We start from the raw sequence: 52,158 nt of genomic DNA on the forward strand, positions 1-52,158 counted from the left end.
GCATCAAAATTTAATTCAGAATTTATCTAAAAACTAACATAAAATAAAAACATTCAAATATTAAAATATCACAATATAATTAATTTGACTCCCAAAATTAATTTTGAAGGTGGGTCACTCACCTCGAGCATGCAATTAACCCAAGATCTTCCATAGGATCAATTTCACGACGCACACGTGCTCCTAGAACAACAATATTACACAACTCAAATAAATTAAAACAAACGTTAACCAAAATTTATGAGTAATATACCAAATTGAAGCTTGTGAAACAAGAACTACAAATCTGGTCTTACTTCCCGGAGATCGAACCCGAGGTGGCTGGAATCTCGCCAGAAAGCTTTCAGATTTTAGGCCTTCGATTCTCACAATCCGTTAAGAATTGAGGAAAGTGGACACTAGATTTGGGTTCAGAGGGTCGAAATTAGTAGGAAAGGATGGACGGTGCAACTGGAAACTCGCCGGAAAGTCGATTTCCAGATGAGCTGCCGTGGTTACGGGAATCCACCACTGTCAGTGGCACGTCCGGTGGCCACTGGCCGTGATTTTTGATGAGAAGGTAGATCGGGGAATGGGTGACTCAACGGGACCGACAGTGAGGCAAACGAAGGTCGGAATGCAGAGAAATCTGGGTTTGAAGTAATCGGCACCGCTGCTGGAAAAAGTCTCTATCCGGGTGTTTCGGCGGTCGATTGGCCGTGATTTTTGGCTGGCCGGCCAGTTTTTAGGTGGGCTTCAAGGTGGGGTGGTGCATGTACAGAAAGGATGGTCGGAAAATGGCTAAGCGGCGGTTGGTCGATTGGGTCTCTCTTTCTAGCTCTCTCTCTCTCTCCTCCCTTTTTTCTCTTTCCTTCGCCGGGTCACGTGTTTTGGCCAAAATAAAAACCACCCGTGGGTGACACTGTTCACTCACGGGATTGGTTGAAAACACGACACGTGGCATACACTGTTCACTCAAGTCAAAATATATTAAAATATTATGGTATTTGAAAAAATTTGCATGTCCATAACTTTCAAACCACAAGTCCAATTTAAGCGTACCGCTAGTCTATGAACTCGTATCGACGAGTACTTCACAACCATACATGAGTCAAAGCTCAACTTTGCATGAACAAAAAGTCAATTCGGGCACCCCTTGGACAGTTTGGACCTCAACTTGTTTTGCTCATAACTTTCAAACCGTAGCTCCGTTTTTTATGTGCTATTAGTCTATGAACTCATAAAAATGTGTACTTTTTAACGGTACCTCGGTCAATGTGCAATTCCATCAGGAGTAAAAAGTCAACATTTGACCCCTTCCCGGCAACGACGGTCAAACCCGGTCAACCTTGGTCAAATTTTAAAAAGTTTTGGTGTACTTTGGGACGGGGTGTTACAATGTTTGTAATGACTATGAAGGGAGAAATGTGCCTCGTCAAATCTTAAGAACAATGGTAATATTCTTTAAATTTTAATTTTTTAAATTACAAATTTAATAATGATTAATATTTTATTTATTTTGCATAAATATTAATAACTTTTTTTAATTTTTCCATATGCAGTATTGAGGATGTAATATCGTCAACAAGAGAACATCAACTTTCATCTCAATGAGTATGCATTCATGGAAATTTAATTAATATTAAATTTGTTATGAAAAATACAATAGCTTACAAATTATGTAAAAATATATCAATGAGATGATATTTAATTTATTTGATAATTAATTTGTTATGAAAAAATATTTATTTAAAATTTTTGTATTCTATTTATTTTGGATGAAGCTAGTTTTCATTTTTTTGTATTTTAATTATTTTTATATTTTTACTATTTTAATCACTTTTCACAAAATTTAAAAAAAAAAAAGAAAAGAAAAGAAGGGGCGATGTATTAACAAATAATGTATCGCTAAATAGGCGACTTTATTAATGCATCACTAAATAGGCGACTCTATTAATGCGTCGCTAAATAGACGAATTTTCTAATGTATTGCTAAATAGTCAACTCTATTAATGCGTCGCTAAATAGACGATTTTATTAATTCATCGTTAAATAGGCGACTCTATCAATGCGTCGACTCTATTAATGTATCACTAAAAGTCAATATGTATCGCTAAAAACTCAATGATAGATGACTCTCATATTGCGTCGCTTGTTATCTTATGGATTTAATGACAGGACATTTGGCGATGCCGTGCAATACGTCATTATTTATTTTGTACGAAGTATTTATTGCGTCATTTATCAATGCGATTCTAGTAGTGATGACAATTATTATACTACAAATTTTTTGATGGAGTAGGAATCAAATCGGTGGTTTAGTCATATGAATACAAGTTGGCATATCTTTCTGAATAAAATTTTTAATTGCACACTAGAAACCTTGACCTGGTGATATATATTCAAATCAGATCCGTGTGGGTTGCCAGGAGTACTTGATTTGCAATCCCGTTTGAGTGCTTTCCGGGGAGCTGCAATTTTTTTGGTAATGAACACCTTAAAAATGATGAAAGAGAAACATTATCGTGCTTGTTCGAGGGCAATTTTCTCAAATGAACTAGATGAAAGAGAAATGATGAAAGCAAGAAAAAAGATTAGTTTTATTATTTTTTAAAGTTTTTGAGTCAACCAATGTCACCATCCTACATGATGGAAATCTTGGGGAATCTATATATTGTCTTTTACAAGGATTGCATTGCAACTTGAGGAGAGAGACCCCGCTTTAAACACTGTTTATTTAATTGGAAATAATTGTCTATCCCTCATTCTAAAGAACTATTTGTCACTAGTTTTGTTTTTTAATTTTCTTTTTTTTTAACATGCACGCATGTTACACAATAGTGGCTTTGTCCCAAAAAAAAAAAAAAAAAAAAAGTTATGCATGAGTGCAATTAATTGCTCCATTAACATCGGAAGAAAAAAAAATTGCTCCATTAATATCGAACAATATTTGGCAATGAAACAAACAAAATACTGACAGAAAAATATAATTATTGACTTGAAAAATACAAGTCAATTACTTATCCTTATATTTCCTTCTATTAGTCAACGTTTAAGGACACGCTTAACCCGTTTTAAAATTTTTAATTAATACAATGTGTAAAAATTTTGCTTTAAAATATGTGTATGCCCTCCTTATTAAAGGCATGCCTGATCATATTATATGTAGCCCATCGCATAGGATTTAAATCTTCTATCCCTAACTTCTTACCATTTTTCCTTTCTCTCCAATAAAAATTTGACATGTCACTAAAATATTTCTTGAAAAAAAATGGAAAAAAAAATGGAAGTTACTTTTGATTATGTTTTCTCTTTTGATTCTAAAATGCTCTTGTATAACTTTGCGATTGGCATATTTTCTTCGTTGCTTGAATCAAAGATAATCTTAGCATGAAGATTTTGATATACACACAAGAGCCACCACAATTGGAAGTTTTTGAATATCAAATTCCGTCAAAGAATTTGGAAGTTACTCGCTAGCCATTAGTAATTAATCCTATTGCTGGCTTGATACCTACGCCACACCCTTGTTTTCTCTGAATAGCCCCTTTTTAATTTATTGTTCTTTTTATTAAAGTTGGAGTTAGAATTTGCAACTTGCAAGATCCTTCCACCGGTAAGTACATGGTGAAGGCTTAACTTAAAAGAGACTCCTAATTTTCGAGCAATTGCAACAATATTTCTGGGAAACTCTCAACCCACAAATCGATAATTAGTACGTACTCTGTAGTTCATATCACTGTTTCTTGCCCTCAATTGAAGCATGTCGAAGTCTCAACACCATAAAAGCTTACTCATGAAATTTACGAAAATCCAGACCCAGCCACCTAGCAAATAAATTCCACCTTTAAACTATTTTCGGATAAGAGGAATTATAGGGATATGGCCGTCTGACTTTAAAAGGTATAAAGAGATGGAGTGTGATAGGGTTTGAAATAAAAATAGGCAAGAAGATGGATGAAATTAAGGGCAAAATCTGAGAATTAATTTTAAATGACATGCCATTGATCTATTGGTTGGATAGGGTTGGGACATCAAAAATGAGACAAAGGATCCCCGTTTCCATTTGATATATTCGATTTTCATACGTGGTTAAACCATATATCCCCGTGGATTACATATAATGTAATTGGTTAACTCACATGTAATGTGCAATGTGATTGGACACTGTTAGAGAAAAATATAAATGAAATGAAAGCTCATATTCCATCAGCTTAAGCTTTTGGGATCAGTGGTAATTCAATTTGGTGTCAGAGCCCCAGATCCAAAAGGTCCTGTGTCCAAAACTCAACAACTCTGTCCAAAAAAAATTAAAAACACATGTAAAGACCCAAGAAGCCCAAAAAAAGGTGGACCTACATGTGAAGGGGAGTATTATAGAAAAATACAAATAAAATAAAAACCCATATCCCATCAATGGTAATTCAACTGGCACATTCTTGATATTGAGCATAAACTGGCACGTTCTTGATATTGAGCACAAAAGAAGTGGACTTACATATGAAGGAGAGTGTTAGAGAAAAATATAAATGAAATGAAAATCTACATCTCATCAGCTTAAATTTTTGGAATCAATGCTAATTCAATTGGCACGTTCTTGATGTTGAGCACATACCTGTATTTTATAGCAAAATTAATATAAAATGCCTTGTATGCCTTATTGAAGGTATTGCCTAATTACATGTAACCTACTGGATACATCAAATGCTTAAATGTAACTTAATCATATATGTAGCGGGCTATATGAATGTAACCAACCTGCACACCTTGGAAAACATGGGTTACATGTAATACGATTGCATTTTATTGTAAAATTTTATAATGAAGATATCTAATCTCCCATTTTTATATTAAATAAGGTTGATTTATTGATAAATTCTTTACATCCATATCAAAATAAAGTGTGTCTTCGACACACACTCCCTCTCATTTACAATTTAAAAAAAAAAAAAAAGGTCTATTTTTCTATTTTTATTTTTATTTTTTGGGATATCCGAGGTATACCCGCTGGAAGTAATAAAATCACACTTGGCATAAACGGGTATTTTCGATATATATGCTAGCTGCTCACATGAGGCACCTTATGTCTAGGCTGCAATTTTTACTTTTTTAATTAAAAAAAATGTTTTTTTTGGTTGTTGCTGAGAAATGTCTAGGCTGCAATAGTAGTATGTAGCTTATATGGCCATGTTATCTGCAATACTATCATAAATGAAAGTGCGTAAGACATGACTAGCGCTTTTCAGGTCACATGACAGTCTTACGAACTGGAATCTTAATAATCAAAGCTACATGATGGACACAGCCCACCCCATTATCTATCTGACTCTCCCACAAGGTGCACTTTTCATTTGATTTTATCTTTTTTTTATTCTTTGTGTTTTGTTTTTTATCATTACAATAATAATTAAAAGGGAAGATGAGAGTTTTCAAATCCACGATTTTATGGTATGGTATGGGTGTGAAGGTCGAATCCATAAACCTCACGATGTGGTTTAAGAAGTATCAATTGACCTAATTTCATTCACATTATATATATACATAAATATATATATATATATATAGTAAATCTTCATTACCACGTATCTATTTATTTATTTTTTTTATACAACTCATATGTAACCATAGTTATTTTGTATAATTATAAAATTTATCCATAAGATTGAATTTAATTAATATTTTTAATATAATATTTATGTACTATTTCACAAAAAAATAATATTTATATACAAGTATAAATATTTATAATATATATTTTTTTCAATTACAGACAAGTTGCTATTTTTTTTTTTAATTAACAAATTGTTTTATCTTTTTATTTTGCCTTAATTGTGTGTTTCTTGATACCATAAATTAAGAAATAATTCGCGTGTTATTTTTATTTATGTTTTGTATTTGTTAGGCCATGATTTTGAACCGGACTTGTACAATTGCTAGGTCAGTAAGAGCCTAAAGTTTTAGATATGGTTACTCTTTAATATTGCTTGAATATCCTTTTTGGTTTTTCTAGTGGAACAGAGTTAGGACACTTTAGATTATGCAGAGCGTCAAAAGTATATGTAATTGCAAATACAACAGTACTACAATAATAATTCAAGAATAAAAATATGAAAATTCAACAGCAAAATAAATAACCCATAAATAAAAGAAAGGAACTAATATATATATTAGCATGGAAGCATGTTGAAGAAAGGTATAGGGTTACATGAAATAGAGTTTTTTTTTTTTTTATAATTGACACCAAAAGGAACATCACTAAATTAGTTTTTTCTTGTAGTTCCTTGGGTTTCACCACCTCCAATTTTTCTCTAGTCCTTTTCCTTCTCCACGTTTTCTGTTTAGTATTTCATTAACAGATTTGAACGAATCCCTTTTTTTTTTTTTTAATTTACTTGTATGGAATGATAAAAAAAAAAATAATAATAATAATAATTGAAGACCCAAAGGTCCAATTTGAAGGGTATTAAAATATATTTAGCCTTCTCTTCTTTTTTTATTTTTTTATTTTTTATTTTTAATATACTTGATTCTTTTAAGCTATCTTTTATCGGCTTCACATCACAATAATAATAATAATAATAATAATTACTGTTGTCGGCTTTTTAATTTATATACAGTACTGCAACATTTTTAATCTGGCACCCAATTGTACGGGGGGGGGGGGGGGGGGGGGGGGGGGGGGGGTGGGTTTTGGGTTGGGGAAGAAGAAAATAAAAAGAAGGGATTTTCTTATGAATTTATCCTGTTATGGGCCACAAGCATTAAATCCAGATCCAGAATGACGAGGATTCTACTGCAACGTCAATTTATTAATGAAATTTGACAGCTAATGTTAAAACCACTTTTTTCTTCTATGAAATTAAACCCTCATATCTCCAATTAGAAGACAAAAATTTGTTGATGAATATTAAGAATGCCCGGCTAATTTAAAGTCCTTATATTTTATTATGTATAGTTATTTTCGCAATAACATATCTACAACTCCTTATCATATTATGATCCATATATCGAATACCTTTAAAAAGGTATATACAACTGCTTGTCGATGATTGTTTAAATCGTGTTCTTAGGTTAAATAACCTTTTTAGGATACAATAGGCCTTCGCTGTACTAAAAATAGTTTAAAAAAATTTAAAAAAAAAATTGAAAATTTTATAAACAAAAGGGATGTTAATGTAATTCCATATTGAGTTTGTTAAGTCTTTCTCAAAAAAATTAATTGATTTTGGATCATTATCATATTTAATTCGTGGAAGTACCGGGAAAATGCTTTCCTCGTTAATTTTTTGTGCTGACTTTGACCGGTCCATAAGGTTTCTTTTATAAATGGAAACCCGTAGCAGTATATCAAGGAATCCGAATGCAGTTTGAATCCGGAGGAAATGGGTTCATCTGCATCTAATAACGTTATTCAGACCCATGCGGATCAGAATGCAGAGATATCCATCATTCCCATGAAACCGGCACAGTACCAGGCTGCAGTCGTAGGCGACATCGGTTATTTTCGGGCGATTGGAGACGGCCTAGGCCGTTTACTTACTCGGAAAAAGAACACAGTCCTCCATATCCATATCACATCTATGAAGGATGCCAGTGATGCCCGTGATACCAGTGAAGCAATCAATTTTGTGACAGAGATAGTTGCAAAATGTTCGAAACTACTGCGGCAGTCCAATGAAAAAGGAGAGGCTCCCCTGCACATAGCAGCAAGATATGGGCATGCTTTAATAGTGCAGACACTCATCGAACTTGCAAGAGATCTTGAGAGTGGTGTGGAAGCAGCCAGGGAGTTGCTGGAGATGCCCAATCAATATAAAGACACAGCTTTGCATGAAGCTGTCCGATCTCAGCATCTCAATGTGGTGGAGATACTGATTAGGGAAGGCCCTGGTTGTGTATATTCTGCTAATGTTGCAGGCGAAACTCCACTTTACATGGCTGCTGAGAGAGGATACCGGAAAATAATGTTGGAGATGTTAACGAAGTGGACGTCACCGGCTTTTGATGGTCCCAATGGCAGAACCGTTTTGCATGCAGTCACAATAAGAAAGGATGAAGGTACGTATATTCTGCTTTTTTTTAATTTCTTTAATATGTATGTATATAGGAAAAAATAATTGGGTCAGACAAACAGGATGCTTAATTTGAATAGATTTTATTTCCTATAGTATATATTATAGTTGTTGCTCAATTGAGGTCGGAATTTGAATTTAAACTAAAACATGAAAGGTAGATGCTTTTTTTTTGGGTCACCTGTGTTACTTGAACACTTAATTAGCTCTCTTCCATTTAGGCGACAGACAAATATGCTCTTCTTTGTTTATATATAATTATTATTATTATAATTATTATTATTATTATTATTTTATTCCAACATATTTTGATTTCTTAGAAATGATACAAAAAATTCTGGAGAAAGAGAAAGATCTTATGGAGAGCGCAGATGAATTAGGTTGGAAAGCGAAAGCTCTTATGGAGAAAGCAGATAAATTAGGTTGGACTCCTGTACATTATGCTGCATTCATGGGCTATCTTCCTGCAATAAATCATTTTGTAGCATTTGGTAAAGATGTGGATGCAGCCTACTTGCAAAATAAAGAAGGCAACACCGCTCTTCATCTTGCAGTTGCTTCAGGTCATACCAAGATTGTGTTGGAAATTTTAAAATGGCGTCCGGATTGCTGCGAAATAGTTAACAACAAAGGCTGGAATATTTTGCACTGTGCCCTGCATGCCAATAATTTTGAAGAGACGGTTATTTCAATCCTTCAAAATCGTGCACTTAGAAACCTCATAAATGAAAAGGATGATGATGGGAACACACCACTCCATCACATTGCCATGTCACTTAACTGGGAGCAGGCCAACCAGTTCATCGATCATCCTCGAATGGATAAGATGGCATTCAACAATGAAAACCGTAATGCCCTGGACATTGCTTTAAGTAGTAAAGAGGTTGCACTACTGAAGGTGAGTTTTGTTTTCTATTTAATTGAATAAAATTAACAGTGTTTTGTTTTCAACTTTAGTACCATCAGGTTTGTGATATATGCATTTTAATACTAGTAATGTGCCTAGCTCATGGTCTCTGCTTAGCCGAAAGTCAAATTGTATCAATTCAAAATTGAGGACCAGACCTCTAGAACTCAAACTAGACAATACCAAAGTGCAATTTATCCCTTCTTTTCATTGATCTAAAATCCTTCATAGCCTATGATTGCATTTGTTATATTTAAGATATTAAATGTAACGTAGGCACACAACATAAAAGTATGTAATCGAAAAGCTTATATATGATTTCAGAAACCTGTTACACTACGCTTGCGACAAAAAGGCCTAATCCCAGGTCTGCGATTATATATGCCCACAAATAATGTTGGAGAGAAAGAAAACGAAAGGGATGAGGATGGATCCTTAGTTACTTCTGAGATTGATAGATTTAAGGAAACTAATTTGATTGTGGCTATACTTATTGCAACGGTAACCTTCACAGCTGGTTTTACTGTACCCGGAGGTTATGTGAGCGAAGGACCACTAAAGGGCACACCAATACTTGGAGAAAGTTCAGCATTCAAGGCATTTATGATAACAGACACCATAGCCATGCTTCTCTCTAGCTGTGCTGTCTTTCTCCACCTTTTTTTGTGCTTGATACAAGATAACACAAGGACCGCACCGTACCTTATTGCAGCCTTTTTTCTCATAGCCTTTGCTATGGCAGCATTGATGGTTGCATTTCTAACAGGCACTTATGCTATGTTAAAATATTCCAATTCGGTTGCCGTTGTTACTACTGTTATTGGATCGTCTTTTTTCCTTCTGTTTTACAAATTATTCAGGAAAATTTGATCCTGACAACTTCACTGCCGATAAGCTGGAGAGAAATTAGTGAATGAGGAGTTATATTTATCTTCTAGTTTGCTTATGCTTCAGAAAAAATGTAATGCAACAATAAATTTTAAGAAGCTACAGCTTTGACATAGCTTCTTCATGTTATGATATTTTTCTTTGCTATTTTCCGTAATGTTACATCCTTAGGATTGAGATCTCCTGTACCGCTCATTGTCCACCAATAAAATTATAAAATGCATGTCATTTGAAAATAATAATAATAATAATGATTAAAAAAGTTCATCGAAGTGAGACGTAATGTTGAATAATTTAGCGTTATGGTGGCCAAACTTATTATTTCTAATGGCTGTAATTTTTATTTTGATATCTCTACCATGGGGGCTCTCCCTCAAAATCTTTTGAATCTCGCCGATATTAATGTTCTTGGGAGAGACACTACTTTGTAATCCAGTGTGTTTTGCCAGGGGCTTTTTTTGCCCAATGCGTCTACTATTACCAAAATAATAATGATGATGATGATGATAAACTAAAAGTTAGTTGCCAGTATGATGATGATGATATACCAATTTCTTTTGTGTTTAATAAGCAAAAGAGACTTTCCTAAATTCTAACGAACTTTTGATATTGAAAACAGATAAATATTTCAGAAAGAAGGAAATCCATGGAGGAAGACTTTTGGAAATAAAGAAAATTCAGCCATAGATTTCAATCAAACCCCATAGCTTTCGCATGTATACGAGTTATTTAATGAATATATGAAATTTTTGCATAACTATGTGAGTGTACATGAAAAACGGTAGGCAAAGGTAGGCAGAGAAGCCAAGGTAATCCGTAAACAGAAAGTTAGAGAATCTGAATAGAGTGAAGGTTGACTTTGATTATTCAATAAGGTGGCACTTTATAATTGGCGAGGCCTGTAACCTACATGGTAGGCCTGGCCTACTAAATAATCCCTCCTAGCAATGGAAACGGTCGTTCTCCAATAAATCTCAACAAGCCCTTTCCGTACAACTTTAATCGTGCTGTATCATCACCACGTTATGATTCTAGAACAATCATGGGATTCTGTATCAGCCAAAAAAAAAAAAAAAAAAAAGGGAACAATCATGGTATTCGCTATAGACTGAAAATGTCAAATATGCAAATGCAGAATTAAAGGAAAATTATAGAAACTTCCCTTCTGGTTGAAAATTATTTCACATTCATCTTCTGATTTTCTTTCTTTTTTTTTTTTTTTTTTTTTCTTTTTTCAGATAATTTCCATCATGTTTTGGTTTTGTTTCGGTAACTCCTTTCGCTACCGATATCAAATTTCTGTGACAACACTACTCTTATTAACTAGGTGCATTTAAAAGAAATTCAAGCAAAATAACTTCACTGGGTGGATACACCTCTCTCACACATAGGCTGTAGACGCACAATTATATTTGCCAAAAGTATTGAAGTTTTATTATATTTTTTCATAAAATTTTTGCCAAAAAAAAAAATATATATATATATATGTATATATACGTATATATACATATATATATATATATATATATATATTTCTCTTTTAACGCTACTTTATTTAGTAAATATTCTAATTACTGGAAAAAACTTATGATAAGACTTGTTATATTTTAGTATGTATTTTAATCTCTCCAAAATAAAAATTACGAAACAATTTAATACCAGTTTATAATGGTGCCTCTGAAAAATTAGAAAAAATTAACTATTAATAAAAATGGTGCATCCCACATTTAAGAAATCAACTGCATCGGCAGATGAAATGACCCCTTTTTTAGAAATCCCCCCGTCACCTACTAGTGTTCATGGATTAAAAAGATTGGCTATATATTATCCATTTAGAAAGCTTGACCGTGTGTATATATATATATATATATATATTCAGATATTCAGGTAAATATCATTGTATCCTCTTTTATTTTGATATTTTTTTAAGATTATATTTTTATTATGAAAAATATCAATATAATTTCTTTATATCCTATTTTTTTCATTATAGCATCATTTTTTTAGACGTTAATAGCTAAGTTAAAATTTAACCTATTTATTCTTTATTTAATGAAATTCTTTTATCCATTCTTAAAGATAAAGAATAATAAAAATTAATGAATAAAAATAATACGATCAAACTCATAAGCTTAATTTTTGAAATAGTTTAAAACGCATTAAGCTTAATTTTTGAATTTGTGTTTAAGACAATTATGGTTATTATATAATTTGATATTTATTTATTTTTTTTTGATAAATCGGGAAGTGGGGATTTAGCACCAATATTTTAAAGACTTAGCAATTTTAGAAAAAAATATTTATATGTATTTGTGTGTGAATATGTTGATTTATTTTTTGTTCTTAGAAGTTAAAAAAAAAAAAATCTATAAAAGCGAAAAAAAAAGTCAAAGAAAAGATAAATGAGTTAAATTCTAATTACATGAGTAAGAGTTTTAAAAAATAATGTTATGTTAAAATGAAAACAAAATTATAATATTCAAAAATAACAAATTAAGAGATGCTATAATGATTTTTACCTTTTTTATTTTTTTATTTTTTCATATTGAGTTTCTCATGATGAGTTGGACAGATTCTGGCAAATTTTTATTAGTCAACATCCTTTCACATTATAGATTTAATTAGTTTTCATTGTTTTAAAAGTGTCCATCAACCTTAAAGTTCCAACTTCTATTTTAATTAAGAACTTGGAAGTCATGAAAAATTGTTTTACTGTTGGAGTATCAGTTGCACTGCGTCAAGTTTCTTCTGTTCATTGCTAATTCTACCACGCACACAATATATAGTTTCACGATATATTGTTTATTGAGTGTTCATTTTTTTTATTTTTATTAAATATTGGAAGTTTGGGATTCCAAATCTGTAATGATTGTTTAAGTAAGCATATTATTATTATCATTATTATTTTAAAGAAAGCAGTTGAATTGTCCCTTGAGAAAATTTTGTTTTATGGTATTGATAAATGCATTTAGCTTTAATTGTAACACCTGTACATCGCACGTCATATATTTTAGACGTTCATTAGTAATAGTTATTGCGCAGCACATGGCTAGCTACATTAGCTACGTATAATATTGTAGTCTAGGGACTCTAGAAATAACATGCAACCATAGCAATAGTATATATATATAAACGTTCCAAGGTTTGTACATATTAAGGAAACCTATAATTTTAATTGATACCTGTAGGCATACCTCGGTTTAATGGACAGATAGTGCTAAGGTCTTGCTTTCCAGTCAGCGGGATGGGTAATGGAAAAGCTCCGATAAAATTAATTGATTCCAATTTGCTTCATATATAGTCTTTTTTTTTTTCTTTTCTTTTTTTTTTCCTTTTTTGGGATACTACAAGAAATTAACACAAGTAAACGATCCTGGCAATTGGCAATTAAAAATGTTGTATATGCCCCTTTCAATTTCTTCATCTGACTATGATTCTAAATGAAATCTTGAAAAAAAAAAAAAAAAAAAACCTTTTGGTTCTGTAGCTGACAAACTAGTTTCCTATGGTTGAAAATGTTAAAAATGCATACAGGAAATAGATGGTAAAACAGAAAATTGCAAGCAAACCCAATGAACAAACGGCATATGGATCATTATTACCCAAAAAATAAAAAAACAAACAAACAAACGGCAGATGCATAGAATAAAAAAATTATTAATATATATATTTTTTTTTTATATTTTATGAATAATTAAGTTATGTTTATGCTTTATTATAAATATACGGTTTTAGTTATTTTAAAATATATTTTATTTTTCCAGTGATGACCCTCTGAACAAAATTCCTGGTCCACCACCGCATACATGCCATACATCTTCAGCTTATCTTCTGTATTATATAAAGACGACTACGTATATCAGGGTTAAAGTAATAAAGTTCATAATGAACTTTTTATTTCAAGTCTCGAGGTTACGGATACAGTCATTTTTTTGAAAAGGACACTCCTTCTTAGAACATACGTAAGGTGTAACCAATACATATAACAATCTACTCTTCATATCCATTTAAAAATGAAAAATAATAAAAAATAAACTTCTGATCATGTAACAAATGTGTCCAAATTGTGTTCCTATTTGGTATCTTAGATAAGAGACATCAAAATATGAACTTACTCTTTCATAAGTTGCACAGTCGTCTATAAATTCTATGGCTTTTGATTACTTAATTGTTTTTGAGGGTGAAGGTATGAGCATTTAGCCTAATATCACGAGTTCAAGTCTTTATGCATCTGATATGAGATTCTGAGCCCCTTTTCACAGCTCTAGTTTCTGAAAGGTAACGATTTCAATCAATTTTTTCTCTGTGGATTCAATAACAAATATATCCCTTACTGTGTGATCTTAGATCGACTCAGTTCACTTATCTTGAGCCTTAGTTGGCCGGGCTTGAGCTAAAACTCCAGTTGGGTGGTAATTGTGCATCCAACGCAGATACCGCCATAAAAGTCTCTGTTTCGGTTTCCTTCCCATTTAATCACTCCTTTTCTTGGCACTGACTTAAGAGTACCAACATGGGAAAAGAAATAGTGACTATTACTAACCCCAACCCTCACCTCTAGCAATGGCAATGCTAAATGCTCTTAAGGCTTTACAAGCCCTTTCCATAAACAGATCATGATTCTAAATTAAATCTGAGTTGAATAATCATTGGATCAATGGATTTTATGAAGGTGATGAAAATGTTTCCTTGTCATTGACCGAGCGTGTAGAATACACAAATACAAAACAAATGCTAAAAGATACGAATGCAATAAAAACCCACATCGATAAAATAATATCTGTGCACAATAGCAACCAAATGTAGAGCAGAATAGAGTATCATCAAGATCATAAGATCATCTAATAACCATTAATCAAAATTCCCATTCAAATATTTCCTCAACCACCAAAAACTCAGGACTAGCTTTAGAGTTCAACAGATCCATTTCTTATTTACAGTAACATGTTTAATACATAAACCAGAATTAGAAACTAGGCGGCCAATCTAAATCCTTTTTCTCATAGCCTTCCATTTTATATATCTATGGAGTCTCGTCCATCGATCTCATCACCATGTTAAATACATATATCTATTGAGTTCAAAGCATTCATGCATTCCCTCCGGTTTGGTGCAGCATAGCATCGATCTCATCACCATCCTCCATCTCAAGCTAAGATCCCATTCACAATATAAAAAAAAACCAAAACCCACGTGAGATGCATATAAAATTTGAATGGCCAATGCAAATCACAGATATAAACAAATTGGACAACATAAAATGGAACAGTTCATAACATGATATACGATTATAAGTAACACCTCAGCTATAGCTTGGTGTACTCAAAAAGAGACTAGCAATTACTTAGAATTTCACAAAGAGCAAGTGTGATATAACAAAATGCATAAAAATCAAATAGTTGTTTAGAATTATAAAAGCACTGCGTACCACTTGAAAGCAGATTTCAACATTTCAACTCAAAGAATAATTTAGATAACTTTTTTTTTTATGGATAGTACAAAAAATTTAAACAACAATCAACACCTTCAAAATAGACAACTGGTAATTTGGAAGTTAGAAACAACCCAAAAGTTTACCTCATCTGGAGTCTGCTCTGCCCGGAGTCTGCGTCCATCAAATAAAAATGCAATTGAGTTCAATTCCACTGACTGCCGATCACAGTAAGCAGTCATTAGTTTGCGCAGCTGGGTGCTTCGCTTAATCCTAAAGAACACCTCGTTTCCATCCTATAAATAGACAAAGCAAACGGTCAGTGAGAAAAGCACTTTCTAATTCATGAAACAATCAACATAATGCAAAACAACTATCAACTATATCACCGATTAACAAATTGTCTGCTTATTAGTCTTTAGCAGAGTAGACAGAGCAATTCTGAACCCAAAAAAAAAAAAAAAAAAAGTAGACAGAGTAATTGACAACATCAATAAGCTTTTCGACTCCAACAAATTCATTCGCATAAGATAAGAATTTGAATTATGAAAAACTTTCTGCTATTTTCGGATAATCCTGAAACATTATTCTATACCCACTCTGGAATATATCAGAGAAAACTTTTGAACTTGAAGAGTTAAAATTTAACTGTAAACATCTAGCAACCATTAATTAAAGTAAAACAACCAGTTTCTAATATAGATACCAGTTAATACTGCTAATATCCAATCAATGCAATAGAAAATATTATAAAGACAAACAGAGCTTTACAAACAAAAAAATTAGTGTAGCATAATCATTCCTACTCTTACCGTTGCTGAAACGATCAAATAAATTTAAAGCAGTTGCTTTTTATCATTACAAGTTTAAAGAAAATCATGAGATTCGTTTTAAAGGCGAAAAAAGCTGATACATATTATGCATTTAAAGCAGATTTCATCAAAACAACCATAAAGAGTTCAGATATCATCAAAACAATCAGTCAAATCCTAGATTATATTCAGATCTCCCAAACCGATTTTCCCAAGCTTTCCCAGCACTTTTACACTCCAAAATAACACAGCATTAACAACATAACAGAACGGACTTAACAATCAGCGTAAGAACACCCAAAAAAAAAAAAAAAAAAACAGAAAATCAACCAAAAACAATTTCACCTGATTACCAATCAAAACCAAAAGAACCAAAAATCAAAAAAATCAAAAAATTAAAAAAAAAAAAAAGAAAGCAAACGCACCTGACCCTTGACCTTGAGATTAATGTGAGCGGCTTGGTCCATTGGCTTCTTGTCCTCCTCTTGACCACCACCACCACCACCACCTCCACCAGTGGCCGACATCTTCACCACTGATACGAAACCACCACGCCTTTTTATATTACCCCGCCACACGATTTTCTTCCTCTTCTTCGGTTTTTAGGGCTTTTCGAACTCCAATAGAATTTATTTAGCACGCAGAGACACACTGCCTCTGCGTCACAACAACTACCCCCCCTATATATATGATGCATCTCCCAAGCGTCAGATTCACGCTGTCTTTATATATTCATTGTATATTGTGTATATATACCTTTTCACGTCTCCAGTACGTAAACGCGCGGCGTTGTCGATACAGGTGCATTTCGGTAATTTCAATTGAAGCCGGATTGAACTACATAATGAAGTGTTTGTCCTTGATTTATGACGTGGCAGTCATTGAGGGCGAGTTTAACTTTTTTTTACTACTCGCGAAAAGTTGCTTAGTAATTGTTTTTGAAGATTAGACTAAAATTGATAAGAATTTGGATTCCGGGATGGAGGGAACCGTTGGTGGTGGCTTACAAAAGGCAAAACTACGATATGGGAATATGGGAGTGGGAATCGGACGGATGAGAAGGTGTGATAGTGGAATCTTACGGTAGGTTCGGAAACAGAGGTCAACTTCTTGCTTTTCCCGGTGCGAGTACTACATGTACGTGTACTTTTCTTTTTCGAAAATTTCGATCTTCTGATTGGATAATTTGATTCTTCCTTATCCAGTGAGTGAGAGTCCCGTCAACGTTGGATGTCTCTGTTGTTCGGGTCGGATGCGGACAAATACGAAATCGGATTCCTTTCAAATAACCCGGATATTCATTATGAAAATATATTTTAAAATAAATATTATTGTCCTTTAACTTAAATTCCCATATTAAGCGCATTTTCTCTGTAAAATAAATAAATAAACAAAATTTGACCCTTCATCTTCGTGCATCCATTACTTGTTAATCTTTTTTGACAATTTACTATTGATAAACATGTATTAATAACAAACCAGGGTCAAAAAATAAATATGCTAATTAACACTTGGTTTTCTAAATATGTATTACCAAAACAAGCTCGTAGCAATAAATATTCTTGTACACTGAATTAAATCTTTTGATTTGAATTTATAACTTAAATGTTGTCACTTTTTCCACAGGTTATATATAAATTGATTCATTTGATGCTTATTGCTTTATACCCAGAACAATAAATTGAATTATTTATTTATTTTTTTGTGTTATAGTGGTTAATATTAGGCAAAAAGTACAGACAATAATTTAATAGCTTTCCCATTTGATTGATTCTCATCAGAAAACACGCAACTTTACAAGTCTATAAAGTACTTTTCTTTTTTTTTTTTTTTTTTTTTTATAAAGTACTTTGTGCATGCATGATGTTTGCATAAAAATATAAATTTTAATTAAATTGTCAAATACATATAATACGTAATCGTCAATCAAGGAAGCAATATATGAATTTCCTAGATATTTACAAAGACTTAAGGACTAAGGAATTTCTGATGGGTGGCATGTCCTATCTCTCCAAACTTAGAAATGAAATTTAATCTATAACAGTTAGATAAATAATTGGAGGCTGCGAGCGATTTTACTTAATATTCTTGAAGGATTTCAAATACATATCAGAGATTCCTATTCCTGATTCCCCGCGCTTCTTATTCGGACCCGACAATTTAGGCACATTATTTTCGCCCAAAAAAATCAATTGCCATGTTTTTTTGAAAATATCCTCGGAGTTTGACTCATCTCCTTTTTTTTCTTGTCTTCTACAATTCCCTCCCTTGTCAAACTAAAGCTAAAGCTTTTGTTCAATAGTATGTTTGATTCATTGATGAACAATATATTAGTTTGTTAATCAAAGTAATTGATTTTACTTTCTCCGTTTGTTTGTTTGTTTCAGGGGAATTCTTTTAATGTTTGTGTCGTAGTTTTGTTTATCTATCAGCTGGGGGCTAGAAATGGATTCTTGTCCTGATCTTTATCCTTTAACAAGTTTGCAGATTAGGTAAAATTCATGCAATCTTTGTTTGTATAATTTGATTATAAACTCAAATTCAATGATTTTTTTTTTTTTTTTTTGGCCCCTATACCTATATTTATATGTTGTCCTGGCTCTCTTATTGTTTCTTTTGGATACTTGTTAAATTTGAGAAAGGGATTTGTCTACTTTGTCATATGTCCTGTACCGTGAACATTATTATTCTTCTTGACGGCTCTTTCATGCATTATGGCCACCTGGGATCGGGTCAAAAAAGTGTTTTATATGATGAATTAGAACCTCATTATGATAATTACTGAATCATATTCGTTCTATTTTCCTTTTCCTTTTTTTTTTTTTTTTCCCTGTCTTTTTTCCTCTTTACTTGCTGAAAGTTGACTTTAGGAAAGTTACAGTGACGATCATTTCCATGTCATGATTTATGTGTGTTGATGCATTTTTGTGGCGCTTAATATCCAACTTCATTGTTAGTATACAGTATAGCAGTTTTTGAACCTTAATTCTCTGAGTGATGAACAATATTTCTTATGTGTAGGGATATAAAGGCACATCTTTCACAGGCATTCTTATATTTTGCCCCTATTAGCCATAAGTTTTTTATCCTGGTTGATAATCAATCGTGGCAGAAAAACAAGCATTCAAGATCAACCCACATAAGGGAATTAATGATCACGAAGGTTCAGTCTTTCAGTCATATATCTATTGTCTTGTATTTACATGGTGTGAAATTGTCACCCATTTTCATTTTTTGTTCTTCTACAGTACAGGAGGTCACCTTTTAAGAACACAAAAGGTTTGCCAAAATCTCCAAGTTTCTGCTTGGATTCATTTAGCCATGAAAGGAAGAACTTGTTTAAGTGGTTGCGCATCATTAACATGGCTACTTGGAGAGAGAAATCACCTTTCTCCATGATGAATTTGTACAAGGCCTTGCACGGTTTTCTTGTTTTCGAAGTAGCGTGGAAAAATGTTCAAGGAATCAACTATTTAAATGAGCTTCAGGTATGCTTGACTAAAATTATTGTCACCTCCAAGCCTCGTAAATATATTTTCCTTACCCTTTTTAAGCTGGATAGTTTGTACATACACTTAATTAATACCTAACTGATTTTTCATTATGGAATATAAGGGCGTATTATATAAGGTACTTATAAATAATAGCATTCTTATGTCGTATGTAGAAATAAGATGTATGGACTCCATGAGTTACCAATTATGTGATTTTTTTTTTCAATAGTATATGTTGCCAACAGGCAGATGCATCCATGGCTTTAGAAGTGAAGGCTCTGAGAAGGTGGGAATTCAATGGCATTGAGCAAGCTTTGAGCTGTATTTCATCTTGGTTCTCAGGCACTTCATCTGAAACACAAACATTGAAGAGTAACCTAATCTTGTTACTCGACAAAGTTCCTTCTAATTCTTCATGGGGAATAACTGTAGCTTCCAAGGAATTGCTGCTTAATGAAGCATCGCAAGCTGAGCTTTTCTCTGAAGATGTTTTCTTTGATGTTAGAGACCCTCCTTTTGACACAGATGATATAGCTTGTATGGATCATCAGGTGGAAGAACCAAGTGTTGAAGAAGATAATGACATTGAAAGTGTGGAATACAAGGACACCCTTTTACTATTAAGGTTCAACAATAAAGATCTTCCATCTAAATTGAGACAGATAATAACCTCCGACTTGAAGCTTCTCACTTTGCTCGAATCAGGTCTTCCTACATGGGTTATCTTCTTCCAATCCTATCCATTGTTCTGTAAACTTTATTGTCCCTGGATGCGACCTCTATTTCGAACTCTATATATATTGATTTCACTTGTAACTGTTATTATCGGATTTTATGATCTCTATAAGAATGTACCTCTCTTGAAGGCAGCTGCATCTCACCTTTGTGGACCACTTTTCAAGTGGATTGAAGCATGGGATGTGAAAGCAAGACTCAGATATCTAGGGACAATGTTATTTCTTCAGAATTTTGAGAAGGCAATGAAATGGTCTTTAGTAGCGACTCGTTCAGTGAAGTTGCTAGTTTCACTTCTCACAAAACCCTTCATTTATCCTCTCAAAGAGATGTTAGACATTTTAACACCATTATGGAACCTTTTTTCTGAAATGGGTGAGCTATTCTATAGTAATGTTTGGATTCTGGTGAAGTACTTTTACAGTGTGATTTTCGGGTTTATTGAAGTTTTAATCTCACCGTTGGAGGTTCTCTATGCATATCTATTGATTTTAGGTATACACAAAAGTTGAATTCTCTTCCTTATCATTTCGATTTCTCCATTTTTCTACCAAAAGTGCATAGTTCTAGTTTTGTGTTCTTGAAGTTTATCAAATAGTACTGTCTCATGTTTACCCTCAACAGAATTTGATTTTATCCTATTTTTCTGCAGTCAAATTGGCCTCTCCATTCTTTAGCATGTTGTGGAAATTATTTGTTTTTCCTACCCGAGGTTGTCTCCTGTTGGCAAATTATGGGTGTTATCTGTTCTCTGACATCTATGAAGTTCTTGTAAAAGTCATACATTTTGTTGCAAGCAATGTGAGTCAACTTACATATTTTTCTCGTGTAAAGCCTCAGTCATCAGAGAACTCATTTTGGCAAACTCTTTGGAAAGACCTCTTCTCAAAGGTTTTTCATATACTTTCTTATATTCTTATTAATCCATCAAATCCTCTCTTACTTTGGAAATTTGGGTCCGTTTTTATTTTATAGGTCTTCAGGTCTCTTCGAAGCATTTTACGAGTACTTTTCGAATTCTTTGCATCCTGCAATCGACATAGACTTAGGTGTGACAATCCTGACAACATTTTACGTTAAAAATTTGGCTGAATTTGCATACCTTGTGTTATATTTGTAGATGTTATTTTCAAGTTGTTGATGCATGATGTGTGTGTATATATATTAATTAAAAAAAAAAAGTTAACCTTATGCTAAACCAAAGAAATCTCCAATTGCTTTATGTTTTTTGATTACTAATCTTTCTTCGTAATTGTTGAATATGCAGTATCTACAACCAACTTAGAGCTACACTTTATCACCTTTCTAACGTTGGTTCTGTCCCTAGTAAATGTCCTTGTCGTCGATTGCTTCAAGTTGAAAGCAACCTTAAGGTAATTGTACCTATCCTAATGCACCTATTTTGAAATAATTTGAAGCTGCTGAGGTAACAATAGGACGAAAATGAAATGTCATGTAGTTAAGAGAAACATCATTGTTTCACTGTGTAACTTGTATCATTCTGTGTTGTGAACTTGTGATAGATATATATATATATATTTTTTTTCTGTTTTTTGTATGCAGAAAAAATAACCTCTTTAATTCAAATACTTATTATGGAAAAAGAAAACAAAAGGTTTCATATTTTCTAGAACGTTATTGGTGGTTAATAACCGAGTTAATGGCTTATTAAGTTGGCATAATTTGGAAATTTAATATTAAAATAGATTGATAATCATTTAGTAAATAAATTTTAATAATAAATCTTTAATATGTGGTTGTATGAGTATTGAAAGATGACATGAGATTAGAAAAAAATAAAGCAGAAAAGAATTAATGATTTTTTGATCAAATCCCTATACAAAGTAGCTAGGATATTTCATTGATTTTTGTGATGTAATGTCCAAATTCATTGATGTTTCTTTTCAACGCAGGTTGATGCCAAAGAATGTGAACGTTGCAAATAAGTCTTAGTCAAAATGTGCATCACTATAATAGAGCAAAGTCTCCTTTTCATATTTATGTTACACTGTATAGTTGTTTTCATTTTTTATTTTTTTTGGTTTTTAATATTTTTAGATGATATTTATAGTGAACTCGTAAAATTGGACTTATAGTAGCTATACTTCTATTTGTAAATGGATTGACCATTTTTCCTTTTTCCTTCTTCATCTTTTGGTGAGATTAATTACACTGTAATAATCAAAATAAAAAATAAAAAATACATTGCATGTTATTTTCTCACAAAAATAGGCTTTGAACCTCATCCTCAAAATGAACAAAGTTAAATAAGATAAAAATAAAATAAAATAAAATAAAAAGGATTGAGTACTTGATCCAATAGTTTATTATTCAATTCTTGCGTTTAATTTATGGAAAATAAAATATTGATAGGTTCTACAACACGAATTATAATAAAAGGTTAATTTAGGATGTTTACACTTTGGACTTTCAAATTTAATTGGTTGCAATATCAACCTTTAAGTCTCAATTTGTTATTTTGCCATTTAAAACAAAAAAAAAGTTCAAATTTTGTAGCATTTTTGGTGTAATTTGATTTCATTCTTCGCTTGACAATAGTGAAGAATAACTCAAAAAATATCACTAACATTAACGTATAGTAAAACACTATATTACCACCTTGAAAGTAAAATAAATTATTATCTTAGGCAGATTAGTTGTTTACTAATTTATTGGTAAAATTAATCAATTGAAAAAAGAGTTGTATATATTTACTGTGAACATGTATTATTTTTATTTTTATCAAGATACATATGTAATTTATAATTGTGTCTTGAGTCAATGATGATCATAATCTAAATAATTTAGTGCTTCAACTGTTTCTCTAAAAGAGGCATTTCAAATAATATTAACCTTAATATATATATATATATATATATATATGTATATAAGATAATAAGATTCTTAAATAACTATTTGCTACAAAATGAAAAAAAGAAAATAATGCCTAATGTACTACATGCATTGAAAAAAATAATATGGTTAGGGTTAGGGTTTATCCGCATTCATGATTCACCCTTCGGTGACATTGCAGGAATTAGAGAGAGACTGATTTTGGCGATGAAGATGCAATTTGAAACACCTAAGAATTCAATTCCGTTTGTGACGATGAAGCCGATACAGGATGAGGAGAAGGTTGCAATTCGCACACATGGAGGTCCAATGCCTTTTCTGATGAAGGCTACCTCCGATAAGACTGTAGAATTGAAGGAGATGGAAGAGCGACACAAAATATTGATAGCAAGCATTATACCACGGCTGTTCGTGGAGACCGAGATTAAGACCGAGTGACACAAAATATTGCTTAACATTTCTACAGAGCTTAATCTGCGTGGCATTCAAATTACCATATATGAGGGTTGTCATAACTTGTACATGTTTGATAATTTGTTGATTTGAACTTTGATAATTTGTTTATTTGATATGTTCTTATGTGTTTGTTGTGTTTGATGATTTGTTTATTTGAACTCTATTCTTATGTGTTTTGTTTGTTGTTCTGTTTTGTTCTTATGTGTTGTCCTCTTTATTTGTTGTTGTGTGGATTAAGCATAAACTCATTCAAATGCCAAAAAAAATTTGTACATCCATAGATAAAAATGGAGTAATATGGATTTAGATATCATTAAATTTCACTTGCTACGATAACAAACTTTTAAGTATGTGTTTGTATGCTTTCGTAATTAAGTATAAAAGGAAAAAATATAAACACTTCAATTTAATAACTGATTATAGTATAAATGTTGATTACTATTTACCATCAAAATTTTGATAAAAAACTAAATTATCTAAACCAAAAGATCATAACTAACTTATTAGATAATATATATACTAACCTTATTTGAGGTGTCAAAATATTATTTTCGCAAATATTAATTTAGTTTCTTTTAAATACATATACATGTATGTAATATAAAAAAATTTAAAAAACATGGATGCCATGGTCCCCCATGCACTAGCTTTGTCCCTGACCATGCAAACTTTTATAAACTGAAGGCCATCTTTAGAGAACGTTTTGTATCTAATGTTGGTATCACACCATCGTGTCACCACACTACCAATGTTTTAAAAGGTGAAAGTAACAGATGATGCATTTTCATTATTATGAAGCAAGGCATAAATACTAAGGCCTTGAGGCCCTAAACTTTTCAAAAATTAAATTTTAATATATATATTTAATTTGGTATGAAATTAAAAGATAAAAATATAAATAATTTTTAAACTGCAAAATAAACCAACTAAAATTTACAAAACTGTAAATCAATAGATTATAGATAAATATACAATATAACATAACTTCTAATTTATAAATAATAAATAATAAAGGTAAGATAATGTTTTTATAAATAAAAAATAAAAAAGATTAGATTCAATTACATCTGTGAGATTCAAGGCCTAAAAAATGGCATTTTTATGTCTGGGATATGTGACACATCTCCTGAAGCATATTGCTCACAGGAGTAATGCCCCAAATTTTAAAACTTGAGACATTTTTTGTGTACCTCACCTCGAGGCAAGCCCAAACGAGTCTTTTAAAACAATGCACACCACAACACCCATACAACGTGGTGCATATAAACTTTTCTCATTGGTTTAAAGGCTTCTAAGTAAACTGAATTTGAACTTTTGCTAATAAGCTACATAATCAATACATTAATTCTTTTTTTTTTTTACATTTTAGTTTGATAATCTGTTAAACTATTAACTAATTAGGTAACGACTAGCATCCTGTCATATAACGTTTGTATATTAGCCGCTCATTTTGACAATAAATCAATTTGGTGAATTTTTTAAGTTGAACCTTTTTTTTTTTTTTTTTTTTTGGTAATCTTTTTGAAACTTTTTATGCTTAATTACATGTTCCCTTTTGAGCCAATAAGCACAAAAACAGAGGCTCTTTTAACTTGCAAATAGGGAATAAAATGAACATTTACATTCAAACATCTCAGTTCCACTAAAAAAATCTTAGTTTCAATTTTGAAAATTAACAGAAGTAATTTCTCTGAAGATGTTTTCTTTGATGTTAGAGACCCTCCTTTTGACACAGATGATATAGCTTGTATGGATCATCAGGTAGAAGAGCCAAATGTTGACGCAGATAATGATATTGAAAGTGTGGGATACAAGGACACTCTTTTACTATTGAGGTTCAACAACAAAGATCTTCCATTTAAATTTAGGCCGATAATAACCTCCGACTTGAAACTTCTCACTATGATTGAGTCCAGTCTTCCTACATGGGTTATCTTCTTCCAATCCTATCTATTGTTTTGTAAACTTTATTGTCCCTGGATGCGACCTACATTTCGAACTCTGTATATTTCACTTGTAATTGTTATTATCAGATTTTATGATCTCTATAAGAATGTACCTCTCTTGAAGGCAGCTGCATCTCACCTTTGTGAACCACTTTTCAAGTGGATTGAAGCATGGGATGTGAAATCAAGACACATGTATCTAGGGACAATGTTATTTCTTCAAAATTTCAAGAAGGCGGTGAAATGGTCTTTAGGAGTAACTCGTATAGTGGAGTTGCTAGTGTTCCTTCTCACTAAACCTTTCATTTATCCCCTTAAAAGAGATGTTAGACATTTTAACACCATTATGAAGCCTTTTTTTTTAAATGGGTGAGCTATTCTTTAGTAATGTTTGGATTCTGTTGAAGTACTTTTGCAGTGTGGTTTTCTAGTTGATTGAAGCTTTAATCTCACCGTTGGAGGTTCTCTATTCATATCTATTCATTTTAGGTATACACATAAGTTGAACTCTCTTCCTTTATCATTTTGATTTCTCCGTTTTCCTACCAAAATTGCATAGTTCTAGTTTTGCTTTCTTGAAAGCTTATCAAAAAGTATTGTCTCATGTTTACCCTCAACGGATTTCATTTTATCCTATTTCTCTACAGTCAAATTGGCCTCTCCATTCTTTAGCATGTTGTGTAAATTATTCGTTTTTCATATCCGGGGTTGTTTTCTATTGGCAAATTATGGGTGTTATCTGTTCTTTGACATCTATGAAGTGCTTGCGAAGGTCATTCTTTTTGCCGTAAATAACGTAAATCAATTTGCATATTTTTCTCATGTAAAGCCTCAATCATCCGACATCTCATTTTGGCAAACTCTTTGGAAGGACCTCTTTTCAAAGGTTTGTCATATACTTTCATATATCCTGATACAGTTTTGCTAATCAATGACAGCAATTTTATGCTTGCGGTCAAATTGTATGTGGGAAATACTGTATCCGATTGGCTGAAAAACATCTTAGTGGGGAGAAAAAAGATTATTTTGTCAGTCAAAAATTTCCTTCTTAGGATTGTAGTTTAATATCAAATTAGTATAACATAGATATTTGTTTGATATGTAATTGTTCTTCTTTGTTTACTGCTTGCATATTGATTCAAAAGGAAGGAAAGAAGGAATGCCACTGAATTTTGAGATGCTAAACAATCGTTAGAATACTATTTTCGAATATTATTGTGAATGCTTGGTACAGTAGAAATTTAACTTTTTAATGAAAAATCACTTCTTTTAATTTTTAAAATTGGAACTGATGTATTTTCCTTTGAGAAATGGAGCTAAGATGTTTGTTTTGATATTCATGTTCCTTTTATTTACGACAATGATGTGATAGGATGCAAGTTAGAACCTCATGGAGTCGGAGTAGTACCTTATATGATATGATAGGATGCAAATTAGAACCTCATGATCTTATATGATACTCCAACTCACTAAAATGTAAAGAATGAAATGTATTTATATGAGTGTAATAGTTCACGCTTAAAAGAAAATGATAGTAACGACAAACATTTAATTTCAGGAACGTAGATGATATAATAATAATAACAATAATAAAAGGAATTTAGGTGATGTCTCTTCTCTTCGATGAAAAGGAAAGATTCCATAGCTTGAGCCTTTAGTTAAAACTGCAGCATGCATCCTTCACCTCTTTACTTGTGAAACTTAAGGGGACTCTTTAAATTCTGCTGCTATCTTTGTTCAAATTATCTACAACCCACTCTTTCTATGTTAAAAGTAACAACAAAAATAGAAGACGCTACTCTATGGATTAAACTCAACAAAAATAGAAGACACTACTCTATGGATTAAACTTTTATCGACAAGAAATGATAAAAAGTGAATTGTGGAAGAGGAAAACAAACAAATGAACACCCAGGGTAACGCCCGATATACATGCATGGTATGAATGCCAAATCTCCACTAGAGAATGAAATTTTAAAGTATCTTACAACAACAACATCCGTTATTTATACTATTTATTTTTCTTTCATCGTCAAATATTTTTTGCTTTGTTTATATTTCTATTTTCCTTCTATGTAAGTTCTCTTTTAAATGTTATAATAATGGTATAATAATTTATTATACATTAAATTAAAATAATATAATATTAAAATAAATAATAAGTTTGATTTTCTATAGTTAGAGAGTCAAATTCATTTTTTATATTAGAAATCAAGATAAAAAAAATTTATTAGAGTTTTCTGTTAAAAGTCAACTTTGTAAAATAAAGAGTATAAAAAATAATTCTTTCGGATACTCTAACAAATACTTTATGTGTGCTCTCTTCTATTAACAAAACCATTACTTATGTTTTTAGACATTTGACCATGAATTTGAATTTTCAATTTCCGCATTAAAAAAGAAAAATAGCGCAGATTTATTTTTTGTTTTTTGTTTTTGTTTTTTTTTTTTTTTTGAGATGTATTTTTTGTTATTTGGTACTTACAATTAGACAACTATAAGTTTTTTTTTTTTTTTTTTTTTTCGGGGTAATGAAGACAACTATAAGTTAGTCTACCTAAGTTCTTGATACAGGCATAATTGAAGACCAACTTGGTGTTGCAGCATATAGATATGTTCCTTTGTAGTCTTTTTCTTGTTTTGGACCCTTGGATCCTCCTCTTTACCAAATACATAAATAAATAAAAAAATACATGCACACCTAGTGACAAAAAAAAAAAAAAGGAAGGGAAAAAGAAAAGAAAAGAAAACACTATGTGTGAAAACAAAAAAACGGTGGAATGTAATAGGTAATAGTTGTTTTTGTTCTTAAATTTGGTTGAATGATCATATAGAATGTAGAGTAGATATTCTCACTTTTGGTATGACATAATAATAAAGAAATAAATTATCATATTTGTCAAAATTTTAAATTTTAATAATTTAGTTATATTTGTAAACATTGTTTATATTTGTAAATATGATAGTTTAGTTTTCTCATAATATTAAGAAAAAAAAAAAAACTGTTTACAGACTTTATTATTTTGGAGTTTGGAGGTAAATTGATGAAAGTTTGTTTTTGTTGATTCCACACGAAGTTAGATAAGGGAGATTTGGCCCAATGCTTTGGGCCCCTTTCCGGACCAAGGTGCAAAGCGATTGTTCGGTTTAAAGCCAGCTAAATCTCAACAGTCGGCTTTGTTCAATTTGAACAGTATCCAATCCAAACAGTTAAAATCGATTAACCAAATATTTTTTTAAGAATATTTGGAATGACCATAGTAACCCAGGTTCTGGATTAAGGTAATAAAATTTCTCTCTCCAAATTAAAAAAAATTCCAATCTTTTTATATTTATTTTTTATAAATTTTAAATAATTATAGACTCACCAAATTTACCAAAGAACTTCAGTTTATTAATAGTAAACAAAATAATTATAATCTAAAATCATAAAATTTTTGAGTAATTCTAAATTCACCAAACTTACCAAAGCACTTTTTTCTTTTTTTCAATAACAATTTACCAATGGGCTTGACAATTTATTAAGGGTAAAAAATTGATAATAGTCTAAAATAATGGAAAATAAACCTATAGAATTTGGTTAATAATTTAATAGTTCTAAAATTACTATTTCATTAAAAAAAAAGGTGTTGACTGTATAGAAATAATCCAATGTTAATAGCCACAGACAACACAAATTCAAATCTCCCACTTCAATATGAAAATACTCCCTACCCGTGAAAAGAAAAGAATTCAACAAAAAAAAAAAAAACTTGTGCGTTATACATAAAATGACATTGCAGATAATAATAATAATAATAATAATAATACATAAATTTAAAGCAAAAAATAATAATAATGAAAAAAATAGAAAAAGAAAATTAAGCAAATTTTACATTAATAAAGGTTGTGCATTGCATGCAAAAAAAAAAAAAAAAAAAGGTTGCGCATTTTTTTCCCAAAAAAAAAAAAAAAAAAAAAAAAGTTGCGTGTAACCTCACCTCTCTACCTGGCCACGCCCGTTGCCAAAATGCAATTCGTAAATCCTACCCCTTTTATTTTATTTTTTATTTTCATTCATCTGTGTTAGGGTTTGTGCTTTATTTTATTTTATTTTTTATTTTGGTAGAAGAGGGTTTTTGCACTTTCAAGATGATGCAGGAGGTGCAAACATCGGCGACGAGCGTGAAAATTAACCCGACGCCGCTTGTGGTGGTCTCGGCAGGATTTGATGAAAAAATCTGTGTTTGACACACAGGGAGAGCCGGTAACAATGGCGCCGGTGTTGGCAAAGAAGGCGGCGTTTAGTATGGAGGAGCATGAAAAGCGAGAGAGGATATTGTCGTGTCTGGTGGTGTTACCATTTTATGTGGAAGTACCCGATAGCGAAGTTCAAAAGGCCGTCTCCTTCTACAAGGAAGCCTTTGGTGCTTTGGAATTTTGTCATCCCGATCATGTCTTCATTCTTAAGCTCACTTATCGATGCTGTCATGTTTCTGCTGAACTCAATCTTTGTGGCATACAAATTAACATTTGCGAGAAGCGGGACAATCTGTAAGCACTTTTTATTTTTTATTTTTTATTTTATTTTTATTTTTTAATAATTCGTATGGTTTTGCAATTGAACATTGTTTTAATAATATGGTTTCTCGATGAATTCCTTGTAACGTTTTAAGGAATTTGAATGATTTGGTCGGTTTGTAATAGTGGGCATTAAATGAAATTTATTTTGTTGCCGTTTTGGGTTTTTGGAAAAGGAAAGAGTAAAATAAGGAAAAGAAAGAGGCTTTTTTGGGGTACGAGAAAATAGAGGGAGAAGAGAGTAGGAAAAACGATTGTTTTTTTGTTTTTATTCTTGTTTGAATAGTGAAAAGTTTTTCTAAAAGGTTTGCATTTAGAGAGTGGTAAAGTAAAGGTATACAAAAAGTTCGAGGGAAAGCTTTGGTGGTGTTGCATCCAAAAGTTTTCGATTCCGTTGTATCCTGGGAGACAACCGTCAGAAAACATCTGCACCGGTGGGACAAGGAAATTATCTTAAGGACACTGTGGTATCACACAGGCCTCGGACTATTTTTCAACCAGCAAATTAAAACTAAGGACATACAGGTTTTTATTTTATATTTTTATTTGCTGTATTTGATAATGATTATTGACAATTGTTATTCCACATATATACACATATATACATGTTATTTTTCTAACATTCTCAAGACAATTTTCCGCATGAATATATGTTTATATATGTGGATTGTTCAATCTTGTTCTTGATTAGTGACTTTCGGGTGTAAAGTTTTTGTTTAAAAAAAAAAAAAAAGGCTTCAAACCCGAGTGGGTTGTGTGATGGACATGTGGTATTTTTTGTTTTTACTTATTCAAATGTTTATAAATATTTTTGTAAAATATACATGTCCATGATTTGATCTATTTGTTGTGTTGGGTTTGTGAGAAAGTTGTTTCTTATGGGTTTGAAAATTCTTGGGCAATTCCTTATCATTGTTTAAAATTAAATTTTTTTTTTCCAAAATTGAATTACCCATGAATTTTAAGATTTTTGATGATTTTTGGGCAATTTTTGGTGCTGGATTAGTGAAAAAGAGGTGAAAAAAAAATATGAACCAGGTCAGAAAATCCGTTTACCAGTAAAATGGGTTGAATTTGACCCGGTTGGAGGTTGAAGAAGGGTTAAAAATGGGTAAATGGGCCGGATTTTGGATTAATGGGTCTGAAATTGGGTACTGTTGGATCTGGCCCAGTACAAAGGTCCAACCCAGGTTAGAATAGGCTACTATTCAACCCAAGGCCCAAGCCCAGATAAGACCCAGCCCACCTGAACAGTGGCCCAATTGGTATGGACACGCCATGTGTCGCTATGAGAGAGCACGCACGTGGCAAAATGAATAGTGACACCGTGCACAGTGGCAAGGCTACGTGGCGAACCGTGGAGATGCCACATGTCACACAGTAGCAACGCCACATGTCACACAGTAGCAACGCCACGTGTCGACCAGTCACAAATGACACGTGTCGTCCTCTAAGAGAGCCACATGTTGGATCATTGAGTTAACACGTTGCGACCTATTAAAGGTGCCACGTGTTGATCTCCCGTGGTGCCATGTGTCAGCATATAACAGTGCCACGTGTCAGCCTCTGGTGATGCCATGTGTCAGTGACAGTACGTGAACAATGCCTATGAACAGTTGTGAACAGTATTTTGTGGGTATATACAGCAATTTTGTGGGTGTATACAGAAACCCTAGAAAATCATATTGTTTGTGTTTTCCTATTGGAAATTGGTTGGAATTAGTTTTTAAGATAGAATAACAACTAATTGATTTCTGGTTTTTGTGATTTTACAGAAATGGTAAGTGGAGATGTGTCCGTTGCACAAGTGGCAAAACAGACTCCTGTGGTTCAAACTCCTCTTACTGCAAGTCATGCGGAAAAACCTGAGAAGTTCGATGGAGCGAATTTCAAAAGGTGGCAACAGAAGATGTTGTTTTACCTGACTACATTGGGCCTTGCAAGGTTCCTAACTGAGGACGCACCATCTAGTAGTGAAGAGAGTGACTAAGAAACTTTGATGGCGGTGGATGTGTGGAAGAATTCCAATTATTTATGTCGGAATTATGTCCTTAATGGCCTATCTGATTCCCTATACGGAGTGTACTGTAGCGCGAAGTCAACGAAAGAGCTGTGGGAAACTTTGGACCGGAAGTACAAGACCGAGAATGCTAGATCCAGAAAGTTTGTGGTAGGCAGATTTTTGGACTATATGATGGTGGATACCAAGCCACTAATAAGTCAGGTACATGAGTTGGAAGTGCTCATCCAAGAACTTCTTGCTGAAGGGATGATCATTAATGAAGCCTTTCAAGTGACTTGTATGATTGAGAAACTACCTCCAAGCTGGAGTGACTTCAGGAATTATCTGAAGCACAAAAGAAAGGAGATGGATATGGAGGCTCTTGTTAGCAAGCTTCGCATAGAAGATGATAATAGGAGATCTGATAGGAGATCCATGAAGGCTGCTGTGAAGGCCAATGTTGTGGAGCATAGGACTATCTCCAAGAGTCAAAAGAAGAAACCTGGAATGAGTTCCAAGTTGGGGCCTAAAGGAGTCATCTTCAAAAAGGCCAAGTTCCAAAGAAAATGCTTCAATTATGACAAGATGGGTCATAGAGCGGCAGATTGTAGATTGCTGAAAAGAAAAAGGAACAAGGAGGCACAGATGATGGAGCACATCACAAGAGAGGTTGATGATATTGACCTAAGCGTTGTTGTCTCTGAGATGAACTTAGTGGGTTCTAACCCAAAAGAGTGGTGGATAGATACAGGTGCAACCTGCCACGTATGTGCAGATAGGAGCATGTTCACCTCCTTCGAACCAAAGGCAAATGGGGAGAAGTTGTTCATGGGTAAGTCTACCACATCGGAAATCTAAGGGGAGGGCAAGATTGTCCTGAAGATGACCTCTGGGAAGGATTTGACTCTAAATAGTGTATTGTATGTACCAGACATTCGAAAGAATTTGGTGTCTGGATCGCTGCTAATCAAACATGGTTTTAGATTAGTGTTTGAGTCAGACAAGGTTATCTTGTCGAAGTATGGGATGTTTGTGGGAAAGGGTTATGAAGTCAATGGTATGTTCAAATTGAATGTAATGACTGTAAAGCCAAAGTTTATTAATAATAAAGCTAGTACTTCTTCCGTTTACTTGCTTGAGTCTTCCATTTTGTGGCATGGTAGACTAGGTCATGCTAATTTTAATTCTCTGCGGAGGTTAATTAACTTGAATCATATTCCCACGTTTGATATTGATACCAAACATAAGTGTGAAACTTGTGTAGAAGCGAAATTAAAGAGGTTATCATATCAAACAATTGAAAGAAATAATGAACCTCTGGATTTAATACATAGTGATGTATGTGATTTAAAGTTTGCATCGACTAGAGGTGGTAATAAATATTTTATCACCTTTATTGATGATAGCACAAAATATTGCTATGTGTACCTGCTTAAGAGCAAGGATGAGGCTAGAGAGAAATTTATTCTCTATAAAACGGAAGTTGAGAATCAACTCACCCGCAAAATTAAAGTGATCAGAAGTGATCGTGGTGGAGAGTATGTAACTCCATTTGGAGAGTATTGTGCTCAACATGGCATAATACATGAAGTTACTCCACCATATTCGCCACAATCGAATGGTGTGGCTGAACGAAAAAATAGAACTTTGAAAGAAATGATGAATGTAATGCTGTTAAGTTCTGAAGAAATGCATCATTTTTCGAATATAATTTTCCGTATAAAGTTGAAGAAGGACCGAGTTCGTCTAAACGAACTTATGATACTATCAGTGATGATAATCATGATAGTAATCAAGATCAGGAGACTGAAGTTGAAACTGAGGTTGAATTAAGACGAAGCAAAAGAGTAAGAACAGAAAAATCCTACAGTCCGGATTTTCTTACTTATATGCTAGAAAGTGAACCTCAAAGCTTCCAAGAAGCTGTTAGTTCTCCTGAAGGAAATTTATGGAAAGAAGCCATAAAAAGTGAGATTGATTCCATCTTGCAAAATCATACCTGGAAATTAGTAAATCTTCCTCCAGGTTGTAAACCATTAGGTTACAAATGGATATTTAAAAGGAAGATGAAAGCAGATGGAACAATAGATAAATACAAGGCAAGGCTTGTAATTAAAGGATACAAGCAACAAGAAGGCCTTGACAATTTTGATACTTATTCTCCAGTGACGAAAATAAATTCCATAATGATGGTACTGGAGATTGCTGCATTGCAAAATCTTGAAGTACATCAAATAGATGTGAAAATAGCCTTTCTTAACGGAGATCTCGATGAAGAGATCTACATGGAGCAACCTGAGGGTTTCTCGACACCAGGACAAGAAAAAAAAGTCTGTAGATTGGTAAAGTTCTTGTATGGACTTAAACAAGCCCCAAAGCAATGGCATCAAAAATTTGATAGTGCCATGCTTAGTGATGGATTTAAGATAAATGAGTGTGACAAGTGCGTCTATGTAAAAGATATAGAGAATGGATATGTCATTCTTTGTCTGTATGTAGATGACATACTCATAGTAGGTAGTGACGACAATATGATCCAAACTACAAAAGCGATGTTGAAATCTAAATTTGATATGAAAGATATGGAGCTTGTAAATGTGATTTTAGGGATGAAACTCACCAGGACTTCTAATGGTATCATTCTTAGTCAAACGCATTATGTAGATAAAATACTAGCTAATTTTAGTAAAGATGACATTAATATAGCCAGAACACCCATTGATGTGAGTTTACACTTATCTGAGAATAAAGGAGAGAGTGTAGCTCAAATGGAATATGCAAGGGTGATTGGAAGTATGATGTATTTAATGAATTGTACAAGACCAGACTTAGCCTATGCTATAAGTAGACTAAGTAGATACACGAGTAATCCAAATGATGAACATTGGAAAGGAATCGTTAGAGTATTAAGATACTTACGATATACTCGTGAATACAGACTGCACTATACGAGATATCCTGCTGTATTAGAAGGATACAGTGATGTTAACTGGATATCAGATATAAAGGATTCAAAATCCACTAGTGGCTATGTATTTACATTAGCGGGTGCAGCTGTAACGTGGAAGTCCTCAAAACAAACAATAATAGCTCGATCCACGATGGAATCAGAGTTCATTGCATTAGATAAATGTGGAGAAGAGGCAGAATGACTATGCCAATTCTTAGAGGACATTCTAAGGTGGCCTAAACCTGTGCCAGCTATAAGTATACATTGTGATAGTCAATCTGCGATTGGCAGGGCACAGAATATTATGTATAATGGAAAATCTAGACATATTTGTCGTAGACACAATTCTATTAGACAGTTAATCTCAACTGGAGTTATCTCAATAGACTATGTAAAGTCAAAGAATAACATTGTGGATCTGCTAACTAAAGGGTTAAATAGAGAACTAGTTGAGAAGTCATCGAGGGGAATGGGATTGAAGTCCATGAGTAAAGTCGATACGATGGAAACCCAACCTAGTTGACTGGAGATCCCAAGATCTAGGTTCAATGGGACAACGCAATTGTAAAGACTGGTATGAATCACTGTGGGGGTTAATCCTCTGCCCATTCCTATGATGAAACAGTGATAGATAGAGGTTAAGCATGAAGTATGCTTTTAATGATTCCTAAAAATGTGTGTTTAGTAATCTATGCATAGTTATGCTGATTACATTGGAAATAGAAATCACCTATGTGAGAGAGAAGAGTGGCCGCTTCAAAGGCGAATTGATAAAGGCACAATTCTTTAGAAACTCTCACAGAACCAGGCAGGTGTTCAAGGCCAAAATGAACACAACAGTGAGAACTGAAGTGTACCAGAGAGGAATTTGTGTGAACTATGTTGTCATTTACACAAACGACGAAATGGTTCAAAGATATCGCATCTACCATTAGTCAGTAAAGAAGATATAGTTTCACAAAGGAAGGTTCAAAGAGTAACATCTACCTATCCTATGCAGGTTCCAACTGCAGAGCTTTACCACCAGAGTCTTGCATAATCCTTAGAAGTCAAATCATTTATGTGGGGGATTGTAACGTTTTAAGGAATTTGAATGATTTGGACGATTTGTAATAGTGGGCATTAAATGAAATTTATTTTGTTGCCATTTTGGGTTTTTGGAAAAGGAAAGAGTAAAAGAAGGAAAAGAAAGAGGCTTTTTTGGGGTACAAGAAAATAGAGGGAGAAGAGAGTAAGAAAAATGATTGTTTTTTTTTTTTTATTCTTGTTTGAACAGTGAAAAGTTTTCCTAAAAGGTTTGCATTTACAGAGTGGTAAAGCAGAGGTATACAAAAAGTTCGAGGGAAAGCTTTGGTGGTGCTACATCCAAAAGTTTTCGATTCCGTTGTATCCTGGGAGACAACCGTCAGAAAACATCTGCACCGATGATACGGAAATTGTCTTAAGGACACTGTGGTATCACACAGGCTTCGGATTATTTTTCAACCAGCAGATTAAAACTAAGGACATACAGGTTTTTATTTTATATTTTTATTTCTTGTATTTGATAATGATTATTGACAATTGTTATTCCACATATATACACATATATCCATGTTATTTATCTAACATTCCTATGCTTTGTTAAAAATCCTAAATGCATGAGACTTGACTCTTTAAACTGCATGATTTCTCTTGGCATAAATTATTAACCTTCAATAAAACCCAAATGAGAATGAATATTGATGTGAACAAAAAATTGTGCAAGCTTTACCATAGATTGGCAAATTTATTCCTATATGAAAGCTATATAGAATTGGTATATTTTGGAATTCATATTTATATACTGAGACTTTGTTGCTTCTGTTTAATTTTAAATGTGTCTGGCCAGGGTGAAGATTGATGATAATTAAATTCAAGGTGGCCACAATTTGAGAACTAAGGACGTAGATGAAGCAATAGCTAGGGCAGTGAGAGAAGCAGTCTCTGTGGGCCAGATTGTTGACATCTGCGATATGTGTGAGGGCGAGATCATGGATCCCTATGGTTTCCTCTGGGCTATTTACTCCCCAGCAAAAAATCCAACACAGAAAGCGATCCTTGCAGGATTTGTCGATAGGAAGTTGGATCCAACACGCCGTACATTTCCATAGACGAAGATAAGTAGTTCTTCAAGAATGTTGCAATTAATGCTGCACATTTCTAAAGAGAATTCTAGAACTACTTTGGTGGCATGTAAGAGTTTAAGTTTGACTTGACTTCCTCATATGTGTACGTATTCAAGTTGAACTTGGCTTCCTAGGATATTCATGTATGTAAGAGTTTAAGTTTGACTTGACTTTCTCATGTGTGTAAGTGTTTAACTTAAACTTTGCTTCCTAGAATCTAGAACATTCATGGATGGTTTAGTTGGCCAAGGAACCCACCTTGTACTTGTATAATAGGAAGCTATTGCTTCCACAACAAAAATAACAATTACATTAAAAAAAGAAAAAGAAAAAGGTAGCTCTATCGTATTTTCCTTTCTCCTTTCCTTTCTCCACTGAGAGTATCTCAGAATATCTTTCAATAAATTACATAAGTGGTATCAGAGCCTAATTTGTTCATTAACTAGGTGTAGTTATTTTCATTCACCATGGTCGAGAACAACTTCCGTACAATTTCAGTTCTAGTCTTTAGTGGTGAAAACTACAATTTTTGGTCTATAAAGATGACCAATTATTTTAGATCCCAAAAATTATGGGATATTGTTAGTGAGGGCTACACTATTCCTACTAACATTACCATACTTAATGACAATCAAAAGAAAAAGCTTGATGAGAATCAACAAAAGGATTCCCAAGCTTTGTTCGTTCTGCAACAAGCCGTGGCGGATGAAATCTTTCCAAGGATTATGGGAGCTACAACAGCAAAGGAGGCATGAGATGCACTACAGGAGGAGTTTCAAGGCAAAGTTCAAGTACGTGCCATAAAACTACAGACTCTAAGAAAAGATTTTGAAAATTTAAAAATGAAAGATTTTGAGACTGCTAAAGATTACTACTCAAGAATAAAAGTAGTTAATCAAATGAGGGCCTATGGAGAGAATATTTTTGAAAAGAAAGTAGGAGAAAAAATTTTAATTAGTTGTACAGAAAAATATAATGCAATTATTACTGCTATTGAAGAATCTAAGATATTGAAAACTTAACAGCAACATAATTAATGGGCTCTCTAGAAGTATATGAGAAAAGATTGAGTAGGCGGAATGAAAATTCTATGGAAAATGCTTTTCAGTCTAAAATAAAAATGCGGTCTCAAAATACTAAAGATGGATGGAAAAAACCACAAGAAAATTCTTGAAATAACCAAAACAAAAATAGCAAATATCCTCCTTGTGATATTTGCAAAAGAAAAAGTCATTTGGAAAAAGAAAGGAAAACCACAGTGCAAAGTTTGTAGAAAATTTGGGCACGTAGGAAAAGATTGTCGCTTTAAAAACATACATCAAGTTAATTTTATTGAAGGACATAGAAAATCATATATTCTATATCTCACAAGGTGAAGATAAAAAAGGCACTTGATATTTAGATAGTGGTTGCAGTAACCACATGACAAAAGATGAAAGTATTTTCTGTAGTCTAAATAAAATACGAACAAAAGTTAAAATTGGAAATAAGGAATTTATAGAGGCTACGGGAAAAGGATCCATTGCTGTAGAAACCAAAAAAGGTAAACGATGCATTAATGATGTATTTTAGTCCTTTCAACAAATCAAAATCTACTTAGTGTTGGTCAAATGATAGAGAAAGGATACTCTTTGAACCTTGAAGGTGATTCATGTACAATATATGACAAGACAGAAAAGGGTATATTTCTTGGCTATAGCTTGCAATCAAAAGGCTATCGAATTTATAGCCTGGAATCAAACAAGTTAATCATCAGTCGAGACGTTCAGTTTGATGAAGATGCATCCTACAACTGGAAAACTAAAGAAGTTGAAAGGAAGAAAATTTGTGTACCAGCAATAGAATAACAAAGAGAGGAGGAGCCAGATGAAACTCAAGGACCTCAAGAGACAAATCAAGAATCTCCAACTCATCAAATGCAGCAATAAATCGAGCCAAAGGATTCATCACCAGCATTAACTCCTCGAAGAACTCGACTATCAATAGAGATTTATGAATCATGCAACTTGGCCATAGTGGAGCCTGGGAGTTTTAAAGAAGCTTCAAAACATGAAGTCTGGGTCAAAGCAATGGAAGAAGAGATAAGAATGATCGAAAAGAATAAAACATGGGAGTTGGTGGATCTTCCTTTGAACAAAGATGTCATTGGAGTAAAGTAGGTATATAAGACAAAACTTAACTCTGATGGATCGATACAAAAACATAAGGCTCAACTAGTGGCAAAAGGATATAAGTAGCAATTCAAAATTGGCTACAATGAAACATTTGCTCCTATTGCTCGTCTCGACACTAAAAGGGCACTCTTAGCATTAGCTGCTCAAAAGAGGTGGAAAATATATCAATTAGATGTGAAGTCTACATTCCTTAATGGCTATTTGGAAGAAGAGATTTACATTGAATAGCCACAGGGGTTTGTGGTACAAGGACAAGAAAATAAAGTGCTAAGATTAAAAAAGGCCTTATACAGACTAAAACAAGCCCTACGAGCCTAGTACAATCGAATTGACACCTATTTCATTAAGCAAGGATTCAGGAAGAGCTATAGTGAGCCTACACTATACATCAAGACCCAAGGTACGGACAACACTCTTATTGTTTCTTTATATGTTGATGATCTTATATATACAGGAAACAATGAGAAAATGATTGAGGAATTTAAAAAAGAGATGTTGAAGACATCTGAAATGACGGATTTTTGCTTGATGCATTACTTTCTCAGAATTAGAGGTACCAATGTGATGAAGGAATGTTTATTTCTCAAAAGAAATATACTAAAGATATTATTAAAAAATTCAAGATGAGTGGTTGCAAAACTGTAGCAATACCACTTGATAATTGTCAGACAATGAAGAAAGACGATGGATCACCACCAGCCAATAACTCGACATTTCGAATTCTCATCGGAAGTCTTCTATATCTAACAACTATAGACCGGACATCATGTATGCAACAAGTTTGCTATCAAGGTTCATGGAGAATTCAACTCAAGTGCATTATGGAGCTGTAAAAAGAATACTCAGATATCTACAAGGAACTAAAGATTATGGTATATGGTATAGATCCATTTCTAATTCACAACTGCTTGGATTCAGAGACAGTGACTGGTCAGGATCAGTAGATGACATGTGAAGTACTTCTGGCTATGCATTCTCTCTTGACTCAGGCATTTTCTCTTGGGAATTAAAGAGGCAAGCAACAGTTGCACAATCATCTACAAAGGCAGAATATATTACAGCTGCATATGCCACAAGTCAGTCATTATGGCTCAAGTACATATTTGAAGATTTTGGAGAACCACAAAATGAACCAACAACAATATACTGCGATAGCAAGTTAGCAATAGCAATGGTGAAGAACCCAATGTTCCATAACATGACCAAACACATTAAAAGAAAATATCACTTCGTCCGTGAAGCTGAGGCAAACAAAGAAATTGCAATCAAATACTGCAAGACTGAAGAGTAATTAGCGGACATCTTCATCAAGGCACTACTTCAAAACAAATTCGAATTACTAAGAAGCAAGATTTGAGTAATAGAAATGTGCATCAAGGAGGAGTGTTGCAATTAATGCTGCACATTTCTAAAGAGAATTCTAGAACTACTTAGGTGGCATGTAAAAGTTTAAGTTTAACTTGACTTCGTCATATATGTAAGTGTTCAAGTTGAATTTGGCTTCCTAGGATATTCATGTGTGTAAGAGTTTAAGTTTGACTTGACTTCCTCATGTGTGTAAATGTTTAAGTTAAATTTTGTTTCCTAGAACCTAGAACATTCATGAATGATTTAGTTGGCCAAGAAACCCACTTTGTACTTGTATAAATAGGAAGTTATTGCTTCCATAACAAAAATAACAATTACATTAAAAAAAAAAAGGTAGCTCTATATTATTTTCCTTTCTCCTTTCCTTTCTCCACCGAGAGTATCCTAGAATATCTTTCAACAAATTCCATCAAGGAAGAATCGCAGCAATTCGCCAATCCTAACGAAAGTAGTTTGTCCAGAATCACCTAAATGATCTTAACAAACTCCCCTATCGTTTTGTTCAAAGGAATAGGAATGATTTTTTCAGTAGAAGTTCTGATTTTCCATTGTTTCTTGAATATAAGGAAGGAATGAGGACTTCAATATGTTTCAGTGTTATATCTGAATTAGCATTCTAATAGGTAGGTACACAGGTTCATTGTTGAAAGTATATATATAATGCCATAGAAATATGAATTTTGGGCCTTATCTATCAAGGTGTATGTAAAATCTTTTTCCATCTTTTCAGAGGGATAATGGTTCTTGCTATTGGTGAAAATATAAATTTCTGTTATTAGTTGAGATTCAAAGAAGTGATTGTAGAAAGTGTTAAATGCTTCATAATTGAAGATATGATGGGCCTTCGGGTCTCTTCAAAGCATTTTACATATTCTTTTTGAATTCATCGCATCCTGCGCAATCGAAGCATTTTACATATTCTTTTTGAATTCATCAAAGGCTTAGGTATGAAAACCCTGACAATATTTTACGTTCATATTGGCTGGCTTATTAAAACATCGTGAATTTGCATCCCTTGGCGTATTATCAAATTTGAATATCATAAAAATTAACATTGTGCTAGACTTGTAATCATTAATTGCTCTCTGTTTTATGAGTTTACAAAACTTTCATTGTAATTGTTGGCTATGCGCATCTACAACCAACTTGGAGGCAGCTTTGGCGAACTTTTTACCTTAGGTCAGTCTCTAGGAAGTGTAATTGTCTCTAAGTGCCAACTTTGAGATAATTGCACTTATTCTGTGAAAATAATGAATGGCATGCAGATAAAAGAAACACCAATGTTTCACTACGTAATTCATACCTCTCTGTGCTGTGATAGACGTCTATTCATGACACTATAGCCTTTTAAAAACTCTTTACCAAAAAATGTATACATGTATGTTTAATGTTCTTTTAAACCTTATGATAGTTCAAGACAGGTAATGGCTCGTTAATATTAAAAAGGCTTAAGAATCATTTAGAAAATAAATGCCAACAGTAAATCCTTTGTATGTGCTTTTTATGCGACTTGCCATGGAAAATTAACCAACCTGATTTTGTATTGTCTCTGATTAATTGTAAAATGGTTTTACAATGAGGGTACACTGCCCTTTTAATTGTATACTTTGCAAGATGGGTTTGTTGTGTGTATTGTCTCTCATTAATTGTAAAATGATTTTACAATCCTTCAGAACATGGAGCGGGCCTTTTATAGGTCTTGCGAGATGGGTTTGTTGTGCAGGGTTAAGTTGACTTTGGGCCACAGTAGAATTTCGTTATGATATTCCGTCTACTATTGTATATTCTAAGTTGACATTTGGGTTGCTATAGAACTTTCGGAGTTGATTTGCGGGCCACCGTAGAGCTTTCCAAGTTGACGTATGGGCCACTATAGAGCTTTCCACATTGATTTCTTTTTATATTGTTCATCTTGCCACTGCATGCTTTGTCCTTCCTTATTGCTGGCTGATGTGGAGAAGTAGGTACTATTCCTCATAGACAATTGGGTCTTGTTCTAGTTCTGTTCTTCTCCACGTGGTCTTCGGGTGGTTCAGTTATCAGCTTCTTTAATCAAATTATCAATATAGACCAGTGAAGAAAATATCGATATCGATGAAAATGTCGAACGTATAAATTTATGAAAATATCGATGAAAATATCGATATCGATGGAAATATCGATAAGGTTATGAAAACTGTAAATTTTTAATTTAGAATACAAATTTTGACATATGAGATAATTAATATAGTAAAATAATATAAAAATACAATAATTGTAATACAGATAAAATAGTTCATAAATATTATAAATTATTATAAGTGAATAAATTATAATGTTACTTAGTATCAAAATAGAGAATAATTTAACATATAATACTAAAATACAAAAAATTCTCAAATATAATATTCTCAATATTTGATGATACTTACTATTACTTTTTTTATTCTAATTTCATTTCAAACTTTTTTTTCTTTCAATGTACTACTCGATTAACAGTTTGAAAATCCATAAACATTGAATTGAAAGAAATCAAAATAATAAACAATTTCGACACTTCTATCCACTTTCTGCACTTTCATTAACAGACTTGTCTTTAGAGTAAGGCCACCAAAACCATTGCCTTAGGACCCCAAATTATTATGGCCTCTAATTTTATAATATATATATATATATATGTAAAACCAAAGCTCTCAATTAAAAGGTTTACAAATGATTATTACAAGTATTTTAAAATAAAGAAATGAAAGTAATAATATTTATGCAAGTTTTTTAATATTAATTTATTTTTTGATTTTTTTTAATAAGATTAGTATTTATATGAATTGATGAAATAGATTTATAGATGATAAATTGATGGATTAATTTCAACAAATCTTGAAAAAAAAATTGCAATAAATACATTAATGGTTTGACCAACCTAATTTGTTGGCAAATAAGTGTTAATTACTTTAATGCATTTTTCAGTTTTTCCTTTAATAATTAAGAATATATATTTTCATTAAAAAAAAAAACAAATTGGTATCTCTTTTTTTTTTTTTTTATGTAACATAACAAATACTTCTAAAAATTAAAAAATAAAAGCCTTCATTATATTAAAAAAAAATATTATATTCATAATAAATTGAGAATTTAATATATTGCATCATAGTTTTTTTTTTTAATTTCTTGGAATTATAATTTTATTTTATATATTTTATAATATATTTAATGTATAATTATTTTTTTAATAAATATTTTAATGTTAAACACTAAACAACATTGAGTATATATAATAATTTAAGGAAAAAAAAAAAAAACAAATTCCTATGAGGCCCTATCTTCCTTTTCGGCGGCCAAGGCCCAAATGTAAGCTTGAGCCGGCCCTATTCATTAAACAATTAAATTATTAAATAAAAAAATTAATATATTTTTTAAAATATTAAAAAATCAATAAAAAAAATTTCCTCCAGATTCCTCCTTTTCTTCTTTCCCCTGCCCAATCTTTTTCAGTCTTTCCTTTCCTACTATCCGGTCGGCCGATTTCTGAAGCCTGGTCTTCCTCTTCTCTCTTTCCCTTTCCCTTCCCTGCTCTCTTTTTCTTCTCTCTGGGCTTTGGAAGATCGTAGGAAGAAGCAGATCGCAGGTCTTCTTCTTCTTCTTCTTATTCTTCTTCTTCTGCTTCCTGAGACAGAGGCCAGTCGATATTTCCATCCAAGATCTCCACCGACAACTGGCTTTTCCTCTGTGTTTCCACCATTGTCCATCAAAAATCCGACACTCCCATTGATTTTCGACGACTCCACCGACATTTGTCGACTCCGGCAATATTTCTCCGACATCTCTGACAGAAACTTCTTCCACCCCCCTATCGGTGTCACCGGTGTCTGACACACGACATTGTCGCCGATATTTCCACTGTGTCGCCAATTTTTGCTTCACTGGTATAGACCATTTAATTATCTTTTCTTTACCTACAAATATAATGCCTTTTGAATGATGATATATGAGATTAGACAAATAATAATAATAATAATAAATAGAGGACTTGATATTTTGTCTAACTAGTGGTTGTTGAGCCCAGCTTAAGTATGATATTTCTTCGATTTTAATGACGAAATGTCAAAATCCATGGATGTTTCTCTTCATCATAGGTTGTTAGCTATAGGCCTATAGCAGCAGAGCAAGGTCTTCTTGTCATATTTCTATTTATATATATATATATATATATATGTTTTGGTGAATACGCTTATCTTGTAAATGGATTGATCATTTTCTAGCCACATACTGTACATTATTTTGTTTGGTTAATTTAGGTCATTAGATAAGGTAAAATGTTATTAATCAACTGACATGAATGGGCTTTTAACCTCATGCTCACAATGAATGAACTAAAATAAGAGAAAAAAGAATTACCACTTGATGTAGTTGCTTACATATTCATATGTATTTATATGATGCTCCTCCAAATAGAGAATCAACCAATTACTTGATTTAGAGAAAAAAAAAATTATTAAAAAAAAATTAAATAGAGCCTCGAAAAGTATGTCCTCGAAAAAAAAAAAACATAAAAAGCCTCGATGCATAAATAAACACCAAAAATATTTGAGTTATGCCAGCTAGTTACTTGTGTTGATAGAGTAAGAATTACTCGCTTTCAAGAGACGGAAATTATATATATATATATATATATATTTAGGGTTTTTTGTAAATATATAGAAAATTAGAGCTAACCCTTTTGAGTTTGGGGGAAAATATTGCATTTAAAATAAACGGCATTTAACCATAAATATGTACTACATATATGGCTGGTCGTAGCTATACTTCGTTTTGTAAATGGATTGAACATTTTTTTTTTTTTTGGTTCGATTACCAACTTTGTAATGGTAAAGGAAAAAAAAAAAAACATTGTACGTTATTTTGTTTGCTTCTTGAAAATCATTGTTAGAATGTAACAATTTAATTAATTAACTGATACGAATAGGCTTTGAACCTCATCCTCAAAATGAACAAAGATAAATAAGATAAAAAAAAGAAAAAGAAAATTGAGTGTTAGGTCCAATAGTTTTATAACAGTTCTTGAGATTTAATTTGCAGAAGATAAATACTAAAACAAGGTTTTGCAACAGGAATTAAAATATAAAGTTAGTTTGGGAGAGTTGCACTTTCCACTTTGGTGGTTGGCATGGTGTAAAGTTTCGTTTAGCAAGTTAACAAATGGAGTTGAAAGAATGAGACTGTTGAACAACGGCGTTTAGCAAGTTAGTAAATGGCATGGTGCAAAGTGGCGTGTTGGGACTTTCCTGGATAGGAGACTTATCATTTGCAAGGTCCAGGTGCGTAGCTAATAACCAAAAAAGGTAGTAGGCTTGAATCCTGATCATGAGTATTTTCTTGAACTCCCTTGTCTTTGTAATTTCAAAATCAAAGCATGTAAGTGACGCTCAAAACAATATTTTTGACAATAACTACGTGGCTACCTTTGGAAACAATCATCTCTTAAAACTAGACAAGGAAGAGAAATTCAGCTTTCTGTGGACCTGGCTTACGGTTATCTCTTCCATATTTGGAAGAGCATCGTATAAATAAATATGAATACATATGTGTGTGTGTGTGTGTGTGTATATATATATATATCTTAATTTGTTTTGGTTGATTAATGTTTTAGGGGCAGCGTTCAAGTCCAAGCAGGGTAATGGTTCGGGGTTTTTATGAATGAAAACAAAGTTACCAAACAGGCATTCCTGAGGAATTGTCATTCACTTTTATGTGGGTAAGTAAGTAGTTTTTTTTTTTTTTTTTGGTGGGTATGTAATTTGTTTTTTATTATCGTGAAAATTAATTAATTTAATTTCTAAACTGATATTGTGATTGGGTTATTAATGATGAGCCTTGCAGCCAACTTCACACCCATATTACCAGTTCGGACCGCATGATGAACTGGATTTGGAGTTCTTGGGTAGCGATGGACCCCCATTTGTATTACAGACAATTATTTTCATAAACGACGATGGTGGTAGAGAGCAAAAGATTCATCTTTGGTTTGATCCAACAAAGGCTTTTCATGAATATAACATTCTCTGGAATCATCACCAAATAGTGTAAGAAATATGAATACATATAATATATATATATATATATATATATGTTAGTCTTGATTACATTAGGACATTTTGATGCAGTGAAACAACTCCTAGCTTCTCCCTCAAGTAATTAAACCAATCTTTTGGTAGAGACTTAGTAAATATGTCTGCAATTTGTTCGTTAGAGACACAATATGTCAAGTCTACAATTCCATCTTGCAAAGCTTCTTTAATAAAATGGTACCTCCTATCAGTATGCTTGGTTTTCTGATGAAAAACTGGATTCTTGGTAATGGCAATTGCTGAGGTATTATCACAATGAAGAGGAGTGGCTTCAGCTTCTATTTCACCAAAATCTTCAAGTACAAACGGAAGCCATATTGCTTGTGTAGTTGCTTCAGATGCACTGATGTATTCTGCCTCAGCTGTAGAGAGTGCAACACACTTTTGCTTGACTAAAGCCTACAAAAACACCCCACTTCCAAAGTTGAAAGCATACCCTGATGTACTCCTCATGTCATCCACAGATTCACTCCTGTCACTGTCACAATATCCCACTAACATAGGCTATTTTCCTTTAAAGCAATTAAGGTTATGATGGTATCAAGTCTAGCAACCGGGGCAAAAGTTTCATTAAAGTCCACAACTGGTTTCTGTACATACCTCTTAACAACTAGTCTAGCCTTATTCTTTTGAACGGAACCATCTAGATTGAGTTTAGTCTTGTAAACCCATTTAACACTAATCACTAGTTTATCTTTTGGTCTATTCACCAACTATCAGGTTTTGTTTTGCTCAATCATTTCCCATTCATCTACCATGGCCTTGATGCAGTTATTATATTTTTCCAAGATATCAGTGAGACTTCTCCATTTTACTGGTGTATGATCAAAATTAGTATGCACTCTATCAGTTTCTGAGTGAATGGAACCCATACCTAAATTTTTTTTGCATATTTGACACACCACTTCTACTGCTTATATCCTTTTCTGAACCATAAACACCTCGTTGTGATTTTTCTGGTGTATGCTGACTATCTCCAGGCACTGAGTTCCTCCTTGAAGCCTCACAGCTATCAATTGCTGTAGAAATCACATTTTCACTTCCATTATTTGCATTTTCCTTCCAATCCTAAGAACCTTCTTCATTAAATACAACATCTCTAGACAAAATCAGCTTCTTAGTTATAGGATCAAATACTCTATAACCCTTCTCACAAGTTCTATATCCAACAAAAACTCCTTTTATGCTTTTAGGATCCAATTTCTGCCTTGTTTCAGCTGAAACATGCACATAGCATAGGGAACCAAAAATTTTCATGTGTGCAATGCTTGGTTTTGGTCCACTATAAGCTTCAAAAGGAGTTACTCCATCAAGAGCTTTGGTAGGACATCTGTTAAGTAAGTACACAGCTGTGTGAACTGCTTCTCCCTATAGGTAATAAGGCATCTGTTTGTCATGCAACATAGCCTTGGCCATTTCAACAACTATTCGATTCTTTCTTTCAACCATTCCATTCTGTTGTGGAGTGTAGGCTATTGTCATTTGCCTTTGAATTCCCTCAAACTCACAAAATTTAACAAATTCAGCAGATAGGAACTCTCCTCCTCTATCACTTCATACACATTTGATTTTAAATCCACTTTGAAGCTCAACTAGGGATTTAAATTTCTTAAAGTAAATGAAAGCTTCAGATTTGTTTCTTAGAAAGTACACCTAAACCATGCGTGTACAATCATCCACAAGTAACATAAAGTACCTGTTTCCAGCAAAAGTTTCTGTCTGCATTGGGCCACACAAATCAGTGTGAACTACTTGCAGTGGTTGACTTGCTCTCCATGCCCTATTATTTTGAAAAGCTTCCCGATGTTGCTTTCCAAACTGACAACCTTCACAAATCTTCATAGTCTCTTCAAGTTTTGGTAATCCCAGAACCATATTTTTCTTCTTTAACTTCAGCAGTGCATTTAAGTGTAGATGCCCCAACCTTTTATGCCAAGTTTCCATACTGAAGTCAATTTGAACCCTTAGAGCAAGCTGTTCACTCGAGGCCATAGTTAATGGATAACAACTATTTTCTTTGGCTCTAACCTTCACAACCAGGTTTTCAAACGTAGGTCCATCATACATATGACACATTCCTCCACCAAACATCAAATAGTAACCATGCTCATCCATTTGGTCAACATTCAACAAATTTTCTTTCAATCCAGGTAGATACATTACCTCTTTAATGTGCTTTTTGCCATTGTCAGTATACATCACCAATGTGCCTTTTCTAGCTATGCTCTCTAGTGTACCATTTGGCATTTGAACTCTTCCATATGAATTCCTTTTCACATCCACCAAGAGATCTATATTTACTGTCATGTGATTACTACATCCAATGTCTATATACCATTCACTGCCCTTACTTGTCTTATCAAGTTCACTTGCTGCGTAAAACATGTTATCTATCAGCTCCATTTGATTTGTGCAATTTGCTTTCTGCACATTTTTCCCATTTGGGCACTCTTTTGCCCAATGTCCAAATCTATCACAACTATAGCACTTAGGTTTACCTTTGAATCTACACTTTTCAAAATGGTATTTACCACATGTTCTACACTATGGTTTTGAGTTTTCTTGGTTACCTCCAGTCTGCCATCTGTTTCCACCGTGAACAATAGTCATAGAATGAGTGTTCATGGCTTGGTTTCCATAAAATCTTTGCTGAAATCTCTGCTTTGGTTCTCACTTCTTCTCTTTTGGAGTCCAAATCTTCTGGAATTTAGCTGCACTAGAGTGTATTACTCCTTTGTTTTGGGTTTTAGAATTTGTAGCATGAGTGTTCACAGATAAGGTAGAAAGGCTTTTTCTGTGAAATCAGTAACTTGCAAGTTAAGTCTTTGTTCTTGACTCTTAAGAATTGCAACAACTTCGTGGAATTCTACTGTTTCCAGATCCTTAGTGTTTTCTATCACTAAGCATATAGGCTCATAGGCTTTAGTCAGGCTAATTAAAACCTTTTGAACCATCCTCTCATTAGATAAAACCTCTCCAAATGGTTTCATTTGGTTTATCAAATCATTCGACCTAGTAAGATAGCTAGATAATGTCTCATCTTCCTTCATTTTAGTATATTCGAATTCCCTCCTTAGACTTTGTAATTTCACAGATCTCACCTGTTCACCACCATGAAATTCCTTGTACAGCAGCTCCCAAGCTTGTTTTGAGGTCTCTGCATTTACTATCCTTGGGAAGATCTGATCTGAAACAGCACCTTGAATAATTCCTAAAGCCTTTGCATCTTTCATATAGAACTTCATTGTCTGTTCATCATCCTCCATTTCTAAACTTCCTTCAACTTCTGTACTCTTTCCCTTCTTCTTTTCATTAGAAATAGGAATGCCTTTCTCCACGAACCTCCAGAGCCCATAGGATTTGAAAATGGTCACCATCTTGATCCTCCATAATTCAAAATTTTCACCTGAGAATATTGGAGCTCTCACTTCAGATCCAGCCTTTGTTTATGCTGGTCTTTTTAGTACAAGAAACCAGAGTCTTTAATTTGATTTTTTTTTTTTCAATCGAGCTCAGATTTTGCTCGAAATCTTCCTCATCTCACAGTGTTTACCCATATTTAGATTCTACCGTGGCTCTGATACCATGTTAATGGAGGTTTTGAGCTCTGCAATATTTTGCAGAAAAATGAATATTCGAGAAAGAGAGAAAGAGAGGTTAGAGGAGAGAACTGTGTGAGCTCAGCTTGTATTGCATTTTTCAATATAACAATATATATCAATTCTTACATCATCAAGTAATGATTACAATTCTGATTTTTAATAAAATTCTCTCACTCACACTTTCATGCACTCATATTTCTTTTTACAAATTCAGTGACACCTGGCATGTAAGCCAGCATGGATTACACCTTGCAGCCTCACTTATCCACGTCAGCACAAGGGTTATACTTCAACAATTATCAAATAGGGATTAGCGCCCTTAATGGTTGTGAATTTGGAGGCAAATGTTATTCTTATAACCTCAGGTGAAACAAACATGAGTTCTGGGAACTGAACCCGACACAGCAGACTTCTTATGAGAAAGTGAAAGGAATGTATATGTTTTATGACTATATTTCTCAAAATACAAGCAACCTCTATAAGAAATGCCACCTAGATCCATTCTGATTAGTCTTTTGAAACTTCTTCCAATTATATGCATGCATATGCTAACTAAGTTATAAAAATAATTCGCAATCATGTACTTTAAAACTTGTGTATATATATATGTGTGTGTGTGTGTGTAATTATAAAATGGGTGTATGGTTACAAGGACAAAAATACAAGTTCATTTACTAAAAATATAATAATGATTTTATTTTTAAAAAATATATATATATATATATATATACTCCATACCATTGTGTTAAATAAATATAACACCATATATGCTATGTTCAAAAAAAAAAAAAAACATATATGCTAGTATAAACATACATTTAAATAAAAAACAATACAAATTTTAATTGTTTATTTGGTTTGATACTATTATAATACAATATTTTATTACTATAAATGTACATAATTTAATAAATTAAATTGAACAAAATTATATAATATACAAAAATAAAATTATATACAATTATGTAGGAGGGCCTATTTATGTAACCAAACTGGATTATTGAATTGGACTAAAGCATTTTAAGTAAGTTCAACTTATTTTAAATTAAGTACAACTTTATTAAACTAGACTTAAAAAAGCTCAGTCCACTCAATTCTAATGTAACAAATAAACAAAATTTCTCGTCAAAATATACCATATTATTAGAGAAAATCACTACTAGAATCGCATTGATAAATGACACAATAAATGTGTCGCACAAAATAAATAACAACATATCACACGGTGTCGCCTAACGTCTTGTCGCTAAAGCCATAAAACAACAAGAGATGCAGTATGAGAGTCGCATATATTTTAGTTTTTAGCGACGCATATTGACTTTTAGTGACGCATTATTTAGCGACGCTTCATCACAATGTCGCTAAAAATATATTAGCGACTGTTTTATATAGTGTCGTTAAATATATTTGTCTCTAATAAAGTCGCTTATTTAACGACGCATCGATGTTTTTAGCAATCCATTTGATGGTCCACTTATAGCGACGCATTATTTAACGATACTATTTGGGAGAGTCGCTAAAAAAGCTATTAGCGACTTATTTTGAAGTATTGTTAAATATATTAGTCGCTAAAAAAGTTGTTAGCGACTTACTTTGAAGTATTGTTAAATATATTAGTCGCTAAAAATAGGCAATTAAAGGTCGCCAAATATGTTAGACGACGTTGTTATTTGTTAAT

General features: G+C 32.9%; 3 protein-coding genes and 1 long non-coding RNA gene across 8 annotated transcripts; 3 read left to right on the plus strand and 1 right to left on the minus strand.

Annotated features, from left to right (window-relative positions):
* Positions 1-7,361: 7,361 nt before the first annotated feature.
* On the plus strand, positions 7,362-9,828 carry LOC107426502 (uncharacterized). The gene is made up of 3 exons (XM_060820520.1): positions 7,362-8,037; positions 8,372-8,949; positions 9,283-9,828. Exons 1-3 carry the CDS (start codon positions 7,362-7,364, stop codon positions 9,826-9,828), a joined length of 1,800 nt encoding a protein of 599 aa, XP_060676503.1.
* Positions 9,829-14,683: 4,855 nt separating this feature from the next.
* LOC107426602 (small ubiquitin-related modifier 1) lies at positions 14,684-16,753 on the minus strand. The gene is made up of 3 exons (XM_016036828.4): positions 16,515-16,753; positions 15,424-15,573; positions 14,684-14,998 (listed from the first exon to the last, which is right to left on the minus strand). The coding sequence occupies exons 1-3, from the start codon at positions 16,614-16,616 to the stop codon at positions 14,936-14,938; spliced, it is 315 nt and encodes a 104-aa protein (XP_015892314.1). The 5' UTR covers positions 16,617-16,753; the 3' UTR covers positions 14,684-14,935.
* A 1,291-nt stretch (positions 16,754-18,044) lies between these two features.
* Positions 18,045-22,498, plus strand: LOC112492820 (uncharacterized). Of its 5 annotated transcripts, XM_025077224.3 has the most exons (9): positions 18,045-18,390; positions 18,477-18,581; positions 19,111-19,252; positions 19,338-19,577; positions 19,829-20,813; positions 20,971-21,209; positions 21,294-21,367; positions 21,586-21,691; positions 22,232-22,497. In XM_025077224.3, the coding sequence occupies exons 2-9, from the start codon at positions 18,535-18,537 to the stop codon at positions 22,262-22,264; spliced, it is 1,866 nt and encodes a 621-aa protein (XP_024932992.3). In that variant the 5' UTR covers positions 18,045-18,390; positions 18,477-18,534; the 3' UTR covers positions 22,265-22,497. The 5 variants fall into 5 exon arrangements, 4 of the variants coding, with proteins under 4 accessions (XP_024932992.3, XP_048336457.2, XP_048336458.2 ...); XM_048480500.2 differs by having other exon boundaries at positions 18,045-18,581; positions 20,971-21,119; XR_007242925.2 differs by lacking the exon at positions 21,294-21,367 and having other exon boundaries at positions 18,045-18,581; positions 22,232-22,498.
* Positions 22,499-36,156: 13,658 nt separating this feature from the next.
* On the plus strand, positions 36,157-41,559 carry LOC125424118 (uncharacterized). The gene is made up of 2 exons (XR_009640775.1): positions 36,157-36,598; positions 36,956-41,559. It is a non-coding gene; the product is annotated as an uncharacterized LOC125424118 (long non-coding RNA).
* Positions 41,560-52,158: the final 10,599 nt, after the last annotated feature.

This window comes from Ziziphus jujuba, chromosome 9 (assembly GCF_031755915.1).
Source record: "Ziziphus jujuba cultivar Dongzao chromosome 9, ASM3175591v1".
NCBI classification, from domain to species: domain Eukaryota; kingdom Viridiplantae; phylum Streptophyta; class Magnoliopsida; order Rosales; family Rhamnaceae; genus Ziziphus; species Ziziphus jujuba.

Coding starts and splice junctions, on each gene's coding strand:
- LOC107426502 (XM_060820520.1), top strand. CDS start 7,362: ATGGGTTCATCTGCATCTAATAACGTTATTCAGACCCATGCGGATCAG. Junction 8,038..8,371: donor CACAATAAGAAAGGATGAAG/GTACGTATATTC, acceptor TTGATTTCTTAG/AAATGATACAAAAAATTCTG. Junction 8,950..9,282: donor AAGAGGTTGCACTACTGAAG/GTGAGTTTTGTT, acceptor ATATGATTTCAG/AAACCTGTTACACTACGCTT.
- LOC107426602 (XM_016036828.4), bottom strand. CDS start 16,616: ATGTCGGCCACTGGTGGAGGTGGTGGTGGTGGTGGTGGTCAAGAGGAG. Junction 15,574..16,514: donor ATCTCAAGGTCAAGGGTCAG/GTGCGTTTGCTT, acceptor GTCTATTTATAG/GATGGAAACGAGGTGTTCTT. Junction 14,999..15,423: donor CAGAGCAGACTCCAGATGAG/GTAAACTTTTGG, acceptor ATGGGATCTTAG/CTTGAGATGGAGGATGGTGA.
- LOC112492820 (XM_025077224.3), top strand. CDS start 18,535: ATGGATTCTTGTCCTGATCTTTATCCTTTAACAAGTTTGCAGATTAG. Junction 19,578..19,828: donor ACTATTTAAATGAGCTTCAG/GTATGCTTGACT, acceptor TGTTGCCAACAG/GCAGATGCATCCATGGCTTT. Junction 20,814..20,970: donor TGCATATCTATTGATTTTAG/GTATACACAAAA, acceptor ATTTTTCTGCAG/TCAAATTGGCCTCTCCATTC.